The sequence below is a fragment of the Dama dama genome, chromosome 5 (assembly GCF_033118175.1).
Source record: "Dama dama isolate Ldn47 chromosome 5, ASM3311817v1, whole genome shotgun sequence".
Taxonomy (NCBI): domain Eukaryota; kingdom Metazoa; phylum Chordata; class Mammalia; order Artiodactyla; family Cervidae; genus Dama; species Dama dama.
In genome coordinates this window covers 130,966,212-131,035,362 of record NC_083685.1, presented here as the reverse complement: position 1 = coordinate 131,035,362, position 69,151 = coordinate 130,966,212, and the positions used below count along the sequence as shown (strand labels likewise).

The 69,151-nt window shown below is 57.4% G+C and overlaps 1 protein-coding gene across 3 annotated transcripts; it reads left to right on the top strand.

The window, feature by feature from the left end:
* The first annotated feature begins 9,532 nt into the window (after window positions 1-9,532).
* On the top strand, window positions 9,533-37,411 carry AXIN2 (axin 2). Of its 3 annotated transcripts, none has more exons than XM_061145036.1 (11): window positions 9,533-9,644; window positions 12,114-13,046; window positions 20,491-20,631; window positions 27,771-27,873; window positions 30,124-30,264; window positions 30,344-30,861; window positions 30,977-31,165; window positions 31,447-31,683; window positions 32,096-32,191; window positions 33,354-33,521; window positions 36,146-37,409. In XM_061145036.1, exons 2-11 carry the CDS (start codon window positions 12,232-12,234, stop codon window positions 36,270-36,272), a joined length of 2,535 nt encoding a protein of 844 aa, XP_061001019.1. In that variant the 5' UTR covers window positions 9,533-9,644; window positions 12,114-12,231; the 3' UTR covers window positions 36,273-37,409. The 3 variants fall into 3 exon arrangements, 2 of the variants coding, with proteins under 2 accessions (XP_061001019.1, XP_061001020.1); XM_061145037.1 differs by lacking the exon at window positions 9,533-9,644 and adding an exon at window positions 10,949-11,001; XR_009693123.1 differs by lacking the exon at window positions 9,533-9,644 and having other exon boundaries at window positions 36,146-36,731; window positions 36,914-37,411.
* Window positions 37,412-69,151: the final 31,740 nt, after the last annotated feature.

Below are 69,151 nucleotides of genomic sequence, written 5' to 3'. Positions count from 1 at the left end.
TGAGCCGAGGCCTCAAACGTCCCGGTCTCAAGGACCAGACTTGGAATTCACAGCAGCTCCCGAGCCATTGAGGCCTCGTCAGAAAGGAAACGGCTCGGGACAGTCTCTGGTCTAGGGCCGCCGGGCCTCTTTAGGGCCGGGTTACTGCCCGCCCGCGGCCTGAAGGTCCCCGGAGACTGAGCCGGCACCGAGGAGGGTGGGGCCCTGGGGGCTGGGGCCCTGGGGGCTGCGGCCCCGCCTCTGCTCGGAGGACAGACCGGCCTTGGGGTCCCTGCGGCCCCGCGGGGTGCAGGCCTGACTCGGCCGCGCCTGCGCTTACTGCACAAGGGTGGTCACCCTGCCCGGGTCCCCAGGGCCGGCTGCCTGGGCCTCACACGCCCCCGCTCTGGGTCACCCTGCGGGCTCCGTGACGGGTACCTCGCGTCTTTCATCTTGGTTCTCACAACATCCTGAGGCTGTGAGTGCCCAGGACTGAAACTAGGCCATAAACCAAAAAGGACAGCTTGACGATTTGTCGCTTACAAAGTGTTATTTATCCTCAGCTCCACTTGTGGATGGGAAAATGAAGGCCTCGAAAAGATGAATAGATAGATAGATGGATCCATGATAGATGGATGGATGGATAGATAGGTGGTTGATAGATAGTAGATAGATAGATAGATGGATGATGGATGGACAAATAGACAGATTGAAGACAGATGATTAATAGATAGTAGAGAGATGGATGGGGCTTCCCTGGTGGCTCAGACAATAAAGAATCTGCCTGCAATGCGGGAGATCTGGGTTTGATCCTTGGGTTGGCAAGATCCCTCGGAGAAGGGAATGGCAGCCCACTCCAGTATTCTTGCCTGGAGAATCCCATTGACAGAGGGGCCTGGTGGGCTACAGTTCATGTGGTTGCAGAGTCAGACACGACTGAGCGACTAAGCACACAGATAGATGGGTGGATAGATAGGCAGATAGACGACAGATAGATAATATTAATAGATGGGTAGATAGATGGCGATGGCTATGGCTTATTCAGGTCACAGCCGGGTGGTGGAGGCTCAGGATGTGAGACGTGGTTTCCTTCCTGATTTCTGAGTCCGGTGTGTGGTTGCTTCTCATGCCGACTCCTCTGGTCCTCCCTTCACTCCACTGCGTTGGATTTGAGAGCAGTGAGAGGCTCGGTTTGCAGCTCTGGGGACACCATGGGGGTCAGGCCATCCTGATGAGCAGCCCTGGACAGACCTAGCGCCTTCACACGCCGGTCGCAGCTGGCACAGGCCGCGAGCCGAAGGTGGGCGGTAGCAGCGTGCCGGGGTGGCCGTGGCTCACTGCCTCTCTGTATCCCCTCGTGCCCAGTTTCTCCTGCCTTGGGCGCCCCTGGGTGAGGCCCACCTCAAAGAGTATATTTATAGGTGAATCAACTTCTAAACTGGGTGGTGAAATTTTATGGGGGCCTGGAATCGCCCCTGTTCCCTGCCCCAGGGCACAGCGCATGGAGAACAGACAGACGGTCGGGGTTGTTGTTATTCAGTTGCTAAGTTGTGTCTGACTCTTTGCGACCCCAAGGACTGTGGCCCGCCGGGCTCCTCTGTCCACGGGATTCTCCAGGCACGTGCCCTCCTCCAGGGGATCTCCCAGAGCCTGGGATTGAGCCCGGGATCTTTGGGGTCCTGCATGGGCAGCTTCTTTATCGCCAGTGCCACCTGGGGAGCCCCAGGGCCCACCCGCTCCTGGGGAGACTGCAGGGTGCAGGCTCGTCCTCCCCCAGGCTCCCGGCCTCAGAGACGACCGGAGCCCCGCCTTGCGCCCCAGTTTCTCCTGCCTGACAGCTGCACGAAGTCCGGGAACGCGGCACTGGGTCTCGAAGCCTCCCTTCCTCCCGCCGCTTCCCTTCCTCCCGTGCTGCACCTGGCGATGCTCACCTCCTTCCCGTCCTGGCTCCCCGAGAACAGGCCCTTCTTGGGGGGAGCTCCCTGCCAAGGGCAGGTAGGCCCCGCCATTGTCTTGTAGAGTTGAATGTTGACACCTTTTCTCAGGGAAATCCAGAGTCCAGACACCCTAGGGCTAGCTGAGGGGTGGGGCGGGGGCGCCCCTGGTGGGGGCAAAAGGTCAGGCCCCGGGGTGGGCTGGGGGGGCCAGGACAGTCTCAGAAAAGTCAAGTTTGGGTGAAGCAGCTGCGGGCCTGAGGAGGCCCCCAGGAAAAGGGCCAGGGCCCACATGAGTAAAGGGCCTCCCCGCCGCCCGGCCCCTGGCGGAGCTCACCCAGACCGGCCTTGTGGTCTTGGCCTCTAGAAACCGTCCTGCGGCCAGGGGCTCCTGGGGGGGCCAAACTCCACCAGGAAGGCGTCACACCCCTCCGCCCGCCACCCCACCCAGCGGCGGCCGTCTCACACCTGCGGAACACCTAGCCCAGGGGTCCCAGTTGCCCCTGACCTTGGAATAGAGGCGGGGGCAGGGCGGAGGCCCCTCACTTACTCCCTTCCGGTGACTGAATGTTCTGGCCCCCAAATCAAGCCACCAGGTCTTGATCATTGTCTGATTTGTGAATGGATGGATTCGTGTGCAAAGTTTTGATCTTCCTGAAAAAAAATTTCAATTCTGCAAAAAAAACATTCTTATTTCAGGGGAGGGGAAGCAGCAGTATTATTAGCTGGGAGGCGGCCCTCTGGCCTCATCGTCTGTGAAGCTGGTGGCGTCTTCTCTGGGTCTTCGTTGTCTGATGAGCTGGCCAGCACGTGGTGTGTTTATTCCACTTAATTTTTCCCTGACGTTTTCTAAGTGTTGGAGAAATTCCTCGGTATTATCAAGACAAACTTCACAGTTTCAGTAAATTACTGTATCTTGTTCTGTGCTCAAGTTATTGGGGCAAGTGGTTATCAAGAGAACATTAGTACAGGAGTGAAGTTCAGTTGTCACATTTAATTTCTGGGTGGGATACTAACGTTTTTTGCTAAGAAGCCATTTGGGTAAATGACCTGGGTAATACCAGGTCATTTCTCCTTGTCTGCTCAGGGGACATCCTTTAGTGGTTGATGGTGTTCGGTCGCTCAGTCTATCCGACTCTTTGCAACCCCATGGACTGCAGCACGTCAGGCTTCCCTGTCCTCCACTATCTCCCCAAGTTTGCTCAAACTCATGTCCATTGAGTCGGTGATGCCATCCAACCATCTCATCCTCATCTCATCAACAGCCGTCCTGACTCAGGACTAAAGGCTGGACCCTGGCAAGGGCGCTTCTGGGACTGACGGCTCAGTCCAGGTGGATGGTCCCCAGTTGGTCCCCCCTTCACTTCCACCTCTGTCCACAATATGGTTCAACCAGTTATCAAGTCCCGACTCGGTGCCTGGGAGGGGCTGGGCTGAGGAATGCGAGTGTCCGGGAGGGTGGCCCCTGCGTCCTGGGTCTGTGGCTCAGTGGGTGAGTTCTGCTCCAGGTTGCCGCCGGCGCCATGACAGCGGGAGGAGGTGCTCCAGTCCGGGGAAGAGGGACCAGGCCTGAAGGAGCCGGAGGGGCGGCCGGCCGGCCAGGGGACTCCTGACGTGCAGGCACAGAGGAAGGGATGGTAACTCTGCGTGAGGTGAACACCCCATCGCCTTGCACAGAGCTCTGGGCCTGACCTGAAGGTCGTGTGCAGCGGCGGGGATCTGAAGGTGGGAAGGACACAGTCAGCTGGAGAGCGCCTGGCACGCTCTTGGCAGCATCACGTAAGGGCCCCAGGGCAGGCCAGGAGGACAGTTAGGACATGTTGCTGCTCCTGGCAAGAGAGAAGGGTCAGAGCCGTGTAGTAGTGGCAGAGATGGGGAGAAGGTGGTGATTTGGGGAGATTCTAGGAGGCCGCAGCATCAGGGCTGGACGCTGGGTGGGGGCACATGAGGAAGAGGAGACTGGACTGGGCCCAGGTTTCGCTCGGAGGCAGCAAAGGACGCAGGGTCACTGCCTGACAGAGACCGCCTGGTTTCTACGAGGGGCAAAGGTGGTCCCATTTGAACGGTGTTAAATTCTAGCCACCTGTGGCCCCGTGGTCCAGGATGGGAGGGTGAAGGAGGCTGGTGAAGAGGTGGGGCTGGAGGGCCGGGAGGCCCTTGTCCCTGGAGAGAGGGGCTTGGAGCTGTGGATGGAAAGAGGAAGACACCTGATGGGGAGGAGCCCAGAAAGGGAGGCGGCCACCATTGGAAGGGCATCCCGAAGAAGCGAGCAGGACTTGAGGAGAGGAGAGCTGCAGGCGCCCACCCAGAAAGGCCCGGGACCGCCCAGTCAGGGCGGCTCTCACCTGCTGAGATGGTTTCGAGGCGGAGAGTCCATCGCGGGCGCGGGAGACAGTGAGAGGGCAGGCAGAGCAGACTGCACCCGCAGACGCCTCTTGAAAGTCAGCCTTCTAGCACCAGTGCTCTGAGGCCTAGCAGACAGGGGATGAGGACCTCGCTAGAGCATCGCCAAGGACCTGACATCGGGAAGGCTCAACAGGAGCAAATCCAGAACCTCCCAGGTGTTCCGGGGCAGCCCAGGGCCCTGCCAAGTATCCTGGGCCTCCATGGCCAGCTCTTCGGAGCCGGGGAGGCACCGAGCGTCTGGCAGAGATGCTTAGAACAAATGAAGAAACACTGACGTGAAGGAACAAAGGGACTGATCTCAAGGCCAGAACAACCGCCCCTTCCAGAAGTTGTTTAAAGGGAGCAGGACAAAACTTCAGGGGCAGAAAACAAGGCCCACGGAGGGCCGGAGCTCAGGAACGCAGACCTATTTATTTACAAAGTTTCACGTGTTGCCAGTTGGAATGCTGACTTCAGGGACTTTTTTCCCTATCTATCTTTCACTTCCTTTTCTGAAAACAGCCTTTGTGTGTGTGAATCTGCTGGACACTCGGGTGGCAAGAACTTCAAAACTCAGAACCTCTTTCTGGATTTGTTTGACTCTGGATGGTCTCTTCTGGTGACAAGCTCCCGAAAGCCCATCTCCACGAAAATTCCTGGTGGGACGCCAGCCCTGCCAGCAGTTTCTAGCTCCATTTATAGTAAATATTAAAAGCACCTGAAGGTTAATCAGATTAGGAAGTTTTAAATTATTGTTTAGCTTTGTGGTTGTTCAGTTGCTAAGTCAGGTCCGACTCTTTGTGACCCCACGGACTGCAGCACGCCAGGCTTCCCCATCCTTCACCATCTCCCAGAGCTTGCTCCAACTCATGTCCATCGCGTGATGATGCCATCCAACCATCTCATCCTCTGTCGTCCCCTTCTCCCCCCGCCTTCAAACTTCAAACAGCATCAGGGTCTTTTCCAGTGAGTCGACTCTTTGCATCAGGTGGCCAAGGTACTGGAGCTTCAGCTTCAGCATCAGCCCTTCCAGTGCATATGCGGGGTTGACTTCCTTTAGGATTGACTGTTTAGCTTAATTTCATTCTAAATTGAAGAGAATGAAGATGATCATTTTTATTAAAAATAGGTTTCTCCCCAAAACTGCTGGGGATGGGTCTGCCTAAGACTTTGCTATTTTGCCTGTGGCTTGAAAATCCCCACCTTGTCATTCCCTCCCCCTCCCCTCACGAGGGGCAGGAAGCGGAGCCCACCTTTTCCCGCTCCCCTCCTCCTCCCAGACTGTGGGGTCTCCACCCCACCCTCAGCTGCACCCACCCCACGGAGACGCTGTGGAAACACCTGTCACCCCTGAAGACTTGGCAGCACCACCCAGGAGCCGGCCAGAGGGACCCCACTTCTGAGGTCAAGGCCGCCCGTTGGTAGGAGCTGAATGAACGGGCTTCCTCAGCATTTCCAGCCTAAGCCCTGCGATGATGCTTTAGGAATACATCCCAAATTACTCTTATGTTTTAAAGCAGCAACCTTCCTTTATTTAACCTTTATTTGATTACCTTCAGAATTGTACTAATTAAGATGGTTGATGACTTTTTTCAGTTTTTTTTGGTTATCACTTAAGTTGGTGATTTATTTGTTTTAACTTTATTAGGAGTATAGTTGATTTACAATGTTCTGTTCATCAAATGATATTTATCCGTCCTGTCATGGAAGCCGAGGACCCAGGGTGATCTGGGTCTCCCGGGGGCAGCCCTGCCTAGGTCTGCTGACCATAGTGTGGAGCGGAGAGGATGGACCAGGAGTCAGGCCCCAGGGGGTTCCAGCTTAGCTTGCAAGTGGTCCAAGGAGCCCTGGGAAGATCTCCCTTCCTCTCTGCTTCGCTTTCCTCATCTCTTGAATGGTGGGTTAGATTAAACCCCATGTTAAGGCCTCCCCTGGCTGGAAGACGCTGCCAAAGATATATTGTTGTTTTTCAGTCTCCCAGTCACATCCGACTCTTTGCGACCCCGTGGACTATCGCCCACAAGGCTCCTCTGTCCTTGGGATTTCCTAGGAAGAATTCTGGAGTGGGTTACCATTTCCTCCTCCAGGGGATCTTCCCGACCCAGGGATGGAACCTGCATCTCCTGCATTGCAGGCGGACTCTTTACGGCTGACCCACCATAGGATCTTAGTTCCCCAACCAGGGATCAAACCCGCAACCCCTGCATCGGACGCAGAGAGCCCTAACCACTGAACCACCAGGGAAGCCGCAGCTGCTGCGGTTTCTCTGGGGTCCTGGGTACAAGGCCTCTGAGAGCTAGCGGACAGCACAGACCCCTTTGCACCGAGCCCTGCCCCTTTCCTGGGAGGACAGCAGAAGTCGGGGTCCCCTCTGCAGGTGCCCCCTGCTCGGTTTCCAGCCCCCTAGGCCAGAAGCGTGGCCCCTAATTGGAGGGCATCATTGCTTCAGAGATGGGAGTTACTTCCCAGAACAGCTAACAGGCTATTGAGGAAAGGGTGACTGCAGGGACTGCCGTGGGTGTCCAGCGTGGCGCCCCCTCACAACAGCCTTTGGAGGGGTGTCCCCTCCACTTTACAGGTAAACACAGCGCCTCAGAGCAGCTGGGTGACCTGCAGTCTCTCTAGAAAGATTACCTGTGTGTCTCTCCACCCCCTCCCCACACAAAGCCGCATTGTCTAAGGTGGCAGTTTTCCAAAGAAATAAAAGACAGAGTCACTGACTCTTCAAGAGCGATGTCCTGGGTCTGAGCTCTTCTGAAGTCGCAGCTGGTGTGACCTCTCCCCCACCCCCCCCCCCATGCCCCCGCCCCAGGAGGTTTTGTCCGGCTGACTCAAGATTGGAGATCTGGCCAGGTGCCTCGCAGGGAGCCCTGAGTTTTCTGGGATTCTAGGATTTCAGCCCGGTACCTAATTCCAGAAAAGAATTACTCTCTGCTTTATTAAACTTGTCTGCACTTAGGCCAAGTGGGCTGTTGATCCTCCGTAGGGCTTGTCTTCAAAGCAGGGGCAGTGAGCATGTGCAGAAATCCATCACCTTGCTTTCCAGTTTCCAGGCAACCGTGCAGGATTACAACCAGTCACATGACGCTGCGGCTGCCAGGGAGAAGGGGAAAATGGAAAACTGTGCTATCTTGAGAAAGGGGCTGGGGAGAAGCAGGGGACTTTGGCTCCTCCTCCAGAAATATCAACAAGTAGTCGGGGACCCGGGGGCTTGAGGGGCTCCTGGCTTCTGGGCGCTTGGCCCAGCCCCAGCGCTAAATGTACCACCAGGGGACAGGGCGGGGGGGCGAGAGGGAGGCGCTGGCCCAAGGTGACCGAGCACCTGTTCTGGAAAGCGGGCTCTCCAAGTGCTCACTGCTGAGAGCGCCAGGCAGAGCCCGCCCTCGCTCCGGGCCCAGTGCTGGGCTCCTCGGGAGCAGAGGGGGGCCCCTTTGGTGAAGGCCGGGCGGGGGGCGTGGCGAGTGGGAGGGGGTGGCAGCTGGCGGGAAGGAAAGCCCCCCGTGAAGACCGAGTGCCCACTGCCTTTTAGAGCCGACTCTTCCTGATCTCTGTTTATTTTGATTTTGGAGTTTGCGATCCCCCCTCCCCCACATTGCGTGTGTGTGTGTGTGTGTGTGTACACGTTGTGCACACACACGCACACACGCTGCTGTTGTTTATACTGTAGATGCTTTCATGGCAATGCCTCCCCTTCTGGTCTTGGATTCACACCCTCTGTGGCTGAAAGGCTCCTGGGAACCCCGGGCCAGGTCCGGTCCCCGAGGGGGTGTGTGGCATTCTGAGAGGCTGGGCAGACGCGGACTGGCTTCCAGCTTCCTCGCACCCAGCAGCGGTCCCAACCCAGAGCTAAGTCATCTGCCCACTCTTGTTCACTGGTCCGCCCCAAAGTGGCCGTGTGTTTCCTGGCCTTGGACCACTGGCTTCCCGCCAGCCTGGCCACCCGGGGGGTGAGCCCGAGGAGCAGAGCGTGGACATAGAGAGGCAGGTCTCAGGGAGGGAGAAGCCCTGGCGACTCGTCTCGCCAGAGCTCTGGGCCCTGGTCCCGGTCCTGGGAGCATCTCGGTGGCCTCTCTCCCTGCAGAAACCTACGCAGCCAGAGAAACATGTTTCTTGCCTGTTTTAAAGCCCTAAAGGCCTAATGAAGGCTCAAGGCCCCTCTGCATTGGAAAGGTTTTGCTGTCCATTCAATTCACTAAGAAGATAAATAAAGAAACAGTAGAGGTGGAAAGCCAGTGCTTCCACGTCTGAGGACGCCAAGCTCCCCTCTCCCTTCTGCAACAAGTCTGGGCTCCACCTTTATGTTTTTTAAGAGGAGGAAAAATCAATTATTAGCTTATCATATGAGAGATCATTCTATAGCAATAGATGAGTAAATAAACAATGTTCTGGGTTTATGGTATATTTTCTTATTATTCTAAGCCAGCTGGTTGTTGGGTGGATGTTGGGGGGACTCAGAGGCGATTGTGGGGTGAGGAGTTTTCACTACATTAGCACTGAGAGTCTATGGGGGAAAAGACATCCCGTGTCTGTTTAATATGCAACATAGGGAGAGTGGGGGATGCAGCTGATACAGAAAGGTGGGGGTGTACCTGCTGGGAGGGTCCTGATGGCCAGGTTGGGAGTGTGGGGTTAAAATCTGCAGGGAGTTGAGGCTGGCTTCCCAGCGAGGCTATGGGCCCACCTCCAGGCCCCAGGCCTCTGTGGGCAGATTCACACCATCTTCACACACCCACCGACGCACCGGGGTCCTAATACAAGCACGCGCGACTTCTGGCTCAGGCCTGCACGTTCCTCCTGTGACACTTAGCCGTCCACCCCTGCTCTAGCACTCTTTTTTTTTTTTTAAACAAGCTCCTCTAAGCCCAAATTCCCAGGGAAGCTTGAACAGAGGTAGAAAAGTGTTTGATGATGGGGGGGGGGGGGGGGGGAAATCTGCCTGCTTGCAGTTCTCAGAATGGCCAGGATGCTACAATAAACTGTTGCTTTCCCGAGCTGGGGAGGACGGGGACAGGCTGGCGGAGGAAGCCGGAGCAAAAAGGCCAGAGCACTTGAGAGGCGGAACCAGAACTCGGGCCGGGCGCGGGCGGCCGTGGGGGCCCGGCGGGGCGGGCCGGGCGCGGCCCCTTTAAGGCGGGCGGCGCGGGCCGGCCGAGCGCGGCGGGGATTGGCGCGGCGGGATCAGGGCGGCGGGGCGGGCGCGCGGGGCCGGCGGCGCTTTGATCAGGTCCTGGCAACTCGGTACCGCCGGGCGCCGGGAAGTGGAGAGAAGCGCTCGCAGCCATGGATCGCGGGGCCGCCCGGGGCCCCGGGCGCCCGGCTCCCCCGCCGCCGGCTGCGCTCTGAAAGGTGGGGCGGAGGCGCGGTCCCGGCCGAGCGGCTGCCCCGCGGGCCCCCCGGGCCGGAGCCGAGGGCGCGCCCGGCCGCGTCGCGGGCGCCGGGGGCGGGAGGAGCTCCGGCCCGGCCGGGGTCGGGGAGGGCCGGGGAGGGGGCCGCTAGCCGGCCGGGCGGGCAGAGGGGCGGCGGGGGCCCGGTGGCGGCGCGGGCGCGCCGGGCGCTTACCTCCCTTTCAGGACCGTGCGCCGGCCCGCGCCTTTGAAGTGCACAGTGAGGTCCGCGGCGCAGTTTTTGTTGGAAGCGCCGGGAGGACGTGGGGTGCGCGGAGCGGCTGCTGGAAGCGGCGCCCGCGTCGAAAGCCCGGCCGGCGGGGCCGGGGGGCTGGGGCGGCCGCGGCGGGGCGAGGCCCACTCGGATCTTCCGCAGACGCGGGGCGGCCGGGCGCGCCGCCGCCGCCTCCCTCGCCGCCGGGCTCCCCGCACTCCCTCCCCGGCCGCGCGCCTCCCCATGCTCCCCGACGCCGGGTCCGGCCCGGGGGGGCCTGGGGCCGCGGCGGCGAGCCGATCCGGAGGCCGGGGCCGGGGCCCTGCCCGGGGCGCCCGCGAGGTCTGGGCGCGGAGCGCGCGCGCGGACCCCTGGTGAGTGCGAGGCCGCGGCGGCGGGCGGCCCGCGCGCTTTGATGTGCCGAGCGGCCCTTTGAAGTGGGCAGGCCGGCTATTTCGGGGCGCGCTCCGGGCGGGCGCGCAGAGGGGTGGCGGGCGCGGCGCCCGGCGCTCCGGGGGGCTCGCCCCGGGTGGCGGGGGCCAGGCGGAGAGACTCTAGCGATCGGCGGCCGCGGCGGGGGCGGAGCGGGGGCAGACCCCCCTCCCCCGGGGGCGCCGCGCCGGGGCGGCGCTGGGTAGGAGTCGGGGTGCGAGAGTGCGCCGGAGCGCCTTTGGGAGGTGGGATGAAAGGGCGGCGGCGCCCCCTCCCCTCCCCCGCCCCCTCCCGCCGCTCTCTCCTCCCCTCCCCTCCTCCCCTCCAGCCCCCGGTCCGCGCAAAGGGGCCCCGATCGCCGGCCGAGGCTCAGTCTGCGCGCCGGAGCGGCCCGAGTCCGGGGCGCCTGCGTTCCCCGCGTCCCTCTTGCTGCCGGCCCCGCGCCCCGGCCGCCCCGGCCCCTGGTTCGGAGAGGCCGAGCCTCCGCGTCGCCATTGCTGGACCGGCCGCCGCGTTCCGGGCTTCTCTGCGGGCGCCTCCGACCCGCGCCCGGACTCGTGGCTGGGAGCGGACGGTCGGGGTGGACCGGGGCCGGGGGTCGAGCCGGGAGGCGGGGGGGGGGGGGCGCTCGACAGCGATGAGAACCGGGCCTCGGGCCCCCTTCGTCTTCCAGGTAACGGGGCCGTCCCCCCTCCCCTCCGCCCGGGCAGCGCGGCGCTACCGGCGGCCTGAGGCCCCGCGCGGGGCCCACGCGCGCCCACCCCGGACCCAGGGCCCCCGGCCTCCGGTTCGGGGTCGCGCCCCGCCCCCCCTCCAGCCCTCCCCTCCGCTCTCCCGAGTTTGATACTTCCCATGCTGGGGTGAGCGGCTGGTTTATTGGTTAGATAAGACTTTTTGCTTGTGGAAAAAAGAGGCTTGAGGTCAGCAGAGTTTGGGATTCTTGGCACAGGCGGTGGTAGCGTGAGACGGTTTCTGATCCGGTTTTGTAGGGTTTGCGGCTCCGGGGGGGGGGGGGGCGGGGGGCAGGGGGCGGCGAGTCCTGAGGCTTCTCCGCTCTCTGGCAAAGTTGGGAGATCAAAGCCTTGTCTGAGTGAGTGGATTTCTGGTTTCGGGGAACCGGGAGGACCGAGGTGTAGACTGAGCCGGAATCTTGGCGGGAGGCGGGGCGCGGCGAACGTTCCCATCTGGGGGTTGGGGGGGGGGTTCCAGCTGGGAGTCCGGGAGCCGATCCCGCCCTGTGCTGGGCGGGCTGCTTGCTCGGTTGAGGCTCTTCTGAATTTTTAGGGAGTGGGAAGGGGTAGGTGGGGGGATGGGAACCAGATGCCGGGGAAGGGCACGTTTGGAGCTCGAGTTATCTGTGCGGAGAGCCGAGTGGGGAAATTCACCGAAATTGGTTTCACCTGCACACCGCCCGGCGGCTCGGGGCGCGCGTCTTTGGAGTGGATGCTGTCCCAGCGAGGGGAGGGGCGCGCCGGGCTGCCCTGCCGGGCCGGGTGGGGTTTTGGAAGCCGGTGTCTTCCACCTCCCGGGCCCTCTGCCCCACCTCCCACCCTCCCCGCGCCCCTTCCCCGCCCCCAAGCGTGCAGGGAGCTCAGATTTCGCCTTTGAAAAAGCAGCGTCTGATACTTTAGATGAGCACCTCGCAGATAGCTGGGTTGCTTGATTTGAATTTGAGGAGTTGAAAAGCCTGTTTACTTTCTTGCTTTGATGTTGGGTAGATCTGGTTTTGATTATATCAATACCCTTTTCTCTCCCTCTGCCTCCCCCCCTTCCTTTTCTTCCCAGAAAGGAGGCTCAGATGAGTCCCTGCTGACTTGAGAGAGAAAGAGAGACCACGCTGATTGCTGAGAGGAACTGGAGGAAGAAACAAATTCCTAAACTCAGCGAGAAAAAGGCACTCGCCATGAGCAGCGCTGTGTTACTGCCTCGGCTCCCAGATCCCAGCAGCAGCTTCCGCGAGGATGCCCCGCGGCCCCCAGTGCCCGGGGAAGAGGGGGAGACCCCACCGTGCCAGCCGGGCGTGGGAAAGGGCCCGGCCGCCAAGGCCCCGCCCGTCTCCCCCAGCGCCCGGCGGAACGAGGGCGGGCTGGGGGAGCCGGAGGGCCGGGCGTCCCCGGACTCCCCGCTGACCAGGTGGACCAAGTCTCTGCACTCCTTGCTGGGCGATCAGGACGGTGCTTATCTCTTCCGGACTTTCCTGGAGCGGGAGAAATGCGTGGATACTTTAGACTTCTGGTTCGCCTGCAATGGATTCCGGCAGATGAACCTGAAGGATGCCAAAACTTTACGAGTAGCCAAAGCGATCTACAAAAGGTACATCGAGAACAACAGCATCGTCTCCAAGCAGCTGAAACCTGCCACCAAGACGTACATTCGGGACAGCATCAAGAAGCAGCAGTTCGACTCGGTGATGTTTGACCAGGCCCAGACCGAGGTCCAGGCTGTGATGGAGGAGAATGCCTACCAGATGTTTCTGACTTCGGACATATACCTCGAGTACGTGAGGAGCGGGGGCGAGAACCCAGCTTACCTGAGTCACGGGGGCCTGGGGAGCCTCAGGCTCGTGTGTGGCTACCTCCCCACCTTGAACGAAGAGGAGGAGTGGACTTGTGCCGACTTCAAGTGCAAACTTCCCCCCACTGTGGTGGGCTTGTCCAGCAAGACCCTGAGGGCCACAGCCAGCGCGCGGGCCATGGACAGCGTTGAAAGCGGGTACAGGTGAGCCAGCGGGGGAGGGGCGGGGGGCAATGAGGTGGGCTCTGCAGATGTTTTGAGTTAGGGAGGTGGATGGATGGATGCTCAGATGTGCTGCTGAGGCTGGCAGAGGTCTCTCTTGCGCTCGGACCGCTGGCCACGAACCCTTTGATCTGGCTTTCTGTTGTTGAAAGGAGGGGAGAGGAATGTACGCACGGCTAAATACCCGGAGTCTCCCAGTGCCGGCTGCAGACGGTGGCTGGCAGTGTGCCTCAGTGTGGTTCCTTATTATCCTGCACCAGTCTTGGAGGGGCAGCAAGAGAGGGAGAGTCAGTCGGTCACAGACACTCAGCGCTGGTTTCGGAAGGGGTCACTCAGTGGCGAGGAGTGAATGGGGCCGCTGAGCCCGCTGGGTTGAGCTGGAGGCCCAGGCAGTAGTGTGTGTGCCCACTGACCACGGGGTAAGTGGGATCGTTTGAACTTTTATGTTGAGAGCCAGCAGCTGGCTTAACAACTGGGCTTGTGGTTCTTTATGGAACGAGACGTGAACCCTGCGAGGAATCCCCCAGAGGAGGCAGGGTCCTGTGCCTCCCCAGTGAAGGGTCCTGTGCTTTTCAGAATCTGCTGGTGGGTTATTCTAAGTCTTGCATGCTTGCCGCCCTGGGGGCAGACCCCGGGGGTGGGGTGGGGGGGTGCCTGTGTTGCTCACTGCTGATGGAGAGGAGGTTCTGGCCAGAGAGGACTTGGGCCCTGGACTGCCTTCTCTCTTGGAGGCTTGGAGGACAAGCAGTTCTTTATAGAACCGCCAAGTCTTAAGATTCTTGACCTTTGAAGGTAACTTCAGACCTCCTGTTGGAATGAGTTTTTCTGTTTCTCTCTCTCCCCTTCCAAATATCCAAAGAGAATGAGCCTCTGAGTTCCAGGTTGTTGCTGATGGCATGCGGGGGAGGGGCCGGTCGCTGGGCTGCTCTTGGAGCAGCTTATCTCGCTGACCCTGTGGGAAGGGGCGTGCGACCTGGCGGCTGTCTCTGGAGGTTGCCTTTCTCTGTAGGGTCCGGCCGGCCGCGGAGGGGCGGGGAGCCCGCTCTGAGCCAGGAAGCTGGTGGTCCTGGGGTGGCCATGCTAGGAGGGAAGGGTGGCGTTGGCACCGCCAGGGGGCGCTCCTGTGGCCCTGCCGGCCGGTCTCCTGAGCGGACATCTGGTCCACCACCACCTTCGGTGAGACCCGACTGGCTTGTGCAAGGGCTCCAAGGATCATCGGAACCGAGTTGTTTCAGCATCTTTAAGCTATGCTTTCGGGCTGTTTGGAGAAAGATGCTGGCTCTGACTTCTGGGGCTGGCAGCTCCAGGCCACCTGCCACCCCTGCCCGTTCCGTTATGCGGGCACTTGGGGAAAGCCCCGCTGGCCTCTGTGCCCTCCAGACTGGCAGCGGTCGCCGAGGCTACTTAAGGCCTGTGGTCAGGCGGCTTCTTCGGGGGCCTAGAGGCAGTGGGGCTTCTGTGTACCACCCCCGCCCTGGGGTCAGGGCCCAGAGCGCCACCTTTGTAAACCGCACCTTGGCTGCTTTGGAGCCGGTCGGGCTCCGGGGCGGGACCCTCCTGGGCCCCTCCCCTTTGTGGGTGGGCAGTCGGGACTCCGCCCCCTCCCGGCCCAGCCTGGGTGTTTCTACCAGGATTCAGATTTAAGGGGATGTCTGCAGGCCGAGCATCCTCCTTTGTGTTTCATCAGTTCCTTCTTGGTTGGGATTGGTGGGCGTTGTTCATATGTAAATGACACCTTTTCACTGGCCCCCTGGGTTTCCTACTAGATTCCTGCCTGACTTTGTCCCCCTGTTGGGTTCAGAGGAGAGTATCTTACCTGGCCTGCATATGTCTTACCTGGGCATTGTCAGAGAGGAATTAAGACCTACCCCCAGTACTCTATTTTTTGTTTTTTTTAAACGTGCAAGATACTCAAGGGTGCCTGTGGTGTGTTAGGAGCTGCCCCAAGCTATTCAAAGGTGCAGCCCTGTCCACCTCTTCCCACCTGGGCTGAAGTCTTGCTGAAGCCCATGTGTCCTGCAGATGAGAGGACACTGTCCCTTCTGCTGATGTCACAGGTTGCTGTTAGGATCAGAATAATGAACAGGGAAGTCCTTTGTAAAGGGACATGGTTTGAACAGACCTAAGGCATTATAATTAGCTTGATTTGATCATGCTCACTGTTGGCTGTGTGAAAAGGGCACCCAGGTTCAGATCTCACTCTCAAAGAGGGAGCCTTGCGTCCTAGCCGGCGTTCACTGTGAAGCTTTGAAACAGTCTGGTGTCCTCTCGGGGGCTCTGAAGAGCTCCAGGACCCTGGTCCTTTGTGTCTCAGTGCAGAAAAGAACTCAGATGCAATGTGACAGATAAGAAGTGACTTGTTAGAATAGGACGCTGGTGAGGTTCACAAGCAGGCAGGCAAAGGGGTTGCCATGGCCCAGGAACTCACTGGGCTACAGTTTTATGATCACAGGAAAAGTGGGGAGGGGAGAAGAGACTCCGTGACTCGTGAGTAGACGTCATGCTTCGAGCCTCAGCTCCTCCAGGTTGAGCAGGGGCGTTTTATGGTCCCTACGTGGTCGAGCCAGGTCCACAAATGACTGCTTTTTATTGTGCAGAGAGCTTGTCCTAGGGCTCATGGACTTCCTGAGCTAGCCGAGTAGCATGTGGGGCCCAGGTTGACATTGTTTCACTATTTGGGGGCACATCCAGTGCTTCTGTTGGTGGTTTTGTTGTTGAGCAAGCGTGCTTTGCTTTTCTGATGATCACCAACTTCCCGGGGTCTCCCACACGTCCTCTTACAATCTGCTGTGGGGTGACTCATCACCTCTGTGTCCCGTCACTCTCTGCCCCAGGGCGCAGGTGTCCCCTCCCGCGCCCTGACTTCCTGTACTTGTTGAACTGTGTCCGAGTTCCCGGCTAGTTCCTGGGATGTAGGGAGCGCCTCCAGCTCAAGTCTGCCTCCCTCCACTCATGAAGCCAGGTCCTTGGCCTGCAGACCGGCTCGTTTTAGTCAAATGGAGGAGGCAGAGTGCCCGAGTCCTGCTGAGGACTCCCTGTCACCAGCTGTTGAGGAGCAGGCTTGCAGCTGGATGCCAAGGGCACCAGCTGGTCCCCAAGCCCTGAGTTTACCTTGGGCACTCAGAGGAGCCTCACTTCTAATGACCTGTTTGCATTCTGACTGAGTCGGTGTTGGGTTTCATGTAAAGGGGCTTCCCTGGTGGCTCAGACGGTAAAAACCCACCTGCAGTGCAGGAAGTGTGGGTTCGATCCCTAGGTTATGAAGATCCCCTGGAGAAGGGCATGGCAGCCCACTCCAGTATTCTTGCCTGGAGAGTCCCATGGACGGAGGAGCCTGGTAGGTTCCCAGTCCATGGGGTCACAAAGGTTCAGACACAGACTCATAGAAGATGAGACCGGATCCTTAGGGGAGAGACAGGCACACACACGCGCGTGCACACACGCACACGCTCCCTACCTCCCTGGAGGATGGCGGTGTGTGGGGGGGCTGGCCTGGCGCTAGGACACCCTCTCGGTGGTCTCCCCTGCCTGTCACTGGTTCCCAGCCTCACGGTACATCAGGGGGCCCAGCAGGTGTCCCCTGCCAGCTCCCAGAGCTTCCTGTCCCCCGCGAAGCCATCGCTCTTGGGGCCCGTTTCTATGCGAAGCCACTGGAGTCCAGCTTGGCTTCAACATGATGGAAGAAATGACGCCCGAGAAGGCTGTGCAGGGAGCCGGCCGAGGGGGGCGCTGTGCTGACGCGCGGCCCGCTTGCCCCGCCTGCGCACCTGGCCCCCCTGCCCCGCCCCGCCCCCCGCCCCCTATCCCCCATCTCCCTTAGAAGATGCTGCGGGAAGGAGCGTCCCCTTCTGGGCGGGACTTCGTGGGAAATCATCAGACTTCTGGGCGGGACTTCGTGGGAAATCATCAGAGGGCTTCTGAAAAGAAGAGCCCTCAAACGCACAGCCTTAGAAGCCAATGCCTTTTAAGGCGCGTTGTTTGAGAGGGGCCCCAGAAAGGGGTCCCAAAGGCCAGGTCTGTTCTGCTCTCTATATGGGCCTGGCCCTGGAGTTGGGGTTGGGGACCCCCGCGATTGCGTGGAGATAACAGATAAGACCAGGCCGGGGGCGTGCAGAGCAGGGTGCCAGGGGCCCTGCCCCCAGTGCCGAAGCCCTGTGTGCGCTGAAACCACGGGCCTGAGGGTGCCCAACGCAAGCGCTGTTCCGGCCTCTGCTCTCCAGAGGAATCGAAGAGGCTTGCAGCAACCGGGAGCACCACGGCCCTGAAGAAATAATCCGCATCTGGGTACAATTACTGTAGCCTGGTTGAGTTTCTTTCTTTTTTTTAAAAAGCGATCACAAGAAAGCAGTTCTAAGTCATTTTCTCCAAACTTTGTGGCAGTCTTGACAAAGTTCTGGGTACTTAAAAAAACAGAAAAAATCGAGTCTGCGCTTCTCCCCACGACTCAGCCACCTTCCTCTGAGTCGTCTTGTGATGATGGAAGGAAAATCCCTGTACTTCACTGCAGGGACTGAGTGAGGAGCAGTATATTCCACTTTTAATTGCTGGTGGCACAGTAGCCCTCTATGTTGGGAGGGAGGGAGCCCGGTTTATTTTGGGGCCCCGGTGTCTGACCGGGAGCGGGGAGCTGTGTCCACACGCAGCGTCTGAGTGAGGCGCCTCTTTCTGCTGGGGAGGAGGGGGTCTCTTAGTCACTCTGTCCCTGCGGACGCTGTCGCAGCCCTCACCTGGTGGGCTGTGGATGTGTGAATACCGCAAAGATAGCAACACGGGATGGGCAGGGCGCACGGAGGATATTTAAGGCTGTTTGGGCTTTTTGATCTCTGTGTTACACCTCTTAGATGAAAAACCCGTTCAGCAGCCCACTGTGTCCTAGGTCCTTAAAAAGGGAGTGTGGACAAAGCTGTGAGCTTCTGCCACAAGCCACACGTGACGGGCAGTGCTGGGGGGTAGGCCCCCAGGAGGCGGACGGGCCGGCCCTGCTCTCAGGGGACTCGTCACCGCTACACACGGGACAGGCCTTCACGAGGGAAACACCAGCGCTGTGCCGTTGTCATGATAAACGCCGCCCGAGAATGCCTTGTGTTTGCTGGTGCGCGGTTTTCTGGAGCGTTACCATGACCCCCTGTAACCAGTGCCCTTGGAGGGTGTTTCCAGCCCCGGGCCAGTGGCCGTGTCTGAACCGCACGTTGTTTTAGGTGGACCCCATGTCTGCGGAGGCTGTGACACCCCGGGACACCCAGCTGGCTGGGAGCTTCCCGGTTTCTGCATGACGGAGCCCCTGAGGACCGTCATCTCCTCCATCCTTGTTGTTTAGTCGCTCAGTCGTGTCCGACTCTTTTGCAACCCCGTGGATGTAGCCCTCCAGGCTCCTCTGTCCGTGGGACTTCCCAGGCAAGAATCCTGGCGTGGGTTGTAGTTTCCTCCTTGAGGGGGTCTTCCCGACCCAGGGATCGAACCTGTGTCCCTTGCATTGGCAGATGGGTTCTTCACCACTGAGCCCCCTGGGAAGCTCCATCCTGCTCTGAGGCAGGGACCTGTGCAGGAGATTGGGGCTTTGGGCCACTTTAACATCCTGGGCGGCCCCATCACCTGCCTGCACCCGCTCCCTGCAGCACCCTGACCACAGGGAAGCCTCGTCTGCCCACTCCCCTCCTGTCCCACCCGTGGTGGAGACGCCGCAAAGGGCGCCTCCTCGCCAGTGCTGGCACCAGCCGCCCCCGCCCGCCTCTGCTCTGGGAGGACCTCGGGCCTCTCATGGACGGTCCCCTCCTCCCACTTCTCTTGCCCTGCTGTCTGGAAACGCCACACTGGAGAGATGGGCACCAGTTCCAAGTCATGGAGGATCCCACCAGCCTCCTGTCATCATCGCCGAGGATCCGGGACGAGGAGGGAGGGGGGCCAGGCCTCCCACCCTCGACAGGTGGGACAGCGAAGCCAGAGCATCTGGGGTTGGTCAGAGTGGCCTGGCCCAAGGTGTCCAGTGGGCTCACGTGCTGTGCTCCTTGTGAGCACTTCCCGGTCGCTTCTCGACCACCTGACGTCTCCGAGATCTGGCCTCGCTCAGACCGGCAGCTTGGGGATCTCTGCTGCCATCGGCTCCTCCAGGACCTGATGTGGGCTCCCCGTGGCTGACCCCCAGCACATGGCCCTGCCTGGGGCTCCGCCACCCCCTGGGGGGCCCTGCCGGTGACTGGGCAGCACACAGTCCTCGAGCACCTACTGTGCTGGGGGGGCTGCTGCAGGGACCCCCCCCCCCCGAGACGGGGTCCCACCCACAGTGAGCCCCGATGCTGGCGGTGGCGGGGTTCAGGCGCTCCGTCGTGTCCAGCTCTCTGCGACCCCATGGACCACAGCACGCCAGGCTCCCTGTCCCCCGCTCCTGGTCTCTGCTCAGACTCACGTCCATCGAGCCGGTGATGCCTCCAACCATCTCATCCTCTCTTGTCCCCTTGTCCTTTTGCCCTCAGTCTTTCCCAGCATCAGGGTCTTTTCCAGTGAGTTGACTGTTCTCATCACTGGTGGTAGCTCTTGGTTTTTATTAGCATTTCTAAACTGAGGGGTTGGGTCGGATCATTTCTAAGGTTCATTCTGCACTGAAGTGTCACTTGTCAGCCAGAGGGCAGGTCCTGAAGGCAGGACCGACTCCAGCCGCGGTGCCCACCCTCCTTGGGGCTCTTCTGCCTAACTGTGCGGCAGCTCCCTGCCCAGCCCCGTGCCCAGTCTGCCCTGGGCCCCCTGGATTCCACGTGCTGCTGGGAAAGCCTCAGGCCTCTCCCCCGCCCCGCCACCGCCCAGGGTGGAGGACCTTCCGCTGCTCTTCGCTTCCCTGGCCCCCAGCCCATGTCCCTTCCAGGGTCCCCGGGAGCATCCGCAGCCACCCAGCAGTTCCTCCACCAGAGAGCCCGGACACCCACTACGGGTCAGTCATCCTGCCTCATGCTGGAGCATCTTTCGACACTGAGGCTACTCCTATGTGAAAAAGCAGAGAGACAGGCTGAGGGGGAGTCGTCCGGATGGGTCCCGCACCCGCTGGCTGTGGTTCTGTGATCCGGGGCCGCCCGGGCATGTCTGTGAAATGGGCACAGGACCTCTTCACCCAGGTGGCCTCGAGGATCAGATGAGGTCACGTGTGTAAAGGGCTACCTCAGTTGGTGGGCTGGCACACTCCATCTGCACTGACTCACTCCTCTGTCATCCCCTCACCTCCCCTCCAGGAGCAGAGTCCTCTGGAAGTGTCCCTTGAGGACTCTGAGCCCCCGAGCCACCGTGGGGGCAGAGAGGCCCCCTGCTCTCTGCCCAGAGGGTCACCGGGCCCTGGGCAGCAGGCTGGCCTTAAACAGGCTGGGGACTGTCCCGGGGTCTCCCAGGTGCCCCGGGTCTTGGGCGAAAGTCGGGATGCACAGCTGCGGCCCTTTTCCCGCAGGTCCTTCAGGAGGAGCGACCCCGTGAACCCGTACCACGTGGGCTCCGGCTACGTCTTCGCACCGGCCACCAGCGCCAACGACAGCGAGATCTCCAGTGACGCGCTGACCGACGACTCCATGTCCATGACGGACAGTAGCGTGTAAGTGCCTTCTGGTCTCCCGCCACGTGCCCGGCTGGCGGTGTGGGCCGCCGGAGCAGCGGGGCGGGGTCCTCGGCCGGCGTTGCGAAGCCCCTGTGTCCGTGTAGACGTCCGTCGGCTGGGACGGCAGTGCGCCGCTGGTGTGGCTCAGCTTTAGTGCAGGAGGGCCCGTGGGAGCCTGGGTGGCTGGAGGCTTAAGAGCCTGGAGTGGGGGTCGGAAGGTACCTTCACGGAAGGAAACTGAACTAAGGTAGGAGGTTAGGGCAATGCCTGTAGGTTCCCCGAGTGCAGACACCCCCTTTTGCTTGTCAATTCGCCCACTTTCCCTGTGGGCAGAAGAGCTTGGTGGGTCTTGAATCCAGCTGTTTGGTCTGCAGAACGAACAGGTGGGAGGCGGGGGGCACGGGGAGGCTGTGTCTGGGCTCAGTGACGGTGGAGTACGGAGGCCCGAGCTCTCGCCAGGCCGCTGCATTCGATGCCCCCTTGGATGGCTCAGTTCAGCAAGCGCCGGTGTGGTGCCTGCTCTGTTGCTGGGCGTTCTCTCCAGAGTCCTCTCGGATCCTGGCTCTTCTGCAGATGGCCAGCTGGGGCTCCTGAGGGCAGTCCCAGCCATCAGGGTGGTCGGATGAGGTCAGCGGGCCATGGGCCGGGTCGTGCTTTGAGCTGCGGGTCGTCTGAGGTCGTGCGGTGGTGACTTCTTGGATGGAGAACAAGGCTGCTCCCTGAGTCTCGGGTGGGTGGGGGTGGGGCGGCAGGGTGGACCAGACACCCCATCTCCTGCCAACTTTGGAGATTCTGATTCAAGAGGCTCAGAGGTGGAGCCCAGCTGGGAACCGCCGCTCTAGAAATGGTCTTCAGAGAGTCTTCCTCAAATGCCCTGGAGTAGAATCTTCTGCTAAGGGGACCGCTTTCTACAGGCAAGCCCGTGGAGCTACTGTCGCTTCTAGAACACTTATTTCCAGTCTGTCCCTTCTGCCTTCCCCAAACTGGACCAGCTCTTCTTCCAGTTTGCTTGAAATGATCTGGTTTCCATTGGCCAGTGATCTGTTGCTTGGCCTGTGGCATGGAGCCGACTGAAAGGAAAGTGGACAGGTTGGTTTGAGACTTGACTGTTGAGTTTCCTGGTGGCTTTTATTGTATCACCTCAGATTCCCCTGTTAGTAAAAGGAGAGATTTATGTTTAAGGTGAGATTTAATACAAGAATAGCTCTTTGGTCTTGAAATGGAGAGAGGGACACCATCATTCATCCAACATGAAGAGATGAGGGCTCTTATGGAGGTGAGTCTTCCATAGTTACTGTACTTGGAAAATACTGTCCTAGAATGGACATATTTCTTAAAACAATGTTTTTTCTCTCTCCTTATTGAATAGATATATTCTGTTTCTTGGTCCAGATAATTAATCTGAAGGTCTGTTTTCATACCACATTGTAATAGACTCTCACAGAATTCAAGATTGTATACGCTTTCTGCCCCCAGGAGGCGTCCCCGGTGGCTCAAATGATAAAGGATACACCTCCAATGCAGGAGACCTAGGTTCGATCCCTGGGTCAGGAAGATCTCCTGGAGAAGGGAATGACAACCCACTCTAGCACTCTTGCCTGGGAACGCCCATGGACAGAGGAGCCTGGCGGGCTATAGTCCATGGGGTCACAGAGAGTCAGACACGACTGAGAGACTGACATTTCCACTTTCACACTTTCTGCCCCTAGAGGTACTGGTACCTCCCCCACCCCTTAAAATACTTTTTCTTTCTTCTCTCTGTCACACTGCCTGGTGTCATTCTTTGCTTGTGTATGCTTGTTTCTAGCACCATTTTTCCTCTGGTTCTTAACTAGAGTGTGGATTGTGTGAGAGTCTGCGTTACGTGTAAAATAGGAGTGTAAGTTGGGTCTGAATGAGGGTATTGAGTGAATCTCCTTAGTTAAACATAGTTGACTTAAGACTGTGAGACTTCTGTTTAGTTTTCTTAGAGATTATTTTTGGCTTGTCTCCTGCTCTGCGTCACCGAGGTGTTATTCTGGGTTTGGGATGAGATAACTTGGGTGTAGTCCCCATACCTGGCTGAGCCTCACAAGACCCAATCAGAAAAACTGGCCGCCGCTCATGACTCTCAGACAGGGCAGGAAGGCCTGGTGCTCCTGTAACTGCTCCCGTCTGAGACAGAACTGGGGTCCAGCCCACAGGCGCCTGCCCTCAGCCTGCTCCCGCTCCCCACATGAACAACCACAGTAACAGGAGCAGCTGACAAGGAGACTCTGAGCTGCCTGAGTCTCTATTTATTAGTGACCACACACCTTTCCTTTTTAATGACTTAGTGAAGTGTCAGTTGCTCAGTCACGTCCGGCACTTTGTGACCCTGTGGACTGTAGCCCACCAGGCTCCTCTGTCTGTGGAATTTTCCAGGCAGGAATACTGGAGTGGGTCCCTCCGTGCTCCAGAGGATCTTCCTGACCCAGGGATCAATCCCAGGTCTTCTGTGCTGGCAGAGCCGCCATGGAAGCCCTAATGACTTGGGAGGAGTTCTAACTCCTGCCCCACCCCCTCTGCCTTCCCCTTCTTTAGACCCTGCCCAGAAAGAAAGCATCCTCAGAGGTGACTTCAGAGCCCTTACCCTCCCCACCTTGAGCTAAAGCGCTCAGAGTGCAGGAAGAAGTCAGCTCTCCTGGGTCAGCATGTGGGCCAGGAAGGCCCGGGTGGGCAGAGAGGCCGAGGCGGACCGCTCGTGCCGCAGCCCTCTGGGTGCTCACGGGATGCCCCTGGGTCCCAGGTGGCGGGACCTCAGGGCGGGGGCCGCTCCCCGCTCAGCACGGCCCCCTGAACGGGGATGAGTAAAGCAGGACGCCAAGGCCTCGGCGGGTCCCCTGGGGCCCTGAGGTCAGTGCCGGGGCCATGGCGGGGCGCATGGCTTTGGCCGCCCAGTCTCGAGGGCAGCTCACTGGATGCAGCCATCCCTCCCCAGGTGGACGTGCTGATGCCCCCGGGCCCACAGTTCCCACCAGCGTGGGGCCGCCTCCCACTGCCTACGCAGGGATGGACAAAGGGGTCTCAGGACGAGAGCCGCTCTGATGGGGTGGGGCCGGGCTTGGAGATCCTAGGGGTCCCGGGCCCATCGGCTTAGCAGGCACTGCAAGCCTGGCTGGGCGAGGCACTTTCTGGCTGCTGGCCCGGTGCTGGGTGGGGCCCCGGCTGGGATTAGACCCTCTTCAGCTCGGCCAGTTGAGGGCCCAGCACGGTGAGGAGCGCGGGGGATGGAAAGCTGAACTGAGTCGCTTTCAGCCCATTGTCCACTCGGGGAGGCTCAGGGATGAGAGGCTGCAGGCCGCTTTGAAATCTCCTCGCACGAGTGAACAGGACCCCCATAAAGCCTGAAAAGGGCCCCGGCTGCTTCTCCAGGACACAATGACCAGCGAGGGGCTGGCCACCCTGCTGGGGGCTGGGGAGGAGCACAGCTTGGGTGGGGGGGACGGGGGTCACGGGCCGCCTTCAATAGACTCCAGAAGGCTGGAGTTCATTAGACACAAGCCTGGGGAAGCCTTGGTCTCATTTGCCACAGAACCGATGAAGTCCGGGGCCCTCTGCCTGAGGCTGGGGAGAAGCTGGGCTGCGTGGCCTTGCCCTGAGCGTGTCCAGGGAGCCTCGGGGGCCAGAAGGCCAGGGCCTGCTGCACACTACTGGTTCCCCACTAAGCAGAAAGTCCCATTAAAAATGGCTGGGGATTTGAGTCTTCACACAGGCCTCTGAGAAGGCCGTTTTACGAGCCTGTTGTTCCAAAACCTACATTCTCAGAAGAAATGACTTTTTTTTTCTTTTTTGAAAATTAGACTCCCAGCCAAGTCCTCAAGCCCAGTCCTTGGGCAGAAGGATTGTGGGGCTGGATACACCAGGAGCAGCAGGTTCCTGCCGCCCAGGTGTGGCCTCTCTGTTAGGAAGTGAAAGTCGGGAGGCCAGTGTGGAGGCGACACCCTGACTTCTCTCTCCGCACAGAGCTGCTTCTGAAGTCTGTCTGCTCAGGGCGTCACAAAATCAGCCCATGATGCGTTTCTCACAGAGGGTGGCCCAGGTCATTTTATTTATTTTTATTTCCTTTTATCTTATTTATGGGTTTACTCTGGTCCCTGGGGAAGGCATCTGAGTGAACTTCACATAGTGCCTTATCTTACAAACCAGCCTTTTGATGTTGGCTGTGATCAGAGGCTGCCCTCGGAGTGGTGGCCAAACAGAAATGCAAGTGGACACGTGTGCACGTGAGCCCGCTATTTCAAAGCTGCCGGAAAGAGACATTCAGGTTAGGCCGGGCATGGCCCAGTCAAAAGGCTAAGCTAATTGGCTCAGCTTAAATGGCAGCTAAGTGGAGTCCACACTTCAAAACCGTACTCCCCAGAAACAGCTGGGCCCGGCAGCAGGCTCGTTAGCTAAAATGTTTATAATTAAAGGAGACTGTTCAGGGACCAAAACTTGGGCGCACATCAGCTCACAGTCCTGAGAAGCCAGGAAACTGATCACAGACTTTTATAGAGCCTGGATGAAAAGAAGAGAGGCCCCCTTCTGGAATGAGGGGCTGTTTTGGAAGAAGATTCTTGGCTGTGGGGAGGAGGGGGGTGGATTAAAGCCACATTTCCTTGAAGGCGCCTGGTAAGCCTCTGAGCTGGGTTAGAAGCTCCCTTTTCTGCGCTGGTCACAGGTTTTCGCGCCGGCAGCCAGATCCTCCACCTGCCCTGGGTGCAGGGGGCTGCACTGGGTGTTGGTCGCAGGAGTGTTTCCAGAATTCATTTGTTCTTTTGCCTTCAAGTGGCCCGTGACGTGCTCCCCCACCTCCCTTTCTTAACTGCCTCCCCAGTTCACCTTTCTGTCTCCTGCTTTATATGGAAAAAGAAAAACGTGTACAAGCCTTACCACTGCTTTCATCTCGGGAAGCAAGTGGTGAGGGGCAGAGGCTGCCAGAGGGCGCTCAAGGTCAGAGCCTTGGAGGAGCGGGTGGGGCCCCTGTGTGCCTCACAGGGAGATCCTGGCGTGTCCAAGAGTTGCTGGCAGGACGTGAACCTTGTCTTGCAGTCCCAGGGCAGCAGGAGTTGGTCAGACCAGCATGAGACCCAAGCTGTGGGTCCCCACTGTCACCTCCACCCCACAGGGGATTTTAGGTGGGGGCAGGGTAACCACCCGGGCTTCCCAGGGGCGCTAGTGGTAAAGAACCTGCCTGCAATGCAGGAGACACAAGAGATACGGGTTGGATCCCTGGGTCAGGAAGATCCCCTGGAGGAGGAAATGGCAACCACTCCAGTATTCTTGCCTGGAAAATCCCATGGACAGAAGAGTTGGTGGGTTACAGTCCTTGGAGCCACAAAGAGTTATACCACAGTATATACGCAAGGAGCCCAAGGTTAACCAGTTGGCTTTCTTAGACACAACTGATGTTCTGCCACCATTAACAAGCCAGGGGCCCAATGACAAAGAAAATGCCAAAAAAAAAAAAAAAAAAGAAAGAAAAGAAAATGCCAGAGAAAGGGAAATAGCCAAGCAGCTCATTTCAACATTTGCTGCCTCGAAGGATGATTCAGTATGCAAACGTCTGAACCCTGAGGCTTTTGTAAATAAGTGGCTTCCGGAAGGAAGAGCAATGGGGATATATAATCACACCTTGACCATTCAACAGCTTTCAAGAACAAAAGTCTTTTAAAAACATCTTTGCAACTCCAGGTCCAGTTTTCAGTGAAGACTGGGCGGAGTGGAGGAGGATGTGGTGGTGGTGTTTTTAAATCTCTTCCATTTGCTTTCCGAAGGATATAATGATGGGGGCTTCCCCTGGAGGTCCAGTGGTTAAGACTCTGCCTTCCAATGCCAGGGGTGCGGATTCAGTCCCTGGTCAGGGAACTGGGATCTCCCATGCTGCAGGGTGAGGCCAGAAATTAAAAATAAATAAACACAACACTGTAAATCAACTGTACTTCAATTTTAAAAAATAAAAATATAATGATAATGTAAGGGCCTCTACTGCCTCCCAATCTTTGCTCAGAAATCACCTTTGTGGCCAGGACTTCATTGACAACCCCCCATTTAAAACTGTAGCTCCACCCCACCAGCTGTCCTTGCTCCCCATTTCCACAGTGCTTTTCATCATAGTACTTACCACCATCTAACTTACCACGATGTTGTTTATTTGCCAAGTCGTGTCTGACTCTCTTGCAGCTCCATTAACGGCCCGCCAGGCTCTTCTGTCCATGGGATTTCCCAGGCAAGAAGTGCTGGAGTGGGTTACCATTTCCTCCTCCAAGGAATCTCCTACAGGAAGATCCCCTCCCAGGGATCGAACCTGCATCTCCTGCATTGCAAGCAGATTCTTTACCACTGAACTAACTATAGATTTTGCTTTTTATGTTTCACTTGCTATGTGTTCCACTCCATTAAAACACAAGCTTTATCTGGGAGTCATCTGCATTTTTTATCCCCTCCCTTCACTGCTGTCTTGCCTGGAGCCTAGAATAAGCTCTGGCACATAGTACGTGCTCACTTAATTTGGATGAATCACGAAGAACACCCCGGAGTAGGGGCTTTCTCTTTTATGCCCACCTTGGTCATGGATCTGAGAGTCTGATGGTTGGCGGCAGTAGGGTTTGGAGCTGAGGGAAGGGAGGAGGCCAGGGACGCCTGCTGGTGACTGATGGGAGGAAGACCTTCAGAAACAGCCGGGAGGTTGACTGTGGGAGAATTCTGCACCCCTCCACCAGCCCGGCTTAGTCTTCTGTGGGTCTGGTCCCCATCCTTTCAGCACCGCCTGGTGTACTTTAAGGCTCTGGCCCCCCGATTCAGGGTACTGCACTGCGGTGGTAGCAGACCACTGGAGGAAGCAAAGGGCCTCAGTCTCCTGCTGGGGGACCCTCCCTCCGCGTGGGCCCACTCCTAGGACCAGAGCGCGGGCGGGAGCTCTTTCCAAGTTGGCCCTCCTGCCCCGAGCTGGAGCCACTTCCAGAGAGGCCTGAGAGGCAGGGCGCCTGCGGCTTGGCTGATGTCCCCTCAGGGTCCGCCATGGCGCCCGGGGGCGGGGGCGGGCGGGCCCTGTCTGTCCTCTGCGGGAGCGCCAGAGGGCACGTGCGCCGAGGCGTCCTCGTGAGCCGGTGGGCCCTGTCCTTCGTCTCCCTTAGAGATGGCGTCCCTCCCTACCGCGTGGGGAGTAAGAAGCAGCTGCAGAGAGAGATGCACCGGAGCGTGAAGGCCAACGGTCAAGTGTCCCTACCTCACTTCCCGGTGAGTGCGCCTGCGCGGTGGGGGAGGGGGAGTCTGCTGGGGGCGGGGCCTCGTGGGGGTCTGGGAGGGATGGGGGCGGGGCCTCGTGACTGCGCCTGCGCGGTGGGGGAGTGGTTCTGCTGGGGGCGTGGCCTCGGCCGGGATCACGTGGGGACCCGGCCGGGAGTGCGGTCTCCACAGTTGGTCGGCTCCGGGAACAGGAGGAAGGGGAGGCCCACCTGAGAGGTGCGACGGGGTTCACCGCGGTGTAAGCCAGCGCAGGGGACCTGACGATGACCTATGCGACCTTCTCCATTTTCTCAACAAAAAGAGTTCCCTAAGAGAAAGAAACCAAGAGGTTCTTTCCCAGAAACCAGGCCCTGAAGGGCGGAAGGTGATGCATCGTAGGTGCTCCCTGCGCTCTTGCTGACTGACTGAACCAGGAGGCTGGGGGGTCTGCCTCCTGCCAGGGCCAGTTACAGCCCTGGGACCCTCTCCTCATGTTGCCCGCGTGGCTCTGTCACTTCAGTCAGAGTCCCTCTTTGTATTCGGCCATTTCTGCTCCAAAGCCCTGGAGGTCTGTTGTCCCTCCTGTTTCCAGCCCCAGAACATGGCTTTGTGCCTGCCTGTTGAATCTGCAGTCAGTGTTTCGAGGGTCCATGAGTGCTTCTTCCTGTGCTTGAGACGAGAAGCCAGTGGGGTGTGGAGGGCTTTTCGGGGACCTCCCTGATGATTTCCAGGTCCTGGAGGGCAGACGGCCCCTGGCCCCTGCACGCAGGGGGCCACTCTGCCCTGTCTGACTGCTCCTTGGGGAAGGGAAGAGAGTGCCCAGCTCAGAGCAGCATCTCTATTTCCGAGTCCTTCCTGCCAGCCGCAGACAACCCAGCTGGCCCGCCGGTTATGTCGCATGTAGAAAGTCAGCTCGTCGAATTGCTGGTCCCATGTTGCATTAGTGTGTGGACTGTTGCAACTTCTCTCTGAAGCTCCTGGAACAGTCCGGGGTACTCAAATTTGTGAAGATAGCTTTTCTGGGGAACTCCAGCGCCCCCCTTCTCAATCACTGTCTCCTCACCCCAGTACAACAGTATGGATGAGATGTATATATTTTGATTTGGTGGAGCCAGGGGTCTGGGGGAAGTTCTGTGTGTTTAAGAAAAGTTCTGTTGCCCAGGCTTATAAATTACATGATTTTTGTCCTGGGGACTGCAAACCGGCCTTCTTCAGGAGGCAGCACTTTGCTGGGGGGGCTGCTTGGAGCCAGCCTGGGTGAGAACGACAGCCTCTCTAGATGGGCCTTCCCCTCCCGGGGTCTTGTGGCTCAGTGGTTGCCGTGGTGAGGCTCAGTTCATTGCTGAGGAGGGGAGATGCTGGCCTCTGCAGGTTGGCTTTCTGTTGCACCCCCCCCCCCCCCCCACAAAGAGAAGGGCCAAAGCAGGAGGGAAGTGAGGGGAGGAGGCAGAAGGACCGGGGTGGTGGTGGGGGGCTCAGGACGACAGGAGGGGACAGAGGGCCAGCAGCGGGGGTTCTCTGTCGGCTGCTCTTGGCAGTGTTCTGGTGCCTTTTTATATTCTGTACTTGACTTGGAGATGTTCCCTTTTCCCTTGATAGATCAGCTTCAGGCAGCCAAACTCAGCAGTGTTCTGCTACTAGCCTGCAGCAGCTTTCTTCATTTTCTGTACAAAGAGATGGGAGGAGGGGTGGGCCAGAACGAGGGGGGTCGGGACAGTGTTAGACAACACCACCTCAAAGGTGCACAGTGTGCGGCCAGGGAAGAAATTACCACCGCTTCTGATCTGGGCCCTGTGACTCCTTTTTTTTTCCCCCCTTTTGCTCCCCCCTGCCTCCCTTCCAATCTTATTTTTTCAAATTCCCAACTCCCTTTCTGTTTAGGCTCATACTTTTTATTCCTTGAGTTGCGCTCTCCCCTCCCCATCGCAGAGAGCTGCCTTTTTTTTTTTTTTTTTTTTGATGTTTGACAACAGTCTTTGAAGATTCTCAACTTCAGAGTAGCGACTGATGGGCTGGTTGTACTACAGAGGGAGCGCGCGCGGCCTCTCGGAGTGCGACCAACTGCTCGTGCCCACGGCGCACGGCCGGGGACCATGGCTCTCCATGAGGCCACGGCGCCGGCGCATAAAGCGGCCACGCCGCCCGGGCCCCGCGCCGCCCAGTCTCCACGCAGCCGTGGACGTGGCCGCGTCCCGGCGCCCGTTCCCCGGCCCGGGCAGCCCCCTGACCGCCTCCACCCCGTCTCCTCCCCGCGCCCCGCAGAGAACCCACCGGCTGCCCAAGGAGATGACCCCCGTGGAGCCTGCCGCCTTCGCGGCGGAGCTCATCGCGCGGCTGGAGAAGCTGAAGCTGGAGCTGGAGACGCGGCACAGCCTGGAGGAGCGGCTGCAGCAGATCCGAGAGGTGGGCGCCGCCCTGCCGCCGCCGGACTGGGGGGAGGGGGCTCCTCTGACCCGCCCTCCCCCGCTGCCTTCCCTTCCAGGAAGAGGAGAAGGAGGGCTCGGAGCTGGCGCCGGGCTCCCGGGAGGCGGGGCCCGCGCCGCACCCCCTCTGCCTCCTGCCGTCTAGCAGCTATGAGGAGGACCCGCAGACCATCCTGGACGACCACCTGTCCAGGGTCCTCAAGACCCCCGGCTGCCAGTCCCCGGGCGTGGGCCGCTACAGCCCCCGTGCGCGCTCCCCCGACCACCACCACCGCCACCACCTGCAGCCACACCGTGCGCTGCCCCCACCCGGGGGCGCCCTGCCCCCCGCCGCCCTCCCGGCCAGCTGCTCCCTCCTTGGGGCCAGGGGCTTCGTGAGCAGGCAGACCACGAAGCACGTGCACCACCACTACATCCACCACCACGCCGGCCCCCGGACCAGGGACGAGGCGGAGGTCGAGGCCGCGCCAAGGGCGCGCTGCCCCTGCCCGGGCCCCGGGGGCGCCGACTACTCCTACTGCACCAAGTGCAGGAGCCTCCCCGGGGTCCCCGAGCCGGCGGGGGCCGCCCAGCTCGGGTGAGTGTCCCTGTAGGAGGGGAGGGCGGCGGGGACTTGGCGGCAGGGAGGGGTGGGGCGGCGGAGGCGGTCGGGAGGGGCTGAGATGGACGCGCTCCTCTGTCCCCACCGGCAGCCGGGGCGGTGCCCCCTCCAGACGAAGCGCGAGAGGCTCCGAGCCGGGCCCTGCCGCGCCCGCCCGGGAAGCCGGGGCCCCTGGTGGAATGGGGTCCCTGCAGCCGCCTGGGGAGGAAGGAGACAGGGCGCAGGTCGTGTGGCAGTGGGTGCTAGAGAGCGAGCGGCCCGGAAAGCCCAAGCCCCACAGGTAAACAGTGGCCCGGCCCAGCCCGGGGCGTGGGGACAGACTGTGCGCCGCTGGAGCTGGGGGGGCGGTGTGCGCTGCCCTCCCCGCGCGAACTGCTGCCCTGAGACCGCAGAAGTGCCGCGTCCTGGCAACGCAGGGTGGTGGTATGGCCCAGCTTTTTTTTTTTTTTTTTTTTAGCTCTCCGGAGGCAGGATGGAGAGCTCTCTGTTGGAGTCATATTTTCCAGTTTTTCTAACCCCATTTCTTTCCTTCGGCTTCCTCTCTCTGCCTTCCTCCTCCAGCGCCCAGAGCACCAAGCGGGCCTACCCCACGGAGTCGGCCCGCGCGTCCCCAGCCGAGCGGGCCGGCCGCCACCACCTGTGGGGGGGCAGCACCGGGCACCCCCGCGCCGCCCCCCGTGCCCACCCCGTGTGCACCCAGGACTCCGCGGTGCCTCCCCTGACCCCGCCTAACACCCTGGCCCAGCTGGAGGAGGCGTGCCGCCGGCTGGCCGAAGTGTCTAAGCCCCCGAAGCAGCGGTGAGTGGACTGGCCACAGCGGTCAGGGGCGGGGCTGGGGTAGAGGACCCCTGCCTTGAGGTCCAGCCGCTCCGACGGGCTCACTGGGATCTGGCGAGTCATGCTGCAAGGAGAAGGAATCTCTGAAATTCCTTGCAAATCCCGTTCCCTGAGGAATGTCCCAGTCAGTCAGGGCTGTGAGATGAGCTTCACCCGCTGGAGACCCAGCGCCTGCAGCCCTCGGCCTGGGCGGGCACCATGCCGTCCCGGGGGCCCAGGGCTCAGCGTGGCTGGGCCAGGCCCCGGGGAGCTCCTGTCCACACAAAGCTGGGGTGAGGTTCCCCCGGGGGGAAGTCGGAGGTGGGGAAGACTGGTTCTCTGTTTTCCGTTGGCCCTGGGCTGGGGCTTCCCGCTCATCCTTTGCTGTCCTCAGGTGCTGTGTGGCCGGTCAGCAGAGGGACAAGAGCCACCCGGGCCCCGGGGTGCCGGGCGCCGCGCCCTTCTCCAGCCCGAGCCCCGCTTCGGAGGAGTGAGTGTCTTGGCCTAGCGGTGCTGAGGTCCACCCAGAGGCTTTGTGTTTTCAGGGTATTCACACGAGGGGTTGCAGTTTTTGAAAAATTTTTAGTCTATAAAATCATTTTGATTTTAACATCCAAGACAAGGTACAGTAAACCCAGATGGTGCCATAGATCAGGGTCTGGAAAACCCCTGTCCATATGGAGGAATGTATGGTGACTTGTTAACACATAAGTGTTCCTTCCTGAAGTGGTGGTTGGCTCAAGGTCGCAAGCTGAGAGCGAAGCCTGTAGCTTCTGGCTAGAGAGCCCCAAACGCAGATGAAAAAGTTGTTCCTGTTCACCTGGGAGGCAATCGGGTTGAACACGTCTGTGTGGACTGAGCAGGAAGGCGCTGCTTCCCTGTGCAGAGACAGAGGGCCCATCCTTGCTGTCTTGGGGGGCCAGGCGCTGGGGGGTGGTGGGAAAAGCATCTCCTGGCCGGTGCCCCAGTCCCTGTTGTCGAGTTACACTCCTGTGACTGGACAGGGGAGCCAGGCTTCGTTTCATTCCAGGATGGTGTGTGGAAAAAGTTGTCGGCTACAGAGATCTGAAATGGTCTAAGTCGTTCAACTGTCCTTTCTTAGTTTCTCCATCATGAGTAGTGTTCAAAGTGAGAAAAAAACCTCTACAACTTTTTAATTGGTTGACCTTAAGTTGACCAGCTGTCTGGGCCTATGGCTTCTTTTTTTTTCAGCCATTCTGCAAAAACTCAAGTTGCAGTGACTGAGGGCTGATCCCCACACAGCCCCCTACCTTGGCCCTGGCATTCCGAGTTCACGCCATCCCTAGGTAGAGGCAGAAACCACAGACTCTGGTTGGGGCGAGTGTGGTGTCCTGGTCACTCTGGGAGGATTCTTACCTTTTGGGGCAAGTTTCCTGTGGATGCCCCCAATGGACATTGCTCTGTCCTCCCATTGGGCGGCACACACACATCTGTGTGCCCTGCACGATGACCGGGGGAGGACCGTGTGCCCACCAGAGGTGACTCCCCTGACGCAGGACCCCTGCCCAGTGCCCTTGGCACACGCAGCTGCAGCCTCACCTCTGAAGACAGTTTATAGACCCCCTGGGCATGTGTGTGCGCTCTGACCGCTTTCAGATGCTGGACTTGTGGCTTTTCGGTCTCATTTTCAGCCACAAGGAGCCCAAGAAGCTGGCAGGGGTGCATGCGCTCCAGGCCAGCGAGCTGGTGGTCACTTATTTCTTCTGCGGGGAGGAGATTCCGTACCGGCGGATGCTGAAGGCCCAGAGCCTGACTTTGGGCCACTTTAAGGAGCAGCTCAGCAAAAAGGGGAACTACCGGTGAGCATCCTGTGGCTTTCCTCTGCTCCAGAGTCAGTTTGCTCAGAACCAAGAGCCAGGGTCGCCTCTCAGCCCCCAGACCTGGAGGGGCCGGGTGGGTGGGCTGCCGGGGGCTTCGCTGTGTCTCCATTCCTCCTCCTACCCCACCCCGCCGTTCCTCCAGGCCCCCTCTCCCCATTTGCACAGTGCAGACCACACCCTGGCGTGCCAGCCCCGGGCGTCCTTGGTCACTTTTCTCTCGCCTTGTCTGGGTCATCTGAAGTCCTAGCTGGCCTTGTCGGCTGCCTCCATCCCAGAGGCGTACATGGGTTGAGTCCCGCTGTGTCCCGGGTGCCGTGTGCAGGGCCAGGACAAGGAGTGGGGAGCAGTGGGGGGCACGGGTCAGAGAGGAGCCCAGCTCGGGCACAGAAGCTGCCACCCCAGCGTCCCCCCAAGCTAGGAAGGGAGTGTGAGAACTTTAGCATCCCTTAGCAAGCGACCTGCTGGGTGCACACCATCTCTGCACCTGGTGAGCCTACCTCCAGGGCCCGAGACCCCTGCCCTTCAGAGCAGGCCCCCCGCAGCCCAGAGTGACTTGGTTTGCAGGGAAGGGAGTAGGGCTCAGGGCCAGGACCATGCAGGTGATGGACCACAGGCCTTGGGCCAGCTTGGGGTCTTCTGGTCACACCTGGGCAGAGACGGTTCTGGAAATGAGCAGGGGAAGGGGGAACAAGCCTGGCTTATCTTGCACAGACCCAGGCGAGGGTAGCGGCACAGGTGCCCCTCCAGGGACCCATCAGGATCTCAGCTGTGGCGCGGCTGGTGACCTTCCGGGGAGCCCAGAGCAGGGCAGCCCCCGCTTGGGCATTCCGGCCACATCTGGCCTGGATCCTGTCTGTCCCAGGCATGCTCAGTGAGCCAGGCTTTGAAGCCCCAGCTCTTCTCTAATGCAAGGACTCTGCACGCACATTCCTTGCTGATTGGATCAGGCTGTGGTGAGCGGGCCCTCCCTGCCGCCCTTCTGGGCCGGAGCCGGACCCCTGGTCCTCTTGGCGGTGGTGGGGGTCTTCTCAGCCCTTGTGCTGCTGCACTCACCTTGCCCCCCGCCCCCCCCCCCCCCCATCCCAGCGAGGACGGGGCCAGGGAGCGGGATGCAGGGCAGGGCTGGGCGGGGAGCTGCCCTCAGAGGCCAGATGCCCAGGAAGCAGGGTGTAAAGCAGGTCGCAGTGGTGAGAAGCCAAGGGCTGTGCCTTTGAAGTCTCGGGGTCGGGGGAGGCCGGGGCCACACATAGGAGGAGGTTGCAGTTATGGACCCAGTCACGAGTCTGCTCAGAGAAGCTGGGAAGCCACCCCGCTCTGTTCCGTGCCGACCCCAAGGGCTGTGGGCCTGGGGTGCCGGGGGCATTGGAGCCTCTCCAGGGAAACAAAACTGTTGTTTCCCCTCACCCCCCGATCCACAGTGCCCTGTCTCGGGCAGGCAACCCAGGATGGGTGTCTCCAGCGCTGACCCCCCGGAGCCAGGCTGGGAACCTGGGGAGTCCAGCGCCTTGCGTACCTCCAGCTGTCTGACCGTATCTGGCCTTATCAGCTGTGTGAGTACTCGGCCTGCCTTCACTGACGAGCAAGGACATTTAGCTGCAACCCAGGGGGATGTGGAAAAGCTTTTTAAGGAGAAAAGATAAAAACAGAGGACCACTGTAACCCTGAGACACAATTACACATTTTTTTTTTTTTAGAAGCTGTTCCCCTCCCCCAGGGGATTTTGACTCCCCCACCCCCAACAGTGGCCTTTGATGCCTGGAGATGACAGCCTTCAGGGGCTAGTTTAATCCATCTGAGGGGTCTTGCTGGCCGGGGACAGGGGAGGCAGAGAACTTGGTGTGGTGTCCAGGCAGGGGTGCGGGTGGGCCGGGTGGGCGGGACAGCAGTCGTTTCAGACATAACCCTGCTGGGATAGGCTGGCCATCTGCGCCCGTGCCATCAAGTGGCTTCAAGAAGGAAGGCTGGGGTGGGGCCCAAGGGGCTTTCCATCCACACAGAATGGGGGCCTTTGGCGTTTGACCATGGGGCAGGGGAGTGAGGGGCCCGGGGCAGAGGGGAGAGTCGCGGGGGTCTTGGTGGCTCCGTGAAGCAGGGAGCTGCCCACCTCCCGCGGTGGCCACAGCGGAAGCAGCCAGTCCTGTCCCCCGGCTGTGCCCGAGCCCCCGACTATGCCCGAGACCGGTCCGGCACTGGCGGGTGGGGAGGAGCTCAGGTACTGGCCTCCTGCAGGCTTCACAGGGTCAGATGGCTGAGTCTGGGGGCTCTTTGAGGGGCCCTCTCCCCAGGCTGCCCCTGCAGATGAACGCCAAGCATGCAGCTCTCTTCATCAGGCGACAGCCCTGGACTGAAGGCTGCAGCCTCAACGCTGTGGGGGGTTGGGGGCGAGGGGCAAGGCCACCGCCTCCAGGCTGCCTGCCTGGCTTTGCCCTTCACCCAACTCCCCAACCCGGGCGGCTCTCATGGCAGATCCCAGCGACGATTTCCCTGCCAGCCCCATGCAGCAGCGTTCTCGAGACCCCTTGTTCCCACTGTGTTGACAAATTCTTCTTAAGCCAGGTAGAAAGTGCGACTTCACCAAGCACATGTTGGGTTTTCCCTTTAAGGTATTACTTCAAAAAGGCGAGCGACGAGTTCGCGTGCGGAGCGGTGTTCGAGGAGGTCCGGGACGACGAGGTGGTCTTGCCCATGTACGAGGGCCGCATCCTGGGCAAGGTGGAGAGGATCGACTGAGCCCCGGCCCAGCCTTTCTCCGCCAGGGCGAGCACGACCCTGCCCCACGAACGAAGTGCAAACTGGTGAAGACGCCGAAGGCGGGAGGAGCGCGGGGCCGGTCTTCACCCTTCACTCTTCAGCCTGGCGCTGTGGTGAGGAAAGCCGGAACTGCTTATAAAAACGTGACCACTCGGCGCCGGCGAAGCTGACTGTGCCCGAGAGGCTGCCGCGTGTCCTGTGTGACCGCCCGGGCTTAAATCCAGCCCCAGCTCACCTGGACAGGAGTCCCTGCTGGTATTTATTGAACAGGCTCCCCGCGCCCAGCGTGTGGACGCGGGAGAGGGAGTAGTTCTCTGTCACCGAGAATTCAGCTCCGCGTGAAGACAGACTGTTCGGGGTGGCGCCCTGCCGCCCGCACACGCGGAAATCGGTGCATTTTCCACCCACCGCCCCGCGCTGCCCTGTTTTGTCACAAAGGTCTGGAGGCCTGGTGTGGCGGGCCTGTCAAAGGGATGATCGTTGGGGGGGAAGGAGCCTCCCTGGGGCCCAGGTCCATCCTGTGACTTCTGGGGCTCCCCGCCCCACAGCCGACACCCACTGCAGCCACGTGGTTCGACTCGTGCTTTTATGGAAATGGTGGTCCTTGGCGTTTTTTACAGATTACTCTGAAGCCCAGCCGTTCTGGAAGCTCCTCCTCACCTCACCCCCGCCCTGCAAAGAAGCGAACAGCTTTGGGAAGACTGGCCCCAGCACTCTCCCCCCAGACACCTTCCGTGTGTTGGCGTTGGGGTTTTCACTTAACTTATATCTGTGCGTTCTGCCCGCCGTCGTCCCCTGAACCCGCGTCTGTATATATTGTACGGAGAGAGTTTTCACCCACTGTCTCAGCTCGACCTTGAATCAGTACAGTACCTGTACCTACACGGTGCCCGCGCCGTGTATCGCCCTATATTGAGGGCTCAAGCTTTCCCTTGTTTTTTGAAAGGGGTTTATGTACAAATATATTTTATGCCTTTTTATTACAAGTCTTGTACTCAATGACTTTTGCCATGGCATTTTGTTCTACTTATACTGTAAATTATGCATTATAAAGAGTTCATTTAAGGAAAATTACTTGGTACAATAATTATTGTAATTAAGAGATGTAGTCTTTATTAAAATTTTATATTTTTCAAAATATTGGCCTCGTCTTTGAGTTCGTGGGGTGGAATTGGGAGAGTGGCACCCTTTTGTACATCAGCACCTTTGCTTGATTTTTCCCACCTGGCTCGAATCCATGTCTCTCTGAGCTGAAGGTCTTCTTACCCGATTGCTGTTTTGGAAAATGATTTCTTCAAAGTCACCGGGTTGCTGACTGGCTGAGGGTCTTCTCATGGAGGTGCAGGTGTGGGCAGCATCTCTGAAGTTCTCCCTGTCTACCACCTGACTCACCAGCCTCTTCCTCCCAGGCAGCTACCTGCCACCTGGCCGGGTAGGTACAGGTGACGAGGGACTGGGCTGGGGTCCTTCCAGGAGCACTTGTGTCTCAGGTGATGTGTTGGGGATGAGCAACCTTGAGATGGTGAGCAGATCGTGACTGCCAATGGGGTCAGTGAACCACCTCCATCTCAGTGCCCATCAGCCACCCTCCTCCGGCTGGGTAGACCATATGGTTGGGTGAGGAGCGCGCACTGTTCATGGGATGATTCTCTTGTTGGGCTGCTCTTCATCTAACAAACATCCCCTCCCCGTGCATAGAGCACTGAGGGTTGGGCCGCATTTCAGATCCCAGAGAGCAAGTCCATGTGGAGGTGTCCTAGGACGAACCCTTTCTGAAATAAGGGGGAAATATTGTGTGTGTGGGGGGGGGAGTAAATTAGGAGTCTGGGGTTAGCATACACACTATATATAAAATAGATAACCAGCAAGGACCTACTGTTGGGCTTCCCTGGGGGCTCAGATGGTAAAGAATCCGCCTGCAGTGCAGGAGACCTGGGTTCAATCCCTGGGTTGGGAAGATCCCCTGCAGAAGGGAAAGGCTACCCACTCCAGTATTCTGGCCTGGAGAATTCCTTGGACTGTACAGGTCGTGGGGTCGCAAAGAGTCAGACATGATTGAGCAACTTTCACTTCCAGTATGAGGAATGAAGAGATTCAAGCCGGTGGATGTGGCGGGGGACCTCTTGATTCATCATATAAGAATCATGAGTTCCGACACGGGCTTGGGGTTCAGAAGAACCTGAACCCAGGTCCCAGAGCCACTGCCTCGGTGGGAAGCTCCCAGCAGCGTCCGTGAGGCAGAAACCAGATGCGACGACCGCTTGTGCTCACTCCTCTTCTCACTGTGAGAGCCGGCTCCTCACCGGCGGAGGGAACCGGCCTCTGGGCTCCTGGAACCCTGACTTTGTCTGCAGAATCAACTGTGCCTTCCTCGGACAAGTGGGTCTATGACTTTATTCGAAAATTCCAAAGGAAAAGGTAGGATGCAAGACCTCCCTCCTCCAGCCCCGCCAGGTCTCTACTGGGAGCTGGTGCTTCACAGCCGCCCACCCCGGACACCCCACCCCAGGGAGGCCCGGGGTGCTTCGCCACCTCCCCTGTCTAAGTGCCAGCTGCCCAGCAGGTCGCCTACCTCATCTTCATTTCCTGGGGGCTTCCGGAAGCTCTGGCCCCTTTTTCTGATTGATCGCTCCGCAGTTCATCAGAGGAGCACGCAGACCGTGGGCCCGAGTCTACCCTGGGTTGGCGGGAGCTCATGCAGCTCCTTCCTCACTCCCTGGATTAGTATTAGGAAATCCACCCCCCACCCCATCCTGCTGCAGCCTCTGGGCACTGGCGTCCCCCTTCCCCTGCCCTGGCACGGAACCAGGACAGGCGGGGGGCACCGCGGTGGCTGGGGAGGCGGAGACGTTCCAGCCGGAGCCTGGCTTTGGCCCGAGCGCATCTAAGATTTGTCTTTATTACATTTGAGCTTAGACCAGGGGTCCCGAACCTCCAGGCTGCAGACCAGTACCTCCTGTCAGGTCAGCAACAGCATTAGATTAAAGATAAAGCGCACAGTGCACATAATGCACTTGAGTCATCCTGAAACTGTTCCCCTGTCCATGGAAAAACTGTCTTCCACGAAACTGCTCCCAGGAGCCACAAAGTTTGGGGCTGCTGCCTTCCACAGTACCTGGAAATTCTCTGCAGCCCCTCACCTGGGGGAGGGGGCGGTTCACGGGGAAGACTGGGGCTTTGCATAAAGGACCCTGTTTTCTTCTTTTCCACCCCCAGGATATGTTGGGGTTATAATCATATGGTTAAACGGAAGGAAATTGGAAGTTACCCCAGAGAAAATATTCCAGTCTATTTGAATAATTAGGTAAGATTGGGCTTTTTGCTGTTGTTGGTTGGTCTTTTTTAAAAAAGATTCTGTGTGTGTGTGTGTGTGTGTGTGTGTGTGTGTGTGTGTGTGTGTGTGTTGGGGGCTTTAGCAGACAGCTGCCACAGACACAACTGTCCACCTCGTCCAGGGCCCGGTTCCGAGGGCATAAGACCCCCGGTTCTAGGTACACTGACTCTTGACTTCTCCTAAAGGGCTCATCTGCTCGGGGCCTTCGCCTTGGCTATCAGGATATAAAATGCTTGGGAGAAATCATGGGTTTTCCGCCTCTAAAGATTTCCAGGTTGACAAGATGACGTCCATGGTCCTCTTCAGGTCTGGAGGCTGCACCGAGCCTGTGTGAGCCGTCCAAGTCTCTCCCTCCAGGGAATTCTGAGTTTGGCACAGGCCTGGGGGATTCTAGTGTTTTCCAAGGGAAGCGATGGGCTACCTGGTGGCTTGGGGGCAGCCAGGGCTGGGGGCAGGGGAGTCTCCTGCCTCTGCGGGAAGGTTTCTGTCCCGGCAGGGACCGCATTGGTAGAATGAGCCTCGGCTCCCAGCCCCGACCAGGCAGTGGGTGCGCTCTCGGCTGTCTGTTTCCAGGAGGGTAAAGTCTTTTGCGATCGCCAGTTATGTGGTTGGCTTGTGAGTCATTGTGGAGCACTTGGCCGGGCCGAAGACAGCAAGAAGCAATTAGTCCTCTGATCGACACGGTTTGTCAACATAAAAGGTTTGGGCTGAAGGGCCGCCAGATGACACCCACTGCTTGGCATGCCCGCGATGGCCACAGGCCTTCGTTGTTTATTCCTCCTGCCCGAAAAACGCCCAGGGGGTGAGAGAAGGGGGAGGGGCCGAGCTGGAGGTGGGGTGCAGCTGCCGTCCATCTGAGCCCGCCCGCCCGCCCGCCCGGAGGAGCAGAGCCCCCTCCCCTCGCATTAGGGGGCAGGGCTGCTGGGGCCACCTGCTTCCCACTGGGCCAGAGGCCAATTATTCAGACGGAGGGACAGCCGGGTCCCCAGGGCAGAGACAGCGAGACACGAGAAAGGGGGTGAAGTGGACACGCGGATGGTGAGAGTCAAAGGTCAGCTTATTTGGTCTGAGCTGCTTAGAGTTTTCCTTTTTTTTTTTTTTTTGCTAACCAGAGAAATAGTCAGGGTAGAAAATTTGAAAAATATATAGAATGATAAAAAAGCCCCCCCCATCCCATTCATCTGTAATCTCACGGCCTGAAGATACCAATTGATAATATTTTGTTGTATTTCTTTCCTGTATATGGCACGCTCGGTTGCTCAGCATTCCGAGCATCTGTTTTTGAGGATAAATTCCTACATGTGTGAAGACTTTATTGTTCCAAGCAGTGTGTGTGTGTTAGCTGCTCAGTCATGTCTGAGTCTTTGCAACCCCGTGGACTTTAGCCCGCTAGGCTCCTCTGTCCACGGCATTCTCCAGGCAAGAATACTGGAGAGGGTTGCTATGCCTTTCTCCAGGGGATCTTCCCGACCCAGGGATCGAACCCGTTTCTCCTGCATTGCAGCCCGAGTCTTTACCATCTGAACCACCAAGGAGGCTCTGTGACTGTTTCTTCAGACTGCCTGGTTGCCGTGCAGACCTGCCTGGACTCCAGCAGCTGGAGCTCCTCTTCCAATGAGAGGCCGCAGAGCAGTCCCTTCCGTTTGAGGCCAACAGCAGGCCGAGCCCAGCAGAACCTGCTGACCCCCCGCCCCCGGGACCTGCAGGACTCGCTTCTGGCCCTGAAGGAAGGGCTTGTGGTCCTGCCTGCCTGCCTCACCCCTTACCTGTCGGGAGGTCCTGCTTCGGGACCACACCTGCCTCATTCGACGGCCGCTTGCTGGAGTCCCTGGCCCCGAGCCTCCCACTCCGTACAACTCCTGATGGTGTCTTGTGTCAGACCCTGGCTGATTTCCACCCTCTGGTCCCCAGCACACAGAGCCCTCCAAGCCACCTCTTCCGAAGTCTCCATGCACAACACCAGTGGGCTAGTTCTCTCGGTCGTCCCCATGGTCACTGTAGCTGGCTCTGATCCTTCCTGGGTCTCCTGGTAGCAGCACCTTGGTTTTCCTTTGGGGAGCACTCAGTCACCCAAATGGCACAGGATCTGGCCAGCGGATACATTCCCCTCTCTGGCATCGAGATTGGTTCAGGGATGGGCGTGAGACAAGCGTGGGTCCAGCGAGAGTCAGCCTTGGGACTCAGGCCAGGAATTCAGAGAGCCCGGCACTCCCTGTCTGCTGGGGCCTCTAAAGTGGAAGGACAAAACCCTCGAGAGCTTCGGGAGACCACACCGCGGAGAGCCCACTGGGGCTGAAGCCAGAAGAATTCAGAGCGTCAGGAGGAGGGGCTGGCGGCGGAGGGGCAGACTGGCCAACCTGTGACGTCACTGGGTCCTTACATCCAGCTGCCCCAGACTTCCCTGGGAGCCAGCAAATCCTGTCATCTCTTAAGTCGACTTGACTTGGGTTTTGTTTTACTCAACCCAAAGGATTCTGACTAATAACACAGCTCCCATCCCCAGGGGAGGAAGGATATGTTCTCAAGACCAGGAGCCCACACCAGACGAGAGGGGGGTTGGGGAGGAGAACCAGTCACTTTGAGAAATAGGACGTTGAGATAAAGAGAATCTCTAGTTAAGGTTCCAGAGAACTCCACCTCAGATGCTTGCGACCAGAGGCCTGGGGGTGTGAGGGCCTTTTCCTAAAGGGACTCTTGGGCCCTGAGGTCACGCTGGCTCTTTGCTGCAGGCCAGCATCAGCACCTTCGGAGGACTCTGCCTTCCTGGCCGAGGGGGAGGGGGGTGGCTGTTCCTGAAGTCTGGGTCCCTGCCCTGGAGGTCTGGGTTCTGACACGATGGATGCTCCAGGCTGCCTGATTGAGGCGTCCTCTGGAGACCCAGAGGAGGGTCACTGCCGGGCTGAGACATCCTGGGCCCCAGGAATCCACCAGCAGGAGAGCGGGAGGGGGGTCCAGGACGGGAACCAGTTCAACCAAGGCCCGCAGGTGGGCGGAAAGGAGCGCCCAGGGTCTAGGGGCAGGGTGGGTGGTGAAGGGGGCCTTAGGGTCTTCCAGGTCGGGGCTGACCCCCATCAAAGGTGGGGATCAGTCGTCCGGAGCGAAGCTAACCCTGGTGTAGGCTGGGAGGACGGGCGACGGAGGCGCGCAGGCGATGGAGAGATGCAGAACCCGGGGCTGCAGTTTCCTCCTCCCCACCCTCCCCTCCTCCCCTCCTCCCCTCCTCCCCTCCTCCCCTCTTCCTCCTCCCCCACCCGGCCCCTCCTCCCCTCCTCCCCTCCTCCCCTCCTCCCCTCTTCCTCCTCCCCCACCCGGCCCCTCCTCCCCTCCGCCATTCCTCACGCAGGGCCCTGGCGCCCCTTCATCTACCATTGCTCACGGGCCTATTGCCACCTCTCGGTGCTCTCCCACAGCACCCCCCCTCCATCCGCGCCCCCAAAGTGGGCGGCCGAGCCCTGACCCAGGGGTGCTGATGTGCTGGGGCCGTGGGGGTCCTTCCCCTGGGACCGGGGCAGAGACGAGTGCGTCTCTACTGGCCCCGGTGCCTTGGCAACGCGGCGCTCCGGTCCACCCTGGAGGGTTTCATTACTGAGGAAAAGAGTGATTTTTACCCCCCTGAGAGACTATTTAATTATTTGATTGCTCAGTAACCAAAAGTGTGCGAGGCCCACAGCCAGAAGGGACTTGTAAGTGTGGTCTTGGTGTAGCCAAGCGAGCGGTGATAGGCTCTGGAGGCCCGCCGCTCTGGGAGCCCAGGGTTCAAAGGCGGCACAGCGCCAGCGACCTCGGGGAACCAGTCAACACGGGGTGCAGGCGGAGGGGGGATGACGGAGGAGGGGAGATGGAAGAGGAGGGGGGATGGAGGAGGGGGATGCTGGAGGAGGAGGGGGATGACAAAGAAGGAGGGGGATGATGGAGGGGGGATGGAGGGGTGATGGAGGGGTAATGGAGGGGGATGATGGAGGGGGGATGGAGGAGGAGGGGGGATGGAGAAGGGGGATGCTGGAGGAGGAGAGGGATGACAGAGGAGCGGGATGACGGAGATGGAGGAGGAGGGGGTGGAGGAGGGGGGTGGAGGAGGGGGTGGAGGAGGGGGATGCTGGAGGAGGAGGGGGATGCTGGAGGAGGAGGGGGAATAACAGAGGAAGAGGCGGGATGACGGAGGAGGAGGGGGATGACGGAGGGGGAGGGGGATGACGGAGGAGGAGAGAGATGACAGAGGAGGGGGATGACAGGGGGATGGAGGAAGAGAAGGGGGATGCTGGGGGAGGAGGATGACGGAGGGGAAGGGCAATGACGGAGGAGGAGGGGGATGACGGAGGAGGAGGGAGATGATGGAAGAGGAGGGGGGATGACGGAGGAGGGGGGATGATAGAGGGGGAGGTAGTGACGGGGAGAGGAGGGATGATGGAGGGGGGGGTCAATGCCGGAGAAGGGGGATGATGGAGGAGGAGGGGGGATGATGGAGGAGGAGGGGGATGATGCAGGAGGCGGGATGCCGACGGAGGGGGAGGTGAGTTCAAAGGCCCGCAGAGGGTTTTCTTGTAAAGTTTAGAGTTTAAGGCGTGACTGTTGTGATGGACTGTTGTGATGGAGCCAGGTGTTTGAACTCGTTTATTAGAAAGTTTTCCAGCCATTCAGCGGCTTCCCAGAGAAATGCAGGGGGAAGGGGGAAGGTCTCGTCCCTTAGTTACACCCAGGAGGGCACCTTGCCCTGGCTCCTGTTCTACCGGGAGGAGGGTGCAGAGCTGAAGACTCCCCTGCCCACCCAGGTCCCATGGGAGCCCTAGGAGCAGAGGGTCCTCGAGAGTCAGGGAGGCAGCCTCCGGCTGTGTCCCACGCGGGTGGCCCAGCAAGGCTGCTGGCCATGTGGGTCTCCATGCCCCCTGCTCCTGCTTGTGTCTCAGCGTGATGGGGCAGGCAGCATCTGCCCTCGGAAGGGCATAGAAGGCCTTCAGCTTTCCAGGTCTGATTTCCAAGCCCACACTGCTCCTTGACGAGAAAAAAATAGACATCTCATTTTCAAGGTGATTAAATACCTTCTAGGAGGGGCTTCAAGCCTCAGGACTGAAGGATCCCACTCCCAACGCCCCGTCTGCTGATATGGACTGAATGGGCTTGGGATCCCATCTGGTCTTCTCACTGTCCCCCCGCCCCGCCCCCTTCCCTCCCCTCCCCCGCCCCCAGGAGGAAAGGGCGTCCCCTCTAGGGCCAGGCCGAGCGACGGCATGGCAGACGCGGCCCTGCCAGGGGCTGCTCGCAAGGGCAGTTGCCGCCTTCCTGGCACCAGGAGCCCCGCAGGACCCCATCAGCTCCACCTGGTGCTCACCTTGCCTTCCCTCGAGCAATCCCATCTTCTGGACTCTTGGCAAGATGGTGAACCATCTGAAAACACATCCAACTGAGGCTGTGGTGGGACCCTCTCCAAATGGGGTCTTCTCTCCCTTGCTCTGAGGTCACAGCTACAATCTCACCCAACTCTGTGCTGCATCCAGCTTTATTCCAACACAAAGAACAGGTTTCTGAAATAAACGTGAGGTTTTGCTTAATAGGAAGCCCCGTATGCTACCAAGCACAACTTTAAACCACTACAGAGGACTAGCTCAGTCAGTAAAGAATCCGCCTGCAATGCAGGAGACTCGGGTTCAATCCTGGCTCTGGAAGATCCCCTGGAGAAGGAAATGGCAACCCACTCCAGTATTCTTGGCTGGAAAATCCCAAGGACAGAGGAGCCTGGCAGGCTACAGTCCACGGGGTCGCAAGAGTCGAACATGACAGAGTGGCTGAACCACCACCACCGACCGCCACAGAGGACTTCCCTGGTGGTCCACAGGTTGAGAACCTGCCTGTCAGTGCAGGGGACATGGGTTGATCCTTGGTCCAGGAAGACCCAAGCGCTGCCAGGCAGTTAAACTGCGCGCTGGAACCACCGAAGCCTGAACTCTGGAGCCTGCAAGCTGCAACGAGAAGCCGCCGCAGTGAGAAGCTCAGATGCAGCGCAGCTAGAAAGGAGCCCCCGCGCCCTCGTGCGCGGCCCCGAAACCTGGGGCAGCTATCAGTAAGAAGAATTTGAAAGCTAAAACGCTCTACGGCACGTCAGCCGGGCCCCTCTCCCAGCCCACCCCCACCCCCGTCTCACAGGAAGATGGATCTTCAGGGCAGTTGCAATGGTCTCTGTGACCTAAGATGAGAAGCATCAGTTCCAAACCACAGTGTCCATGCTCACACCCCGTGCTACCCCCTCTCAGCAGGAGTTGCGTCTCTTTCTGAGTCGGAGGCGGTGGTGCGCTGGCAGGCGCTGAAGGACGAGCTGTCTGGGGAAGAAGCCTTGATTCGTGCCATTTGCCGATTTCCATGGTGGCAGCGCTCCCATCGAAGCCAACTTCAGGCTGAAACCTGAGGTCAGCTCTCCCAGGCCGCTGTGAGCTGGCCCAGGACACCGTGGAAGAGGGCTCCAGAACCAGGAGACACACGTGGAGGGTACCGGCCCGCTGTGGCCCCCTTGCCTGGCAGTGCAATAAGGCCACTCTTTTCTACTTTCCCCCCAAGGCTCCCAAATGCTGGTTTCTGAGATGTTCCTCGTAGAACTGCCTTCTCCTCGCCCTGCCTGCATTCCGAAGGCTGCACCTTTGATACGAGGTTAAAGAGACTCTTGGCTTTGTGAAAACGTCCATGCATGTAGAGATAACAGCATAAAGAATGCAGGCTTGGGACAACAGTTATTCACACTTATTATGTATTTTTCTGGAACTTCCCAGATGGCACAATGGTAAAGAATCTGCCTGCCCATGAGGAAATGTGGGTTTATTCCCTGGGTCGGGAAGATCCCCTGGAGCAGGAAATGGCAACCCACTCCAGTATTCTTGCCTGGAGAATCCCATGGACAGAGGAGCCTGGTGGGCTACAGTCCATGGGGTCACAAAGAGTCAGACACGACTGAACACGCACACAGGCATATATTTTCTTAATGTCAGGCACCATAAGAATGGCATTTGTGGAACTGGGTATGTGTACGTGTCCATGTCCATGCGTGTTTGTAATAATGGAATATTATAATACTATCAATTGATCAGAAACGTCTTTGTTCCTGGTTCCACCTGCTGATATTCGAGTTAGGAGAAAGAGGCTCAGTTGTGTAGGATCGGGGGGATCTCGGTGCTGCTGAGTCTCAGGTCCCAGATAGTAAGAAGAATACCTTCAATACAGAGAGATCTGCTCAGGATAGTTTACAGTTAGAGCCATGCACTTTTAGTTACCTGTTGGATGAGAATGACAAAAAAGTATTTCAAGGTAGTGTTCAGAGTCTTTTTTTTTTTTTTTTTTTTAATTTTTTGGCCACGCCAAACACAGTTGGGATCTTAGTTCCCAGACCAGGAATTGAGCCCATGCCCCTTGCAGTGAAAGTGCAGAGTCTTAGCTACTGAAACACCAGGGACGTCCAGAGTCATTTTTTAATTTTATTGAGGTTTGGGCTTCTCTGGTGGCTTAGTGGTAAAGAAGCCACCTGTCAATTCATGAGACACAGGAGGCAAGAGTTCGATCCCTGGATGGGGAAGATCCCCTGGAGAAGGAAATGGCATCCCACTCCAGTATGCTTGCCTGGGAAATCCCGTGGACAGAGGAGCCTGATGGGCTCCAGTCCATGGGGTCGCAGAGTCGGACACGACTGAAGTGAAGGGACATTGTACTGTGAGCATTTTTGTGTGTCCTTAAGTTTTCTTTGAAGACATGGTTTTTATTGACTGTATAGTATTCTATCCAATATTTTTATACTAAACTATATTAAACTAGTTATATGTGCTGCAGTCCATGGGGTCGCAAAGAGTCAGACACGACTGAGCAACTGAACTGAACAGATATTAAACTAATTTCCTATTTTCAGGCATTTAGATTGTTCTTAATTTTGAAATCATCATGATATATAAAGTAAATAATAAGGACCTACTGTACATAGCACTCCATAAAGACCTAAAGGGAAGGAATCTTATGAAGAATAGACACATGGATAAATACGACTGAGTCCCTTGCTGTACATCTGAAACTAACTCAACAGTTAATCAGTGATACTCTGGTAAAATTTTTAAAAAATAAATAAAATTATCACGAAAAACTCCATGATTAATATCTTCGAATGTGAATCTTCATATTGATTTTCTTTTTATTTTCTTAAAAATATTTCTAAAAGTGAGAATGGCTAAGTGAAGGAATGTGAAGAGTTTAATTCAGATTGGCAAGCTACCCCCAGGAGCTTTGAATCAGAGTTCCTGTTTTTCATATTCTTTACAACATTGAGTATTTAAGTGAAAAAAATAGAATTCCATTGTTATTTTAGTTTGTATTTATTTTATTACTTGATAGAATATATGTTTTACACTGTATGTCTTCATTTGTAAATTATATGTTCTTGTGTATTGAACTTTTTTAAACTGGAATTTTTCATTTTTTCCTCATTCACTTTTAAGAGCTCTTTATATATGAAGAACATTTACTTTGTCATATATGTTGAAATATTTTCTTTTTTAACCTATAGAATTGTACATATTTTTCTTTTTAATGATAGAAATTATTTTCTTTCACATTGAAAAATTTTACATTTAAAAAAGAATTTGAATCTTTCACTCTGTCCATTACATGTTCTTAATATGTGTATACTAAGAAACTCTTTCCTACCTGGCCTTATAACTATTCACTAATATTTTTCCATTTCTCTTACCAAATTACAAAAATTATAAATGTAGCCATTTCTTCTTCTCCTTTGTCTGCCTCCTTAAGACACTGCATTTTCTCAGCTGGTGTTTTCCTCCAGGACTACCTCCCTTGCAAACTAAACCCAAATCTTCAAAGGGCAGAGAAAAAGAAAGACCGCCTCCTTCTTACAGCAGCCAGTAGGGAAACTGGGGCATGAAAAGTCACATACCTCTCAGGAGCTTCTCAGCCCAGCTTCTACAGGAAGATGAAGAATGGGCAGTCCTGTCTCTCCCCTCTAGGGACGGCAGTCCAGGAAGGTTGGGGCTGACTGCTCCCACTGGGCCTTGGACCAGTGGTTTATTCTTTCCAATCACTGCTGACCCACCAGCCTCCCAGGTCAACTCTCAAGGGAGGTAGCAGAAACGGGAGAAAAAGAGCAAGCATGCTTTAAGCACTATGTGATGTCTATCTATCATCTATCAAATATCCATCTATCATCTATCCATATATTATCTACCCTCTGTCTATCTACTGTTTATCTCTAGGTCAAATATCTATTGTCTATCTACCACCTATCATTTATCTGTCATCATCTATCAATTATCTATCCATCTATCTATATCTATGTACTATCTACCGAGAGATCGTCACTTAACCATACCACCACAGCTACATCGTGTGGCCAGCTATCCCGAAGGCTGTGAGATGCTGGGTAAGATGAATGGACTCGGGTCAGCGGGAGGACGACCCGAAGAGACACAGGTGTGCACGAAGGAGAGGCAGAGGCCCAGGTGAGCAGTGGAAAGGCGGGGGTGAGGATGACTGGCAGGCCCCACGCTCGGGCTCAGACAGGTCCACTCAGCATCTCCCAGAGAGACTGAAGAAAGTGGGTGGAATGCCCCCTCCAGGCCTTACCTCACTCACGTGACCCAAGCCCTTTTCAACAGTCACTTCCTAGCCTCCCACCCCCCAACACCAGGGGGTCAAGACCACTTTAGAAGAGCCGGAAATCGCTTCTCCCAGGAACAAAGCAGGGAGCAGAAGGCTTGGGAGACACTGCATTGACAGATTCCCACCGAGGAGTTGAATTCGAGCTGGTTTTCCCTTCAGTGGAGAGAGGGATAGATGGTGGGCTGTGGTTTGCTGCCTGAGATCCTAGTACCTTGTACCCCTAACTGTCATTCAGTCGCTCAGTCATGTCCAACTCTGTGACCCCACGGACTGCAGCACACCGGACTTTCTTGCCCTTCACTGTCTCCCAGAGTTTGCTCAAATTCAAGTCCGTTGAGTTGGTGATGCCATCCAACCATCTCATCCTCTGTTGTCCCCTTCTCCTCCTGCCTTCAATCTTTCCCAGCATCAGGGTCTTTTCAAATGAGTCAGCTCTTCTCATCAGGTGGCCAAAGTATTAGAGCTTCAGCTTCAGCATCAGTCCTTTCAAGGAATATTCAGGGTTGATTTCTCTTGGAATTGACTGGTTGGATTTCCTTGCTGTCCAAAGGACTCTCAAGAGTCTTCTCAAGCATCACAGTTCAAAAGCATCAACTCCGGTGCTCAGCCTTCTTTAGGGTCCAACACCCTACATAATTACTGGAAAAACCATAGCTTTGACTCTGCAGACCTGTGTTGGCAAAATTATGTCTTTGCTTTTAATATGCTGTCTAGGTTGGTCATAGCTTTTCTTCCAAGGAGCAAGCGTCTTCTAATTTCATGGCTGCAGTCACTGTCCGCAGTGATTTTGGAGCACGAGAAAACAAAATCTGTCACTGCTTCCACTGTTTTCCCTTCTATTTGCCATGAAGTGACCAGATGCCATGATCTTAGTTTTTGAATGTTGAGTTTTAAGCCAGCTTTTTTGCTCTCCTCTTTCACCCCTAACTGTGTGCACCCCTAACTTTACTGGCTTTTACCTCCTGCAGCACCTCGCTCTGCTGAGGCCTCTCTCAAGGCTCGGAGCAGGGCAGACAGGAGCTGGGAGCAGAGATGCTGCTTTTGGGGTCCTCCAGCCCTGCTCCGAGGCGCGCTCTGTTCCAGGTGGGGCAGCCGGACTCTCACTCTAGATCTTCCGAGCCCAGGGGCCAGACAGCTGAGAAGCCTCTTATTAAACCTCAAAGAGTTCTTTGTTCTACAGCTGAGGGCCGAAAATACAGGGCAGCGTCTCTCAGCTGGTTGCTTGGAGGTTGCTGGGAGAATCCCTCAGCAAGAGAAAAAGGAGTTTGGACCAAGATCACAAGGAGAAGCCAGTTCTTCTCTGCTCTCTGTTCTTCGCCTGGAGAGAGGCTCTGGCCACTTCCATTGAAAGAAAAGAATAAAGAAAAAAAGCCGAAGAAGCAGAGCTTCCACCTCGCTTCTGGTGCTCATCAACACAGCAGTCGTGGGGACTTGAAAACTGCCTGACACTGGGCCCCACCCTCAAGGACTCAGCCTTAATTGAAGTGGGGGTGGGACTTCCCTGGGGGATCTAATGTGCCCCTAGGTCGAGGGCCACTTTCTTGTAACTGTGCTTTTACTGTTTACCTTTAATGATGATGGTGGAGGGGTGGATACCCTTTTTCCTCCTTGGTGGGGTGGAGATCAAAAGTCTACCTTTGAGGCCCATGATCAAGGGGTCCTTTGACCTGCTCTGGCCCACAGCAGTTTTATTTTCTGTAATCAGCTCCTTCGAGTGCAGGGCCTGAGGGCGGCAGATGCAAATCTAACCCTCACTAAAGCATCCAAAAAGCAGAGACATCACTTTGCCAACAAACGTCTGTATAGTTGAAGCTATGGCTTTTATCGTAGTCATCTATGGATATGAGAGTTGGACCATAAAGAAAGCTGAGCTCTGAAGAATTGATGCTTTCAAATTGTGGTGCTGGAGAAGACTCTTGAGAGTCCCTTGGACTGCAAGGATATCGAACCATTCAATCCTAAAGGAAATCAACCCTTAATAGCCATTGGAAGGACTGATGCTGAAGCTGAAACTCCAATACTTTGGTTATCTGATACAAAGAGCCGAGTCACTGAAAAAGATCCTGATGCTGGGAAAGACTGAGGGCAGGAGGAGAAGGGGATGACAGAGGATGAGGTGGTTGGATGGCATCACCAACTCGATGGACATTAGTTTGAACAAACTCTGAGAGACAGTGGACAGGGAAGTCTGGTGTGCTGCAGTCCATGGATTGCAAGGAGTCAGACACGACTGGGTGATTGAAAACAAAAGCATCTCCCTGCCTCTGAGCTGTTGATGGTTTTCTCTCCACTAATCACAGGCCCTAATTAGAACTTTCCAGGTGTGGTTCCTCCAGCCAAGCTCTCCTTGACAGTCTAAAGCCCCTTCCTTCCCCGCCTTCCTTCCTCCAGGGTTTTCTCTGCCCTTCTCTGGACATTTTTAGCTTCCATTGGAGCCTCCATTTGTCAGCAGCCCAATAGAAAGCAGAACCTCTTCGGGGGCAGTGGGGACCTTTCAGTCTCCTAGGAACCCTCCCAGGGCTCTTCACAAGACAGATGTTCACTAAGCATTCCACCTTTTTCCTTTTTTTATGGCCAGGACCTTCGACTTCTGAGACTGTATTTCCCCACCAGGGATGGAACCCAGGCCCCGTGCAGTGGGAGCAGAGTCTTAACCATGGGGCCGCCAGGGACGTCCACATGCTCGTGTGTTTGTATGGGCTCGGTCGTGTCTGACTCTCTGTGACCCTGTGGACTGCAGCCCGCCAGGCCCCCCTGTCCATGGGGTTCTACGGGCAAGAATACTGGGGTGACTTGTCATTTCCTCCTCCAGGGGATCTTCTTGACCCAGGGATCAAACCCACGTCTCCTGCGTCTCCTACATTGGCAGGCAGGTTCTTTACCACTAGCGCCACCTGGGAAGTCCAGATGGTCACTAAACATTCTTTACTGAGCTGGTTCTGCGACACTCATTCTCCTTGAGTTAATTCTCTCTTTCCTGCTTTAGTTTCCTTATCTGTAAACTGGGGATAGTACTCACTTTGAGGAGCTGATGCGAGGATGAAATAAAGCGAACAGAACACTTACTCTGTGCCAGGCCATTTTCTCAGTGCTCCCCCTTATATATATAATTTTATGTATTTATTTTGGCCGTGCTGGGTCTCTGTCGCTGTGAAGGCTTTCCGCTGGTTGTGGTGAGTGGGGCTGCTCTTCCTGGTGGGGCACAGGCTCTCCCCGCCGCCGCTCCTCTCGGCGGGAGCACGGACTCCAGATGCGGGGGCTCAGGAGCACCGGCTCAGCCGAGGCACCGGCGGGCTTAGTTGCTCCCAGGAAAGGGGATCTTCCCCGACCAGAGATCAAACCGGAATCTCCTGCAGTGGCGGGCAGGTTCTTTACCACTGAGCCACCAGGAAAGCCCCTAACTGCTTCGTTTAGATTAACCACCAGGCCCTCACAAAAGGCGGTGAGACAGGACCTGTCCTTACCCCATGTGACCAAAGGCTGCGTTGTCAGCCGGATGGGTGGGGAGGGCTCTGAATGCAAGGTCGGGCATCGTTGCTTTAGGAACGGGGCCTCCTCCTTCCCACCACCCCTCCCCCCAGTCGCCCTATCTCCCCCATTCCCTGCCTTTCTGGATTAAGCCCAGGGGGTTGCGCTTCTCTTCTGAGAAGACTTGTCAAGGCATCGGAAACATCTCACCTGCGAGATGACGCCTGCTCCCACCTGGAGAGGGAGGTGGTGGCTCCTCCACTTGGAGATGAAGCCAGGGAGGGGTGCCCTTCCTCGGACCGGACCTGCCGCTGGGCTGGTCCAACCCCGCGCCCTCCGGCCCGCCCTCTGCAGCCCACTCTCTTCCGATCAGAAACGCCGACGGAGACACTCTGATCTGTGGGCCGCTGGCCAGGCGGGAGGAGGCCCGGGTCCCGAAGGCCTCGTGCCGGGTTCCCCAGGGGCCACCACCCCTCACGGGATCGGTGAACAGAGGCGCTCGCCTGCGGCCGGAGGCACCATGAGAAATTCAGGAAAGGCTTCAGCGAGATGTCACGGCCGTGGGAAGCAGGAGCAGACAGAAGGACGGCGTCCGGGCTCAGCCAGGAGCGCGAACAGAGGCCTGGAAGGCGGAGGACCTGGAGGCGTTCAGGACGCGCAGGGTCTGCCGGGGCGCGGGGCCGCTAGAGAGGCGCGGCGGGGAGGCGGGAGACCCGGGCAGCGCCTCCGTGATGGGACGGGGCCTCTTTACAGGGGAGTCTCAGCTGTGACACAGATGAACCCGTCTGTGAGACGGAAACAGGATCCCGGGCCTCGGGAACAGCCGTGGGGGTGCCAAGGGGGAGGGGTGGCGGGGAAGTTTGGAGGGGGAGGTTAGGGTTCGAAGATGCCAAGTATCACAGACAGGATGGACGCACGACAGGCTCCTACTGCGTGGCACAGGGGACTCTACTCAATATCCTGGGATAAACCATGATGGAAAGAATAGTAAAAAAGCATGCTATATGTACATGTTTAAAAAAAGAAGTTACAGATTGGCTTCTTAAAGAGGAAATACGCAGGACTTCCCTGGAGGTCCAGCGGTTAAGAAGCCAGGCTTCCAGTGCAGGGGGCACAGGTCCGACCCCCGGTCCGGGAACTGAGATCCCACATGCTGCAGGGTGCAGTCAAAAAATAAATAAAAATACATTTAAAAAAATGAAAGTTTTGAACCTAGTTGAAACCTTTAAGAATCAAACTTAGATGCAATTTTAAAATAAATACAGCTGTTAAATAAAAATTATGTTTAACCAAAAAAAAAAGAAAAAAAGGATTTGTTGCCTCCATCAGTGGTCTGGGATTTCAGTATGAAAACCCAGTCTGGTTTTCAGAACTGAGACTCAAAAGCCGTCCTTTGCAGTGAAATGAACACCGAGGCTGCACCCAGCATTAAAAACAACAGGGAACAAAAAAAAAAAAAAAAAAAAAAACAGGGAAGAGAAAACGAGCACATCGTACACCGCGGTGAGAAGCACAGTCTGAGTTTCATCCGCGCGGACGCACACAGCTGCAGGCTGGCCGCCCCCTCCCGGACCACGCCTTTCCCACGGGGGGTGGTCGCTGTGGGTGGGACGCTGCTGTGGGGTGGGGGTCCCCATGCGTGGAGGAGGGTCTGGGGGTGTCCCCCCAGCTCCTGGTCCACCTGCAGCTGCTCTGCCTGCTGCGGGAGGCTGGGGGGGACGGCCTGCCCGCCCCTGAGGCTGCTGGCCTTTCCCGAGGCTGTTGGCTTCTGAAGGCTCAGCTGTGGCCTGCTGGGCAGCGGCTCTCACTGAGCGCAAAGCAGGTTCGCAGGAGGGAGGGCGGGCGTGTGGACCGGCTGCTTAATTAAAACAGGGAGAGGTTGACAGGAGGGCCTGAGTGTTTGATCTCAGTCTCGGCTCACTTTCTAACTCGAGGGGGAAGAAACCTCCTACTCTGCCTTCTTCCATCTCTTCCTTCACCAGCCTGGCAGGTGCCGCTGGTGTCTGTCCGTCCTCCCCGAGGGCGCTCCTCCCGTGTCTGGGAAGTCCTGGATTCAGGGGGCAGTTTATACGCAGGGTGCCGTTTGTTGGGGGGATTCACTGTTCACCCCCTTAAATGATCGTAGTCTTAACTGTCTAAAGTGTTTTGAAAGTGTATCTGGTTTCCCTACATACGACATGAAAGCATCTCACGGCAAAGTTTGGAAAACCTCCGGGCAAAAGTGGAAATTGGGTGAGAGAGTGGATTACCATTCCCTTCTCTAGGGGCTCTTCCCAACCCAGGATGGAACCCGCGTCTCCTGCATCGTAGGTGGATTCTTTACCACTGGGCCGCCAGGGGAGAGCTTCCTCTGCTGTCTATCAAAACTGACCGATTTACAAGATCTTAATTGAAGCACAAGGGTTATCCCTCCCAGAGATATCTGCGCAGCGTGGCGGTGTTTCTTTAATTTTCTACTTGGGAAATAATTATAGATCCAGAAGAACTTATAAAAGAAAGAAACAAATCCACAGGAGATCCTGTGTACCTTCAGCCAATTTTCCCCAGTGACTACATCATGGATAAATATGGTAAAATATCAATATCAGGAAAGTGGCGTTGGTACAGTCTGTAAAGCTTGTGCAGATTTTGCCAGTTTTACCAGCTCTCATTCTGTGTGTGTGTCCTTCCGTGCAATTTTATTGCAAGCCTAGGTCAGTGCAGCCAGCACCTCCATCAAGATACAGGACCGCTCCATTGCCCCAAGGCTTTCTGGTGTCCCCTTTACATCAAGGCTCACCCTCTGTCCCATCCCTAACTTCTGGCAACTAATAATCTGTTCCCCATCTCTGTAACTTTGTTATATCAAGAGTATCCCATATAAACAGAATCACAGCATGTAACCTACTACAACTGGGAGTTTTCAATTCAGCATAATTCCCTCGAGATCCAGCCAAGCTGTGTGCACATCCATCTTTCATGCCTTTTTTATCACCGAGCTGTCTTCCAGGGGTTGGACGTACCACAATTCACCCACCAAGGGACATTTGGGTGGTTTCCAGCTTTGCGTTGTTACAAACAAACCTGCTATGAACTTTTGTGTGCAAGTTTTTGGATGAACATGAGTTTCAAGTCTCTGAGCTGACCACCCAAAGTCATCACTGCTGGGTGGAATGTGTGTGTGAGAACAAGGATCAGTGCCTTTGAAACTCAAGTCTGTGAAATGTTGGAGCAAGGAGGTCAGACACAGCAGGGGAGGGGCGACACTTCCGAGCACTGGGTCCCGCTGGAACTTGTCCAACTACATCACAGGCTGCGGACTTCATGGAGATGGTGGGAGGTGCCTGGAATGTTCCAGAACCAGGTTTATGGAATCACTGTCTTGGGCCCTAAAACATGGGCCTGCTACTCAGGGGACCCAGAAAATGAGAGACGGGGCAGCCCTCGCCCCAGCCCCTCTCACCCTCCCCACATCTCGTTCATCCACAGGACTCTCGCTTTATCCGAGGAGGGCCCTGGCTGCCCCCCGGTCACTTGCTGGTCCCACCACTACCCCGTCATGGGCCGCACCCAGGGCCCTCTCTCCTTCCCTCTCCTCATCTGAATTCCAGCCCTCCGTCCTGGAAGCCTGCCCCGTCGTTCCCAGCCATTCCTGATTGCTCTGCGCCTTGATCTTGTACTGGAAATAGTAAGTGGCTTTCAAACATTCTTTGAGTCACAGATCCCTTTGTTCAAAGGAAATTGTACCCAGAAATATACACAAATAAACCCGATAAAGGCAGGGCCCTCAGATTAAAGCTGGTGTGGGGCTGAGGAACCTCCTCTTTCATCCACACTCCTGGCCCTCCTGCCCACCCCACCTGCCCCTGGAAAAACCCGGGCGCTTCAAAACTCCCAATCCACGTGGCAACACACAGCAGTTGCCACGGTTCTAAGGCTTCACCCTCGTTCTGGACTTCTGGGTTCTCCAGGATTCTTTCTTCTGCTTCTCCTGCTCAGAGGGCAGTGTCTCTCATTGAGCTCTCTGGTCTGTCCTCCTGACGACCCACCATTCTGGGGTTGCTGGGTGAGCTTGAGAGGCTGCCGCCAGGCGTTGGACACCTCTCACACCAGGGCAGGCTCCGCTGATGATGGCTGAGGGGTCCTGGGCTGGGCTCAAAACCTGCAGGGGCCTCAGCTGACCTCCATCTGTAACAGGGCACTTAGCTTAGGCGGTGCATAGCAGCCGTCTGGGGCTTCCGCAGTGGCTCAGCGGTAAAAGAATCTGCCTGCCATGCAGGAGATGCAGGTTTGATCCCTGGGTTGGGAAGATCCCCTGGAGGAGGGCACGGCAACCCTCTCCAGTGTTCTTGCCTGGAGAATCCCACGGACAGAGGAGCCTGGTGCGCTACGGTCTGTAGGGTCACACAGAGTCAGACACGCCTGAGGACAGCGCACACAGAAGCCGTCCGCACGGGTCTCACTCTGCTTTTTCACAAACATGCATCCGATGCCGGCTGGGCACAGTGCAGGCGCCGCATCAGGAGCTGGCCCCAGAGGCCCCCGCCCCAGAGGAAGAGGAGGACGGGCCAGGCTGCTGAGGCGGGGAGCAGGCGGGGCCCTGCGCCCGGCCGGCGGCAGGAGGCCGCGGACCGACTCCAAGACCAGCGCTGGACGAGGGACGCCCTGCTGAGGGCTGCCCCGTCCTCCCGGCCACACGCGAGCCCCGCAGCCCGGCCGGTTCTCACTGCCCCACGACGCCGGTCCACCTCCGCCCGGTGCCGAGCGCGCCCCGCACCTCCGCGCTTCACGCTGGCCGATGAGCGCGGCCCTGTGGGACCTCGTTCAGGGGAGAGAAGGGAGCCTCAGCCTCTCCGAGCAGCTCCGAGCAGCTCAGCTGAGAGCCACTGAGCTTGACCTCCTGGGTTTCTGACCCCCGAGCTCACACTGAGCCCCTGCTGGTGATTCGGGCTGATTGAACGGTCTTAACTGCTCTCTTTGGGCCCCACTCACTCCGGGTGAAGCTGGGCCTCTCAGGACCCCGCTTTCTGCAGTGTGATGCCCCCGCCGGGGGACTGCGCAGCTGCTGCAGGAGGCTCGCGTGTCCCCACTGGGGGCGGGCGGGGGCTGTGCTGTTCCCACGGTGAATCAACACGGGTGGGTGGTCACGCGGGCAAGTCTGACTGTCATCTTCACCCCCGTCCCGGTGGTTTTTAACTCTTTCTTTTTTTTTTGTTAACGCTTTCTTTACCGTTGTGGGCAACCCAGCCCGGCTCACAGACAGCGGAGGAGGTGACGCAGGCCGGGAGAGATGTGGGGAGGTGAACCCCATGGGGAACCCCTGAGCCAGGGGTCCGAGCCTGCCTTGGTCCGTGTCGGTCCTGTCGCCCTGCAGGCTCTGCAGGCCCCCGGGCTCGGGGACAGTGAGCGGGCCCTGGGCCTCCCCGAGGGGCAGAGTCAGGAGACACAGTAGACGAGACAGACAAGGAACTCCTTGCTGTTCCGTTGCTCAGTCGTGTTTTCTTGTGACCCCACGGACTGCAGCCCGCCAGGCTCCTCTGTCCAGGGGATTCTCCAGGCAAGAACACTGGAGCGGGTTGCCATGCTCTCCTCCAGGGGATCTTCCAGACCCAGGGATGAACCCGCGTCTCCTGCAGGGACAGGTGGGTTCTTTACTGCTGTGCCACCAGGGAAGCCCTGAACAAGTAATTACAGGCATGTTACAAAGTACTGAGCGCTCTGGAGCCTAGAATAGACAGGCAGGGTGGAGGACCGGGGTTTGGAGGGTCGGGAGGCCTTTGTGAGGGTGACAGTGTTATAAAGGAGGGCCGGTTATAACATTGCCATAATGAATACGGGAGGCCTTGTGCAGAAGGTGTCATCTGAACACAGCTCGACGGTGGTGGGTGAGTCCATCATCCAGATATCCGGGGAAGAACATTCCAGAAAGAGGGGCCAGCCAGCACCGAGGCCTCAGGAGCTCCTTCCTGATGGACTGGAAGCAGCTGGAGGGCAGTTCTGGCTTCCTCGCTGGGCGACCGCCCACCCCGGACAGGGTGCCGGGTCCGGGACGGGCGCTGGGGAGTGTGCTGGAGGAGAGAACCAGGCTCTCCTGGGGCCAGAGCCGAGAGTGGGGGGCGCTTGGGGAGCCTCGGGCTGGGGTCCCTGGAGCGCAGACCCCAGTCTGGTCCCCGCCCCCGGGGGACCCCCGTCCGTGCTCTCTCGACCCCCTCATGTCGCGCCTTCTGACTTGGAGCCTTATCGCGTCCCCTCTGTGTGGGAGCCAAGCTAAACATATCTGGGGACTCGTGTGCTTTTTCTCATATTTCCGCATGAGTCAGTCTCTCCAGCGTTTTAATCACTTCTCCCCCATGAACGGTTGGCAAGCGGCGGGCGCCCAGCTCTCAGCTCCTGGCTGAGACCCAGCCGCCCGGTGGTGCGGAGCGCCCACCCCAGCCAGCACAGCTCCTGGCCTCTCCTCCCAGAGGATGCCGGCCGACCTCACAAGGCGGTGAAGCAGCCCCAGACCGAGGGTCGAGAGGAGTGCCCTCCGGGAGTGGGGGGGCGGAGGTTGTAAGACCAACCCGGTCCTTCAAAGAGCCAATGAGGGGCTGGGAGGGAGGCCGCAGAAAGCAGACGCACAAACACATCTTTATGGTGAAAGTGTCAACGGTCCGGGGCACCCAAGGAGGCGACAGCCATCTGCCTTGGTGACAAGAGCGGGAGAAGCTTATGGGGCACCTTAGCGGGGCTAAGGGCTTCCCGAGGTGGTAAAGAGTCCGTCTGCAATGCAGGAGACGCTGGAGAAGCAGGTTCAGTCTCTGGGTCGGGAAGATCCCCTGGAGGAGGAGATGGCGACCCACTCCAGTGTTCTGGCCTGGGCAAATCCCACGGACAGAGGAGCCTGGTGGGCCACAGTCCACGGGGTCACAGAGGGGTCAGACACAACTGAGTGACTGAGCGTGCACAGAGAGCTGGGCTAAGGCAGAGGACCTGGAGACGGACAGATGCGGGTTCTGAAGCCACACTGTGGGTGGGGCTCCGTGGGGACGTCCCGGTCCAGGCGGCGTCCCTGGACTGGGTTTCCCCGAGGGCTGGAGGGTCCACCTTCGACGGTGCCCTCGAGCAACCGGCAGGCTGGTGCTGCTAACACCTGAGTGCTCCGCAGAGCTGAGGGTGAAGGCCCGGGTTCTCCTCCACCGGGGCCGCTCCCCGGGGGTCTGTTCTCCCAGCACAGCGCAGGGGCTCCACGGACGAGCGTCCCAGGAGACAGAGCCGCTCAGAAGCTTATCACCTTCTGTGAACGGCTCTGTGCTGGGCTGTGCAGTGGAACAGCCACTGCCCAGGAGTGGGCCCTGAACACCTGAGACGTGGCTGGTGTGACTGCGGACATGAGTTTTTAATTTATTTGGTTTTAATTAAATGCAAATACTCGGCAGGTGGCTGCCGTATTGGACAGTGGCCTCGCCCTCTTGGACTCCCCTTAACTCACAGGCCATGGAGACTCTGCCCAGGTTTCAGTCTCATGTCTGACTCCACGGGCAAGACTCATCTCATCTCAGTCATGTGCGTGGGGTCCCTCCTCCAGAGAAGGCTCCATGTCGGGGGGCGGGGAGCCCCCTGGCAGATGGAACTCCATCCTGGCCTGCTGCCACGTGTCCCAGGCCTCGAAGGAGCCTGCAGGGCTGGGGGCGGCAGGAATGACCGCTCACTCATCAAACGGCCATGGAGACCCTGGCTCCGGGCACTGGGTCAGTCGCTGGGAACACACAGAAATCCTGACAACAGCAAGGAGGGAGGCCCAACTGCTTCCCCGCGTGAAGGGGAGGCACCTCGTGAAGGCGCAACCGCAGAACAGGGGACAAGCCCCAAACTGAGCCGGTGAGCACGCCGTCAGGACCGCTGTGCCCTAACTCAGCAAGAGGTGAGCCCCGCTCTTCCACGGCGCGCATGTTGCTGATATGCCGAGAAGTGACCCCTGTGTGTTTCCCCCTCCTGAAGGGCGCGTGAAGATATTGCTTCAGTTCTAGTTTAAAAACAAGTCAGAGCACAAAGTCCAGTCCTGGCGAGGGGCCAGGGCAGGGCGGGCGCTAGGCCGGAGCTGTCTGAAAACAGAGCGGCGGCTGGTGGGCCAGCGTCTCTAACGCCGAGATCAAACCCCGGCTCTGGGGGCTTTGTGCTCTCCTAGAGAACCGCTCAAATCCTGGTTCCCCAAGGGTCTGGCCGCACGCCCGCCACCCCACGAGTGGCCGGGAGGACCTTCTCAGGTCACTCCTGGCTGGCGGACGGCTGGTCCCGGCCTCCCTGGACCGCTCTGCTGCCCCAGGCCTGTCTGCTCAGCGCCCAGCACCCCGTTTGCACATCCCGCCCAAGCCCTCTGTGGTGTAAGAGTGTGGGGTTGGCCCCTTCCTTCTCCCCGCCCTGGGCTTGGCGAGCCCGGATCTCTGTACCGTGGGGCTCCCCCCTAGGCAGGGGGCGGTCAGAATAATGGTTCTGCTCCTTGAGGGGTGTTTACCGACTCTAAACCCGTGAATCCTCCCAACAGGCCTTGAGGGAGGTTCCTTACTGGCCCCAGTTTACAGGTGGGAGAATGGAGGTGCCCAGATGCGGGGAGCTCGTGCAGGGGCACGGTCCATAAGGGAGAACTGGGTCTGAACCAGGCCCCTGCCGGGTCAACGGGCTGGCCCGCTCGCTGGTCCCAGCAGATGCCCTTCCTCTGGGTAGATACCGTCCGAGCCCCGGTTCACAGACGCGGTCGGGGAATGTCTCCTGGTGTCGGGAAACCAGCATCCAGGTTCGCGGGGCCCGGAGCCGCGGCCGGTCTGGGCTCGGCCCCTGATGTGCTGTGTGATCCTGAGGGGGTCGCCCGCTCGCTCTGCGCTTCAGCGGCGTCACGCTCACCCTGCCTGGCTGCAGCCGTTGTTTTTGAGCTTCTGCCCGACGTGGGGCCTGGGACTGCTCACCCTACACACGCTGGGTGTGTAATCCTCCAACAGCTCTGGGGCTGAGGACGCGGGATCCGACCCAGGGGACCCAGTTGTTTAGTCGCTAAGTTGTGTCTGACTCTTTTGCGACCCCATGGACTGTGGCCCACCAGGCTCCTCTGTCCAGGGGATTTCCCAGGCAAGAGCAGTGGCGTGGGCTGCCGTTTCCTTCTCCCGGGGATCTCTCCGACCCAGGGACGGAACCCGAGTCTCCTGCACTGGCAGGCGGTTTACCACTGAGCCGCCTGGGGTACCCCGGGGGCCCAGAGGGCCCTGCAGGGCCCTGCGTGGCGAGGGAGTTGGGATGTGGGCGCAAGCCTGCTTGGTTCTGAGGTCACTCAGTTTACCTCGGTTTGACAGTGAGAGTCTCGTGAAGGAGCAGGTCTCAAAGCTGGAACCTGGCTGTGCCTCCCGGCGGGGATGGGGGGGAGGGCAGGCTCGGCTCCAGCGATCAGCCTGGGGATGCCTTCGGGGCTGCAGGGTGTGCAGAGTGATGCCACCTAACCTCATGGTCTCTCCGCAGGGAAGGCTAAGAGGTCTTCAGGGATGGGCGGGGGACACAGAGGGGGAGTGAGGACAGACACCCTAGACAGACAGACCGCGGCCCTTGAAGCCGGGGTGGGGGTGCGCAAGACAGACCCTAGAACGGAGCCTCCTCTCGTCCTCCCCCACTCCTCAGCCATTGCAGGGGTTCACGGTGCCCCGCTTGCCTCCTGGGTGATGGATGGTGATATCTGCTTGAGGCCTACCCCCTACCCTCTGATTTTCTATTCTGAAGTCCCTTCAACTGCAGAGAGAATTTACTTTGTCTCTTGAGGACACTAAAACCCAGAACAAACAGTCTCTGATAATAAATGTCTTTTTTCTTTTTTTTGCGGAGGGATCCAAAACTCTCTGAGCACGTTCCCAGCGTCCAGGACACTCTCTGGCTCCCCCGCTCAGCCTGGGGTGCTGGACGGCTCGGGAGACGGAAGCCGGGAGCACTGGGCTTGGCCGTGGTGGGTCCTGGCCCTTCCTGGAGAGATGGAGAGCTCTCCAGGTGATTGGGTGACTCAGAGCTCAAACCCGCGCCACCTGCGTCACAGGCAGGTTCTTCACCACCGAGCCACTGGAGGAGTCCCCAAAACTCATCGTCACCCTTCAGTGGTAAAAGGGAGGGGGCGTGCTTATCCCAACGTGGCAGAGCAGCACCTTGGTGACGTCTCTTTGATCCCAGATGCCTCATCTGGGAAGCAGAGACAAGGACCGCATCCCAGGGCTGTTCAGAGGATGAAAGAGCTTGTGAGACCACGGGTTGAGCCAAGAAGCCCGCATTGCTCAGCGATGTTCGGAGTGAGCAGCCCTTTCCATCAGCCAAACCTGTGCTGCTAACAGGACATTCTGGGAGGGATCCGAGGGTGAAGGCCCCCCTCACTCCCAGCCCAGAACTGGCCGCTTGACCTCAAATCCAGGTAGGCCAGCACCAGGGGGTGGGTGCAGGGGTGGGAGTGAGGGAGAACCTGATCTTTGTGTTCTTAAATGCCGGGGGGTGGGCGGATGGAGGTTCCCCAGCTGAGCTGGAGCTGGGACTCCTTCCCAAAAATCTGTGTTCAGCCTTCTTCCTGCTTAAGCCATTGCTGGTCCCTGGGCCTCAAGCCAAGGACCTTGTTGGGGTCCTTTCTGCCCCACCAGCCTTCCCCAGCAGAGCCTGGTGTATAGTGGACAGGGTGCATATAGAAGATGCCTGTGAAGAGTGTAGTGGGCACCCAAGGAGGACGGCATGCTTGCTGTGTTACGCAGGGAACACCTCAAATCTCGGCTACCAGACTGCTGAATGGGAGGGATATCAAGGTAACTCAGCCTTAGGTTGGGATTCAGATACACACACCCCTATATATAAGCTAGATAATCCACAGGGACCAATGGCATTGCAAGGGAACTATATTCTGTAGTCTACATAACCTATATGGGAATAAAATCTGAAAAAGAATAGATGAATGCGTACACACAGGCTACCCTGGTGGTTCAGTGGTAAAGAATCTGCCGTCCAACACAAGAGACATGGGTTCGAGCCCTGGGTCAGGAAGATCCCCTGGAGGAGGAACTCCTCCTCCAAGAAGTGTCCAAGAAGACACACCGGTCTTCTCGCCTGGAGGATCCCACGGACAGAGGAGCCTGATGGTCCATGGGGTAGAAAAGAGACATGACTTGGCAGCTAAAACAACAGCAATGCATATATATATATATATATATATATATATATATATATATATATACAACTGAATCGCTTTGCTGTACACTGAAATTAACAGGACATTGTAAATCAAGTATACTGCAATATAAAAAAAGTTTTAAATAATAAAAAACAACTGCCCAAAGTTGAAAAAGGAAAAGCAACTCAGGCTTACCTCGGGCCTCCTGGGCTCAGGGAAGCCTTGCTTTCCCTGCCCAGCTGTGGGCTTCACACCTTGATCAGCAGATGCTAATTAGCGTGGATCCGGGGCAGGCGTGAGCTTCGTGGCCTCCATCCTCCCTGCCCTCCTCCTCCGCATTTAGCTTCCCTGGAATCCCGAGAACAAAGTGCCCCTGTCTTTGGCTGGAGAGCCCACTGCTCCGGCCTCCCAAGGGCAGCTGGCCCCCTGGCCCCTCTGCAGGAATCCCCCGGCAGACGAGGCCTCCTTGTGACCTTTCACCTTCTGGCCTCGGGGTGAAGGACCATTAACCAGACTGCCTTCCCCAGTCTTTTGTGGACGAGAGTCCTTTGTCCAGCCGTCCTCGGGGAAGAAATCACGTGGAGAGAGGGCTCCAATCTGCGCCCAGGCTGCCTCCCAGCTCGGGGCTGCCATCTTGGTTTGCCAGCCCTTTATAATTTATCAGGGTTTCCCGGGGGCGCTGGTGGTGAAGAACCCGCCTGCCAGCTGGAGACCTGAGAGACGTGGGTTCGATCCCTGGGTCAGGAAGATCCCCTGGAGGAGGGCATGGCAGCCCACTCCAATATTCTTGCCTGGAGAATCCCATGGACAGAGGAGCCTGGCGGGCTACAGCCCACAGGGTCACAGAGAGTAGCCGTGTTAATCCCTACCATAATTGAACAAATTCTTGCGTGGGTGCTGTCTCCTTAGGCCTTCAGAGAGGTCCTGTTTCCTGCCCAAGGTCACCCAGCGAGCAAGCAGCCAAGAAAGGACTGGCTGCTGGTCTTGTGATGTTCTGGTTCATCTCCGTGGACGTCACCAGGCCGGCAGGTGAGAGGCGGGAAGGGCTTGGGGAGGATTCCGAGGGAAGCTTTAGATTTGCCCTGTTTCTGTCTCCACATTGCTTACCAGGCAGAATATCTAGATAAAACTAAAGAGAGACAGTTACTATTTATGTGCGTGGAGTTTCTTCTTTTTCCAGACACTTTACATAAGCTATCATATTGGTTACAATTCAGTCCTCATGGGAAACCTTTATATATATATATATATGTATATATATATATAAAATCTTTTTAAAACTGTTTATTTATTTGGATGCAGTGGGTCTTAGTTGCGGCATGTGGGATCTAATTCTCCGACCAGGCGTTGAACTTGGGCCCCTGCACCGGGAGGGTAGAGTCTTACCCACTTGAATCCCCAACACAACCATTATTGAATCTCTTCTAACGTCCCAGGCACCAAGCTGGATGCACCACCCAAAGAAGCCAGATTAGACTTGGAAGAAGTCAGGATGCTAACCTTAACACAAAGGGAAGCCTTGCCCTTGGCACTGGACGCCTCTATCTTAAGCACGGCCACTCCTGGCCCCCGGCAGCCTCACGTGCTGGGCAGCGTGAGGAGAGGAGCCCTGTCTGCTCAGTTTCTCTGCCAGATGGGAGCTGGGGGCCCAGCACACAGGCTGGGGGGCCGAGACCAAGTCCTCTCCCGAAGAGTCAGCCAAGTCGTCTGGGTATTCGAGTTGCTTCACCCGAGGTCACTTATCTCTGAGTGAGAGCAGCTGCCCCGCAGAGCGGAGGGCCCCACGTGCTCCAGGCCTGGTTGGCGCGTCTGCCCCCGCGTGTGGCCAGCACTGCTGGCCCGAGGGCCTGGTTTCCAGGCGAGTCCGCGTGAGTGCTGGTGGGGCACCCTCTTGTTCTGTTTCAGAGCTCTGTCCCGTCACCCCAAGTGTCATGCAGCCTGGAGTGTGTGTATATGTGTGTGTGTGTGCGTGTGTGCATGTGTGTGTGCGTGTGTGCGTGCGTGTATGTGTGCGTGCACGTGTGTGTGCACGTGTGCGTGTGTGTGTGCACGTGTGTGTGCGTGTGTGTGTGTGTGTGTGTGTGTGTGTGTGTGTAGGACACGGATTAGCTTTTCTCTCCTTAAGAAACCTAGTCCCTCTACAACTCAGCAAAAAAAGCCTCAAACAATCCTATTAAAAATGGGCAAATGGATTAACATACACACACTATTATACATAAAATAAATAACCAGCAAGGACCTACTGTATTGCACAGGGAACTCTACCCAACACTCCGTAATAACCTAAATGAGTAAAGAATCTGAAAAAAAAAATACATGCATGTGTATAAGTGACTTACTTTACTGGACATCTGAAACTAACACAACATTGTAAATCAACTGGACTCCAGAATAAAATAAAAATTAAATTATAAAAAGGGCAAAGGATGCAAATAGATAGTTCTCCAAAGAGGACATACAAAGAGCCAATAAGCATATGAAAAGATACTCAACATCACTAATCGTTAGGAAAATGCCATTAAAGTAAAAATGAAATATCACTTCATGCCGATTAGAATGCTATTATAGTAAAAGTAAAAACCACAACACGAACAGAAAATAGCTGATGCTGATGAGGATGGAGACAGATTGGAATCTTGTGCGCTGCTTATAGGAATGTCAAATGGTACGCCTGTTATGAAAAAGCAATATGGTGGCACCTCCAAAATTAAACAAAGGATGACCATATGCCTAGAAAGCATATTAAAAAGCAGAGACAACAGTTTGCTGACAAAAGTCAGTCAGGACTATGGTTTTTCTAGTAGTCACATAAGGATGGGAGAGCTGGACCATAAAGAAGGCTGAGCGCCAAAAAATTGATGTTTTTGAACTGTGGCATTGGAGAAGACTCTTGAGAGATCCTTGAACAGCAAGGAGATCCAACCAGTCCATCCTAAAGGAAATCAACCATGAATATTCATTGGAAAGACTGATGCTGATTCTGAAGCTCCAGTAATTTGCTTACCTGATGCAAAGAACCAACTCATTGGAAAAGATCCTGATGCTGGGGAAGATTGAGGGCAGGAGGAGAAGGGGATGCCAGAGGATGAGATGGTTGGATGGCATCACCGACTCAACCCAGTGGTTACTGGGTGGCTAGGGAATTCGCTGGGGTACTTGCTTCTTAACAGCAGTTCGTGAAAATGCGTGGAATGAACAGAGAAGAGCTGTGGAAGCGCTCCTCCACACCTGGAAAAACAACCCTGGGGCGGCTGCCAGGGCCCAGAGTCAGCCTCCAGGCCGGGGGTGCGTGGGGGGGACACACAGGGGCTGTCCCCTGGCCGAGGTGAAAAATCTGACTGGTTGCAGTTGGTGCCTGAGGTCAGAAGAGACTCTCCGCCTCCAGGGAAGAGCGCAGAAAGTGTGCTGAAATCCCCAGGGGGTCGTCTTTAGTGGAATGAAACAGGCTGATGAGAAAAGCATCAGGGCCTGGGTGCCAAGCCAGCACCTCTCCCCCACTGGGAGCCCACAGGCTTCCCGGAGAGTCGGGGCAGCCCCCGCCTCTGCCCTTGCCTTTCCGAGACGAAAACCAAGTTCTGAGGGCGTGACTGAAAATAGAGCTTTCACAACAGGTTCATTTCTGAATGAGACGCACAACAGTGGGAAACGGTACAAAGGGCTCCCATCTGAATTCCTCTCAAAGTATTGGGGGGGATTGCTTTCCAGATTCTCCCACAAAAGGCACTTTTCAACTCCAGGAGAGCAAGAAAGATCAGCTAGGATCAGGACCAGGTAATTCCTTCATTGGGAGCAAACGCTGGTTTTGAGTTTTAGATACTGGCCTAAGGCATTTTGGAGAATGAGTGTGAACACTCAATGGGTGTAGGTGTTTTTTTTTTCCTTAAGAAAAGCCTGAAATTCTGTTCTCTGTGTCTGCATCTCCATTGCTGCCCTGTACATAGGTTCATCAACACCATCTCTCTAGATTCTGTATAGATGCTTTAATTTGCAATATTTATGTTTCTCTTTCTGACCTGCTTCTCTCTGTGTAATAGGCTCTATGACTTGGGGAGCTCAAACCCGATGCTCTGTGACCACCGAGAGGGGTGGGACGGGGTGGATGGTTCAGGAGAGAGGGGACATGTGTATAATTATGGCTGATTCATAATGTATGGCAGACACCAACACAGAACTGTAAAGCAGTTGGCCTCCAACTAAGGGTTTTTCTTTAAGAAATAGTGGCAACTATGTCACACGGTGTTGCTTGGATGGCCTGAGGCAGCCCTTGTAAAGCGTTTCGGGCAGTCAGACCAGGTGGACCTCCAACAAGTGTCAGCTCTTATCGTCACCACCCCAGGCGGCTGCCACCGCACCGTGGCCCCTGAGTGGTATCCACTCTTCACCCCAGCACACGCCTCCTTACTGGACGTATGGCTCCTAAAAGCTGGGCAGAAGGACCCCGGCTCCCCACCCCCGCTCCTCCTGCGGGTGTGCTGAATCTCTTCGGTCGTGTCTGACTCTTCGCGAGCCCATGGACCGTACGCAGCCCGCCAGGCTCTTCTGTCCAGGGGATTCTCCAGGCAGGAATACTGAAGTGGGTTGCCATTCCCTGCTCCAGGGGATCTTCCTGACCCAGGGAGCGAACCCAGGTCTCTTATGTCTCCTGCATTGGCAGAGGGGTTCTTACTGCTAGCGCCACCTGGAAAGCTCCCATGAAGTGAAGTGAAGTTGCTCACTCATGTCTGACTCTTTGCAGCCCCATGGACTGTAGCCTACCAGGTTCCTCAGTCCATGGAATTTTCCAGGCAAGAACACTGGAGTGGGTTGCCATTTCCTTATTCTTTCTCTTTTTTAAAAATACATATTTGTTCATTTGTCTGTTTGCTGCACCAGGTCTTAGTTGCGGCATGTGGGATCTCGTTTCCCGACCAAGGGTCGAACCTGGGCCTCCTGCACTGGGAGCAAAGTCTTAGCCGGTGGACCACCAGGGGAGTTCCAGCTAATTCTTCCTACATCAGTAAAATGTTTCAGCCCAGCCCGGTTGACCTCGCCATGAATTCCAGATTAGAAGATCTGATCTGATTGGGTCTGATACAGTTGGTATGCCCTGAACCACTAAGGCCTCGGAGTGTCTAAGTCCAGCGGTCCCAGCCGCCAGTGGCTGCCTCCCTCATCCTCCTCCAGAGCTGCTCAGAGCCTTCATGTCGTCCACCACCCAGCCATGGTCCCTCGCAGTCAGCACTCTTCCCTTGACTTCTTTGAGAAGATCCAGGTTACCAGCTGACGTCTCTCAAAGACGTGCCTTCA

Coding starts and splice junctions, on each gene's coding strand:
- AXIN2 (XM_061145036.1), top strand. CDS start 12,232: ATGAGCAGCGCTGTGTTACTGCCTCGGCTCCCAGATCCCAGCAGCAGC. Junction 27,874..30,123: donor TGTCCCTACCTCACTTCCCG/GTGAGTGCGCCT, acceptor CGCGCCCCGCAG/AGAACCCACCGGCTGCCCAA. Junction 31,684..32,095: donor TCTAAGCCCCCGAAGCAGCG/GTGAGTGGACTG, acceptor TGCTGTCCTCAG/GTGCTGTGTGGCCGGTCAGC.